Source organism: Dermacentor andersoni, chromosome 2 (assembly GCF_023375885.2).
Source record: "Dermacentor andersoni chromosome 2, qqDerAnde1_hic_scaffold, whole genome shotgun sequence".
In the NCBI taxonomy this organism is placed as follows: Eukaryota; Metazoa; Arthropoda; class Arachnida; order Ixodida; family Ixodidae; genus Dermacentor; species Dermacentor andersoni.
This window is the reverse complement of record NC_092815.1, coordinates 136230789-136302877: the sequence shown is the minus strand read 5'-3', so window position 1 is coordinate 136302877 and position 72089 is coordinate 136230789. Positions and strand designations below refer to the sequence as shown.

Here is a 72089-nt window from a genome sequence, read left to right as displayed (position 1 = left end):
TAAAAGTTGTGGGACTAGTATTTGCCAAAGCAAGGCTGATGTTGCAAGCAGTCATGATTAATTCACCATAGTTTAGTGTATTGACTGAGCACTTTTCATACTGCTATATGTTTTGGAAGCTCCAAATCTGGAGTGGGTTGACTGCTTGACAACTTTGACTAGCTTGACATTGTGCTAGATTGTAATACACCATGAAAAATCTTTGCACTGCTCAGACTTTCATACAGACTGCAAGACGCACACAACTACAGACAACACATTCAAGTGCCAGCTTAACAGCATCTCAGAAACACATCCAATGTGCACTACACTGTTTGTAATCTGCAAACATGTTGTGCTATCTGTGCAGACAATGAATGAAATACAGGAATGTGGGACAAGCACTGAATATCAACTATTGAAAGGAAAGCCAGTGCTTGTCCTCTATTCTCCTCCTGCATTCGTTGCTGTTGCGCACTGTATATCATATATAATCAGATCAAACAAACTAAATATTTTTATAAACCAACCAAGTAATCTGCTAAATTGCTGTTTGTCGCCTTTGTATCTATTTGTCCCTTAGGCTTGTCAGACCAAGAAGCCTCAAGGAACCCCAGCACAGCTTCTTCAGAGGAGGATTTCTCGTCTGATGGAGAGTCCTATTCCCAAATTCCCAAGGATGTAAGTAACTTTCAACTGGTCGAAGTCATACAGTTTGTGCAACCTTGAATTTGTACATTATGTGTAGAAGTCAGCTGAGTTTTCCGGTGATTCATTTTCTCTATAATTATATTTCTTTTTCTTCTTCCTTTGCTTTATTTTAGTATGAAGGTGTCACATATGTTGAGGCACTTTGGGACCATGTGACCCTAGACTCAGAGGAACTGGCCTTCCAAGCCGGCGAGGTGATTGAAGTGACCGACATGTCTGACAAGGACTGGTGGTGGGGATCAGTCGACCAGCGGAATGGCTGGTTCCCAGCAGCATTTGTTCGAGTAAGCAGAAGTCACATTTACTTGTCATCTGTCATGGTCTTGGCCGTCAGTTCACAGCCAAGACTGCCAAGGCCAAGGGCAGTTGGGTTCACAAAGTTGACTGCACATAAAAATTGTAATTTGTATGTTACCTGATCGCACAACTCCTTTTTTCTTGTGCACATGTGTGTTTTGGGGTGTTGTTTAGCTCGTAAGTAACATTTTATTTTTACATTAAAAGCAACAACAATGGTTGCACTGTTTTGCCAAGATAGGTGTCAGAAATGCAAGAAGCAAAAGTGGGCGCATTTCTTACATTTGCTTACCCAGTGCGGATTGTTTGAAGCAAGAGCATGATCATAAAAGTTCCAAGGAAAAGTACAGGGTGAGGCTTCCTACAGCAATGCAGATTACACTGGAATGAGTTGTTTTAACTTGGCACAAGCACTTCAGTTTTAATTTTCCAGCCCTAGCAGTCCCTCATGTCACAGAATTGCTCACTAACCTTTTTTTTAATGTCAGTAAGACTGATTGTATGACCATCGCTTACAGTTACGAGTTGGCCAGGAGGACACGGTGGAGGATTGCATCACCAAGATGGCGGATGGCACACTCACACAACACAAGCCCCGCAAAATGAGTATTGGCTTATTGAGTAATGAGGAGGTGCGTGCCAAGGTTGTCATGGAGATAGTCAACACTGAGAGAGACTTTGTACGGCACTTGAAGGATGTTGTTCAGGTGGGTGAAGGCCTTACTGTTCTCGCTTCATTATGTTGTCTGTCCATATGTAGTGATGCATTTCAGCCAATAATTTGTGTTTTATTGCGATAGCAATTATATGGACATTCCAGGCGCATTATTGTCGTCACCGTCATTGTGATGTTCCATATAAAATCTGAGGGCAATAACACCGACGCCGCGCGTCAAATGCTTTATGTGCGAGTGAAAGGAGGCGAGGGAAGCCGACGACTGCGGCTCAATCTGGCGCATGCGATAGGAGAAAGCAGAGTGCAAACGTGCTGTGTTGTGCTCCAGCAGCAACTGTGCCTTTCGCGACTGGGCCCAAGGGGAACTAACGATCGCGGCTCAATCTCGCGCGCCATATAGTATGTAGGAAAGCAGGGAAGCAACATGGGAGGGAGTGGGGGGGCGGCGTTGACTCGGCCAACTAGTGCGTACTTTGCACGGCCTTGCGCGCTGTATCTTGAAAGGGCTCTGCAGACGGCTCATACCTTTGTGCATGCTATGTTTTCTCCTCTCTTGCGTTTCTTGTGTTTAAGCGATAGACTGCACAAAGATCACTTCGCTCGCTGCTGCTGCCGCATTTGCTCACACGAGCGTTTTGACTGCGAGTGTCCAAGCTCATCGAGTTATCTGTTCATGTTTACTTGTGCGCATTGACACCATGCTTGTTAATTCAGTTAGTAAATGAATGTTTCCAAGTTTATGCGGCCGATAAAACTACTATCCTTACTTCGTATAGCTGTGTACTGATTTGCTATCGCAATTGATGCTTCGCTTTTTGGGTGCAACAGCGACTTTTTTTTGTGCCTGTGCATGTGTGTGTATGTATATCCATGTTCTTTATGCTACTGTATAGCATACACTAATTATATGTAATTAAGTTGCATTACATGTTATCTGCACGTCACTTCATGTAAATACAGTACTTTGTAAGATGTAGCAGTAGCTAGTTGGGCACGATAAGCAAAACCTGTATCTGCTTCACTCGCAACGTATCCGCATTGTGATGAAACTTGTTGAATTTTGCTTTGGGAACTGGTAACAAGGAAGCTAGGAGGGATGTTTTCCTATTCTAATTAGTACCTACTGCAAGGTAATTGTGATTTGACATCTAGCTTTAACATGTAGAAGCCCATATGAATACATTAAGATTAGTGTTCACATCCTGTCTGTGGATGAATTCTTCTTCACTTTGGTGGTACTGCTAGCGAGTTTTTCTTCCCACATGGCAATGCCTGAAGCTTTTCATTGAACACCACGTCTTATCTGAATTAAAACTTCTGTTTCTTGTTGGACAGCTGACCGTTGAGGATGCAAGGCATGATTTCATCACATTGTGTGTCAAGATGAGCAATTAAAATATGTTGTACAGCATTCATTCTACAGAACAAAATTTTTCCCACAGTTGTCTGGCATACCTGCTATTTGAAAATTTTAAAGGGTAGAATCTCGTTGAATGGGAAATGATGTGGCCAAAGGGTTTGAGTGTAGCAGTGAATATATAGATATACCTCTTCCTGGTTATTTTAACCTCTCAGAAAATATATGTGTGGAAGCGCTGAATGTGTCTGTTTCACTTACATTTTTTAACAGGGCTACCTGGCACAAGTCCGACGGAGGCCTGACATGTTCTCTGAAGAGCGTCGTGCCACCATCTTCGGAAACATTGAGCAGCTGTACGAATTTCAGAGCAGCTTCCTGAAGCACCTCGAGTCAGCCGTCGATTGGGAGCGGCCACATCTAAGTCAGATCGGATCTGTCTTTCTAGAGCATGTAGGTTGCCGCTTTCTGTTCTTGTACATTGCACTCTCATAACTCTTTTACTGCTCTCACAATATGTATAATAATTGTTGACTACATTTTTACTGTTGCTGATAAATGTAGCAAGCACTCAAATGTGAAATTTAGGTGGACTGTGTATAATGACTGCAGGACTGAGCAGTGGCCTCTGAAACGAGTTCAATTTCTTTATTTTACGCTTTCTTTTTATTTCTTTTTCAGAAGCAGGAATTTAGGATCTACTCGGAGTACTGCAACAACCACCCACTGGCTGTCAGTGAACTTCAGGAACTCTACGCTGACTCCAAATATGTCCATTTCTTTGAGGCAAGGATGTGTTTCTGTGTAGCCTTGTTGTATAATGTTGCATTACAGACCCAATAGAAAGCCTAATAAAGAGACACTAAATATTAAGTTTAGCTACGTCAGTAGATCGCAATTCAGGAATTGAAGGTAGGTCAGCCATTCAAGTAACGTCGCCACATTTCCTTCTTGTCCTTCTCACATTCATTGTTCTTGCCCAATGATCTTCCTATTTTTCCATGCCTTAGTGCCTTGCAGTATTGCCTTCTCCTACTGATAACTTAAATCTGCATTGCCTGCTTGCAGATGCAGTTCTTGTCCATTCTCATTATTCCAATCCCAGTTTTACCCCTTGAAATTCTGAAATATCTACAACCGTGGCCATTCCTGGCCCTTGTATTCAACTACACTCGGAAGATTTACTCTTATCTTGCTCATCGGTGCAGGCATGCCGCCTGCTACAAGATATGATTGACATCTCGCTGGATGGGTTTCTGCTGACGCCAGTGCAAAAGATCTGCAAGTACCCGCTGCAGCTGGCTGAACTGCTGAAGTACACACGTCCCGAGCATGCCGACTACCACGCTGTGCGGGAAGCCCTGGCAGCCATGAAGGGCGTCGCCCAAATGGTCAACGAGCGCAAACGCCGTATGGAGTGTCTTGAAAAGCTTGCGGAGTGGCAGAGCGGCGTTTTCAACTGGGAGGCAAGGCTCCTTTCTGTGTCTTTTTTGAGAGCAGCAGCTCTGCAGAGAGCCTGCAATGAGCCTGCAACGAACATGTATTGGAGTGTGGGAAGAGGTGTACTGTGAAATTATTTTGTGCGTACTGTCAAGAGGCAGACCGTTTGAGGTGGCTTTGCTCTGAGCATGCACCAAAACACTGGCGAGCCACCGCTATTTGTGCGCCTTTTTCTCTGAGGTCTTCATTATCATTCCATGTCTCCTGACGAACCCCTCGTGATGTGCTACATAAAGAGAGAGGTAACAAACATAGAAAAATATAAAATATGTTATAGGTCACATGTGTCAAGCTTTCGACAGTGAAGGGTGAAAGACACCACATGCTTTTTTCGTTAACAGACGGAGAGAGGAAAGGGCAGAACAGAAACTTCATGAATTCACTTTGCCAGACAGAGTTAGCTAGTAGTATACAGGGTGTTCCAACTATCATGCACCGAAATTTAAAGATATGCAAATGCCAAGCAGCTGGACAGAACCAAGGTAATGTTGTTTGCCGTCGCTTGGAGATAATCACATTATATTTAAAGCAAAGCTTTCTTTGCCTCTTCCTTCAACTTTCCCACTGCTGCTGCTGCTACTATGTCGCACAAAGTGCCGGGGGTTGGTTCAGAGCGTGTGTATACATGACAGCAGCTAAGCAGAGGGGAAAGCTGATTCGAGAAACTCGTTTGGACCTTTGCACAGCATCGAATGTGCACAATGCCCTCTAGAGCTCCCTGTGCGTCGCTGTATTAGCCTCTTAACAGTTGTAATTATCCGTGACCCCACACAAAAGCATTGCAGAAATTGCAGCGCTTACCTTTCTACTAATGTGCAAGTTCAGAGGGAAGCTAGATATAATGGTAGAGAGGAGGGAGGAGAGGAGGCAGAGAATGGGTAGAACCGATGCAGTCGTGAAATAAGTAACAGCCTTGACAGTTTTTGCAAGAAGGGATTGGGGGGGGGTGGATTGGGAGAAGTTGGCGCGAGAAGGCAAGGGAACGCTACTACTATAGACACGACAGCGGTTGCGGGCAAATGGGATAAATTTATGTTCAAGGTACAATACATTATATTTCTTCTATTTCTGAAAAATAAACACCATGCAGATTTATCGAGCAAACAATTACACAGGCCATGCAGAAGCAGAGCTGCATTAAAGCACACCGTAGAGTCTAGACGACGCTACGGAAGCGGTCACACGTCAAATCAACACTTCTGTGCCTGCTGCTGTACCTTTCGGCTATGGCATTGCTCGAGGTCGTGGGTTCAATCCTTACCACGGCATCCACATTTCAACACGAGTGAAATACAAAAAAATAATAGAGCACTTAGATGTAGGTGCACATTAAAGAGCACCGGGGTGTCAAAATTAATCCGGAGTCCACCACTACGGTGTGCCTCATAATCCTATCGTGGTTTTCGCACATACAGCCTTGTAATTCAACTGAAGCTTAATACTTCTGCCATGATGAGATGTCCCATGTGAGGCAATGGTAATGCTGAGCCCTCACCGAGATTATGGACAATGATGCACAACAGTACCTCAAGCATATTTGTCTCCCTGTGTGTTCTGTGTATTAGGCACACAAACAGCAGGGGTGCACGCAAGATAATGTTTAGCATTAAGCTCACCACTCTCGTATTGGACTAAACACTGAAGAACTTAAGCATGCGCCGTCAACATCACCATTAGTTATCGTCAATCAAAGCAAACAGAATAGAAAGCTTTGCTTACATCGATTCCCACAGTGCGTGGGATCCAGATATTTTTGCATTCTGCTTAATTGCATAATTAGTCTGAATTAATTAATCAACTTCTCAAATATTATAATTAGATGAAAAGTGTCACTGAGAAAATTGTAGAGCAACATGAAAAACTCCCGATACAGCTTTCTGTTACTCAATGCGTGCTACATAAAAATGTTTTTCCGAGCATGAAAGAAGCCCGCCAATACACGCAAAATTACGCGGTGAAGGCTTTTTGCGTATATTCTCGGGCTTCTTTCACGCTCGCAAAAGCGCTTTTATGTAGCATGTATTGAGCTACACAAAGCTGTATTGGGAGTTTTTCATGCTGCCGTATGATTTTTTTTAATTGGCACTGTTCATGTAATTATAATATTTGAGAAGTTGATTAATTAAGACAAATTATGTAATTGAGCAGCATGCAAAAAATAAGCGACAGCAAACAACATTACCTTGGTTCTGTCCAGCTACGTGACATTTGCATATCTTTAAATCGTGGTGCATGATAGTTGAGACGCCCTGTATAAACATTTAATTGTCTCTGAAGTTTGTGAAGCATAGCAAAGTTGATGTTGTGAGGTCATGCTTGGTTACTCTACAATTGGGTAATTCATTTCATTCCTGGATTATGTTTAGCAATGCACATCTAATGAATGCTTCAGTTAAACTGCAGTATTCTTGGAGGGAAGCAGTCGCACATCACACTAAGTGCAATGCATGATTTGAGATAAGCAGAAATGTACCATGAAATTTTGAAAGATTAGAATGTCGTTTTCTGAAATAAACAAAATAGTGCTTTCTTCGAAGTCGCGTTGAGTGATCCCTTGTTCATTACTGGCGACCCCGGTGCAGACCAAGGAAACCTCAGCCATGTCTGAGCAGTGAAAAGAAGGCCTGCCATATCACTTCACGTTACCTCTCTTGTATACCCACATCTATGAAGCAAGCTAGCTCTAAACAGTAGTGACTTTCACCAAACAATGTGAATGCAAGTTCAGTCCAAAGTGAACTGCTTCTGCACCCTAGACAAGCATTCTGGAGGTAGCACCAACCAGGCCTTATTTCAGCCCTATCTATCTTTATGCACCAGTTATATCAATCTGGTATCCATTGCTTCTTGCATTTTTATCACATACACTTTTCTCACAGGGTAGGCATAAGACATCGAATAAGGGTCATTCAGTTACTGGCTCTCTACTAGTAAATTAGGCCCTTCACTCATCCTAGCCCCTAGCTCAGAACCACAACTTGCCAGTCCGTAAAGTGGTTGCGTACAACCTTTCCTCAGCATTGATTGCAATTGAACCAAGGAGACGAGTATGTCTGCAAAAAAAAAAAAGGACGTGTGCATAACTTGGAGGTTACAGAAGCAGCTACCCAATGTTACATGGTGCTAGAGTGTGATAAGGTTGGTAGCACTAATGGGCCCTCTGAACTTATGCTGAGTAAGTGAGAAAAGTAAGCTGTAATACACAACACACTATTGATGTGGCCATGCTATGTGCTCCAAAGTGCAAGAGAACAAAGTACGGGCCAACCAATTCTTTCGTTATAATTTCATGAACAGCCTGACGTATCAAGACTTATGAACAGGTGTGAAATTCACAAGCTTTATCTGCCTGCAATACTTCTGGGGTTGTATTTTCTAAGAATGCCTTTCCTGCCATTTCCAGTGATAATGCGGGCCAATGACAAAGGGCAAGAAGATAAAAATGTGAATAATCATTACAAATTATATTGCCCCATTCATGATCCCCATTCAAGCAGCCCCATAAAATATTTCTAGCCGAGTGAGAGAGATAAAAAAGAAGGTGGAGATTTTAACCATTCAAAAGCTCAGTTGGATACCCTACGCTGGGGACAAGAAAAGGGAAACATAAGGAAGGGAGAGAAAGAGAGGCAAAGTAGCGTGGTGAAATATGAGCACGTGCATAGAAAGCACTATGCCATCAAAGGCACTCACACAAGCCATTCATTCTCAGAAAGTGCAAAAGTGCCTTCATGGCCTTCTAAGCCACTGATTGGTGGTGACGGTGTTCCAGTATTGTCTGTCCACATTGTGGATGGTCATGTAGTCTCCTCAATGCATTGGACATGGATTTGCTTTGTTTTTAAAATTGTGAGGACAATGCGTGTGTCAAATTAGGAAGACAATGGCACAATAGGTGGCCCATGTTTTCCTCGCAGCTGCAGACATTACATGTAGGACTGTCAGCCATTCCAGTTAGTGCTGAACAAGCTTTCGTGAAGGTCAACTCTGCACTTCAACTGACACAGAAGAGACACTTCATGTCAGTACAGTACAGCCGGAGATCCGAGTTGCATCAAAGGGTTTAATCTGTGCAGTCTAATGGGCCTTGTATTAGCAGTATGCCACTCAGCTAATGAGAATGTACATGCCAGAATGCGAAGCTATCTTGCAGCGTCTGTCTTTGAGAGAGGAATGGAGATGCAGTAGTTGTCTTATTCTGACGTCCGAGCTGCTTTATCTGCCTCATTTCCAATGATATCACAATGGCCTGGTATCCACTGAAAAGAAATATGATGGCCTTTTTCTCTCAAGTCATGGATAAGTTCCATAATTTCGCACGTCAGTTGATCTTGAGTTTCAAGGTAGCGTGAAGGGGCTGTGGCCGTGAGTCGGCATACTCATTTTGAGTAGACTCACTGTTACTCACTGACACTTGTGAGTGTGAATGGATGTGAGTGTGGACATGAGTGTGTGCTAGTGAGTATGAGTAGATGAGTGACCAATGAATACTATGAGTGGACGCGAGGGAACATTAGTTAGTCGGTGTGAGTGTAAATGCGAGTGAATGTCACTGAGTGTGAAAGGTTGCGAGTATGAGTGCATGTCCACTTTGCTAACTTATTGCTGGGGGCACTTAAAATGATAAACTGCTTCTTGTCGTGTGGCACTGGATATGGAGATGTGTTCTTAATGGCTTTGTTGTATTCGTTCCATGTGACAGGGTCCCGACCTGTTGGACACCAGCTCCATGCTTGTCCACTCGGGTGAGGCAGTCCGAGTGTCATCAGTATGGTCCAGGGATGTGGTCAGCTTGTTTTTGTTTGACAACCAATTGGTGTACTGCAAGAAGGTAGGCTGCATCCCCCTTATGCATAGCAACTCCTCTTTAAGCGTTTTCCTCTTTTGGGGTCAATAAAAAAAAAGGTCATGCTGGGGGTGAGAAATTACCTTCACTGATACCTTTCATGTATAGTAACACCCTGGACAAGAGATGCCTCGCTGTATAGGGATTTTTTCAAAAGTCCAGTGATTACAGTTGAAGCTTGTTCTGATGAAGTTTCACCCTCCCCCAAAACACCATTGTTTTGTCTAGTGCTCGTTACAAGCACATATTTGTTACATGCCAATATTCACTGTCAATTTAGATTTACTTCGTTACATGCATGTTCTCTTCTATCGATGTATTACCGTAAAATACTTGCTATCATATGTGGCAGTTAAACCTTTATTTTTCTGTCTCAAAGCTTTGTACTAAGCTTGTAAACATGAGTAATAAGCCTGTTTTACTAACTTTTTCTCCGTCAACACTCTCCTTATGTATTTAAGTTGCAGAAACATAGCGGGAGAAACTGTAGCATGTGTTGATGATATAGCATGCATGCCAGCAGCATTAATTGCAGTCGTTCATTGGGACACAATATAATGAGCGTGTATGTCGTTGAAAGCATAGAATTTTGTTAAAGCATCAGATGATTTCACACTTCAGGGAGCCTATTCTCGGACGATCACTCTCGGCGATGCTATTGCCTTAGCGTGTTGCCGTGCTCAACCAGTCAATAAGCACACACTGAAAGTGATAATGCCAAAAGCAGTTATCCGAGAGTACGTCCCCTGGTCTCTTTTACCCATTCAGTGCAATGTAAGCAACGGCTATACTTAACGCTTGATAAAACATGACATTTTTTTTCCTTCTTTCTGCACAGGACATGATAAAGAGGAATACGTTGTCATACAAGGGCAGACTGAACATGAACTCTTGCTGTGTTGTGGATGTTGAGAATGGCAAAGGTATGCGTGTGTGTATCTGCTAATATTTTAACATTCAGAGATAAAGTTGCAAATGCAACTGCACTTGACCAGCGGCATTTGCATGAACGTGACACTTGCACTTTGAATTTGCTGGCACAGCATGACATGATTTTCGAAGTATTCCATTGACGGTGGTGCCTCCGAATTGCCATCGTTGTTTGCTTTTCTTTAAAATAATTCATTACCTACATTGTTTGTTTTTACTATAAGCACCACTTGAACCCTCTGCAACATGACTTCTCTTAGCCTACTGCTGGGGAAACAGTGGCACTATTTCTTGCATGTTGGCTATCCTCACAGCTGGATTTGCATTTGTGTGTAGACCACAGACTACTTCATGTGCTGAATCTCCCGAGTCTGTTCATCCACTAAATTAATGTTTCTTGCATAGCCTGGTTCAGGTATTCACACTTTCTGAATTTGCATTGATAACTTTGTGCCACTTCTTCTCACATCCGGTATATTAAGCTTTAACAGTACTTCGCATTACAAATGTAATGTTATATATGTGATATTATAAATGTAAATTTATAATTAGTTATAAATATTATTTTTAAGAATGCAATTGCATAGTGGGCCTATCCTTTTCTACTTAGATTCACAGTTTGGCACGACTGTGAGGAATGCCTGGAAGATATATTGCACCACCAGGGAGAAGTGGTACCTGTTCTTTACGAAGACCGCTGCTGAGAAGGAAAAGTGGCTACAGGCATTCCAAGCTGAAAGGCAAAGGGTGCGTGATGACCGGGAGCAAGGTGAGAAGGTGTCTAATTAAGAATACTATTGTAATCTGTCGTCGTAGGATCACATTGTGCTTTTTTTTTTCCTGCCCAGTATAAGTTAAGGATGCATTGTTACTGACCTACAGCCTACGCCCAGACAACTGTAAACATGACTGCAGACAATCTAGCTTAAACCTATAGGTGTTTTTCCCTTGTCAACTTTTTGTACATTGGCCACTCTTTCCTCCACCAAGAAATACAGAAAGGTGCTTTTACCAAATTTCAATAGCAATGGGGCACTCGCGTAGCCATGTCTCAAAATGCAATTGCTGAAGAGTCTGCTAACATAAGTGTGCGTAAATTAGCCCATATTACATTATTATAGGGCTAATGGGATTCATAGCTGGGCAAGCTGGTACAGATGCATTGGGGCAAACTGCCTGACAAGACAGGGCACAAGGTAAGAATGGGAACACATGAGAGCAGACTTACTACTGAGTGTATTGAAAAATGAGAAAAGCCTTATATATAACATATTTATTCGATTATAAGGTGGTTGCAATTACAAGGCAAACATGCAGTTGGGAGACCCAAGGTTAAGTATGCACACTAATATAAGGTGATATAGAGTACATGATGGATTATTCACACTCGGCAGAGATTTTCTGAAGTACTGAATTACTAACAAGCCAAAACACGAAATGGTTACCATGAAATAAGGGGGAAGGAAGCTGAACATATGGGCGTGCGGGTTATATGTGAATTTTGCTTTTCGGTGGGGCTTCAAGGCAGTGTGAATTTCACCTTACAGTGTAGCTTCATGGTATCACAGCGTGTGCTGCCGTAAAGCCACACTGTAAGGCGAAGTTGGCGCTGCCATGAAGGTTCACCTAAAGTCAAAATTCACATATGACCTGCACTCCATCTCTACTGTTCCTCGCATGTAAAGCGAGGTTGACTACGAGGCTAATGATTTTGGGAAACGACGTGGCCTTACATTTTAATAAATGCGGTAGTACGTAGTCGGAGCCTCATGTTACTGTCACGGCTACAAAGATACTAGCTTAGGTAAATAACAGCATGACTCACATTCTTATGTTGTACATGGAGCATAAATAAATTAATTCCCTGTCTCTACACTCGTTTGTTTCCTTTCTTAACTTGTGTCCCACCTTGTCCCACTGTTTGTGCCAACGAATTATTGGGCAGTAGTCAGCGTGAGGTACAAAATTATCATCAGGGAGTTCAATAACCAGGAAGTTCTTGGTCGTCAGCAATGGGCATTGTGTATATATGTGGCCTTGTTCATTTTCAGGCTATGTTGTGACCGAGAGTGCAAAGAAGTCTGCGAAGATGGCACTCAACAACAAGCTCAAGCCAAAACGTCCAAGAGGTATGTGTAGCCCCCAGTGCTTTTCTTGTTTCCGGCAGAGTGCTCAAGTGAGCTTTTCACCTTGGAGAGGATAAGCAGTTAGCACAACTTAACTGAAAACAGTGTGCTTGCACATGTCGAATACCCCTGTCACATGGGCACCCACAAACTGCTTTTAACTCCGTCGTCTTTGTACTTGGTGTACTCGATGTCAAACGGTCGCCCTTCCGCTAAGGGAGTTTAAGGGAGCTTTTGGTCAAGGGAGATCGGCTGAAGGGAGTACTCGTGTGCCTGTACTTGTTGTTGTAAAACTGGCAATTTAATTATTGTTTGCATTAACATTAATGTTGTGTGTGTTTAGAACATTCTATTGAATTAAATAAATGTTCAAACACAATTCAGCAACAGTTATGCTTGCTAGTGCACAATACTCTCGACCTAGGCCACTTGGCACCATGTTTTTCTCGTCTTTCAGCATGCTTACACAAACCTGACAGAACCAGGTCAGGTCAGTTTGTCGGGCTGGAATACGCCTGTTGAGCCCATGTGAACACTAGCTGGTCGGACTGAACAAACGTCGAGCGGGCTGAGTCAGTCTGACCCGTTCGCAGCGCGCATGTAAACGCAGACTGGTCTGGCCCACCAGCACCGAGAGTTGTGTGGGAACACTGTGACGTCGTGATTTATGTGCCAGCAACGACGTTAGTATTGGGACAAGGCCAAGACAAAGCACTGTGCGGTACAGCCTCATCATAGCGATAAGACCAACGAAAAAGAGCTGTTGTAGATGGCAGCGGAAACCGGAAGGCCATTTCAAACATGTCGTTGTCTTGGCTCGGCACTGTGTGCCGCCATTGTCCAGACTCGTCAGAAGCGAGTTTATGTAGACGTGATCATGTCGGGTTCAGTCAGCCCGATTTCTGACTTGACCTGCTTATGTAGAGTTCGTGTAAACGTGGCCTTTGTTGTGCTAGTCGTGCAATGGTCGGTGTGGTCACTCATGACTGACACCGGCACAGTAGACAAAAGAAAAGCTCAGGAGGTCACCGTGGACGAGATGTAGCATTTTAGTATAGTTTGCAGCAGAACACAGAGCCAACTTGTCACGCCGCAAATGAAAACACAGATAAGCGCAGGGTGGCTAGCGTCGCTGTCAGCACTGCTATGTTTAGTGAGCGCACTTTGATTTTTAACAAGGTATGTGTTTTTTGCATCAAATATATTGAATAATATTTTATGGAAGGAGTGTTAATTATAATAGCTACAAACGTAATTAGAAGTTACGTTCTTGTACATGTACAAAAACCAAACGGCACTGAATGCGCCTCTGGCAGCTATGTTTAAAAACTCCTTATTTGCCATGTGATATGACCACATCTTCCTTGAGGTCAAACACCTTCTAGGAAGTCTTGTGCTCCCTTATACTAAAGGAGTTCGTTGGTGCCCATGTGACATGGGTATAACTGGATGTTTGCTCCAATTGTAATTTGTAACTTTTTACATCCATTTGAAATTTAAACAGGTGCTACAATCTGGAAATTGGACTATAATTCATTTAACTGGTCAACTATTTTCATGTAAATATACTGGGATCCTGTGCAAGACTGAATGTTACTCTTTCTTACTTTTAACATGATCACTTTTCTCAGAACTTCCATTTCAAGATTAGTTGCAGTGATTTCACTGCCTACCTGAGCTTTGAAAACAATTAAATACATATTAAAATTAGCCGTATGATACCATTGTTACTGATGCAAATTTGCTTTCTCTGTCCACTGTTTAGTGCAGCATTCTTTCTTTTTTCTATGACAATTGGAACACTTTTGCTAAGACACCTGGGGAAGGTCACAGGAAGGAGATAAACACAGTATTTTGCCTAACTTTTTATTCATTGTCCCTCTGCTCATAAAAAGGTCACACAAACTATACCAAATACTATTAACTTTAATTGCATTGTACTAGCAGGGCAGCATTCATCACAATTACTCATCTTCATCCCTTGTTTTGCTAACTCATTTTTTTGTGCTATCTTGTTGATTGCTCATGTAAAATGAAGTGGGGTGGGATCCTTTTCAAGCTGCATGCTAGCAGCTTTACTTCATCACTCACCATCCTCTATCAAGTACATGGAAGAAATGTGCACAGTAATGCAGTGTTCTGTGCTGTACTACCATGCACTGCATGACACAATACTGAGTCCCATCAGGTCCACACAGTGCAGGAAAGGCTGGGGCTCATGCTAACCAATCAGTAACGAGGGCCATCTGCTTGTTCCAAGAAGGAAGTATGGCTTGCCCATTGTGTACCACTGATCCTCCCGTGAAGCTTCTGTGTGGAGGGTGTTAAAGGGCCCATTGCAATGAAATTTCGCTTTGGCTAAATTTGTTATAAATGAGTAGGCCAATCTTGGTAAAGCCACCACAGAGCCGGCCTTTAAACAACACTTAAGCAGATGATGCGTGCACCTGGTGGTGTCGCTATGACGGTAAGTCCCAGCATGTTGTGTCTGGGATTTTTCGGCACGCCACGGGTGCCGGGCGCTCGATCTGGCTCACGTCACCAAGCTTGGTGATCTACAAAGACCAATCGGAGCATGAGGTAGTGCAACCGTCTTGACCGTGAGAGGACTCGCCGCAGCAACTTGCGGTGGCCGCTGTATCTACACAGTGCAGCAGCGTGACCTCCATGATTGCTCGGGTGTGCCGTTGCGATGTTGGAGGTCATGTGTCACTTCTGGTGAGCGGTAATGACAGTATTTCTTTTCAGTTTCAGTATCAAAAGCGGCTGTTCTTGCAAGCTTTTCATGACGCTTCCACTCATACTTTAAATGTCAAATATTCCACAAAAGCTCATCTATATGTACATTATTTTAAACTAGGCTTCTTAAGCTGTCCAAAATTTTATTGCAGTTGACATTTGAGCGATGGAAAATAAAGTAACCCTCTTCTGGTTCTTTATTCTAAATTTCTGGCATGAGCCATAGCTTTCTCTATGTTGCACAGAGTTTCGCAAGACGGAGCATAGACTGCACTATGCCACGCAACACTGCACCACTCACCGTACAACTTTAGAACACATGCCATACACTGAAAGACACACACATCACACCACACCAGAGCACGCACTACACATCGTTAAACAGAGGCCACGAGAAATATGTGCATCACTCTGACCTCATGTCGATCATTCTTGCAGTACCTGCCCTTTTGTTCCATGTACCTTTTTTTCATGTGTTCTTGCACCCACTTTTCGTGTCCTGTTTTGCAGCAAAACTTCCCAAGGGACCACGGTCCCAGCATCCCGATGTTGCAGTCGTGGAGATCCTTCTTGACCCACCTGGCCCAAAGCCCCGAACTGGAAGCTTGCCGTCAACTCTGCATACCAGCCATCACACAGTTTCAGCCAACGGCTTGCCAAAAAAGAAGGGCTCAGGCTGGTTTCATTTTGGAAGTGGCAAGAAAGTGAAAAAGTAGGGTGTGTGTGTGAATGTTGATAAGAACACTCATAACTTTTTGAATACAAATCGAATACTAATAATGAGGAAAGTAAATGAGTTTAAGATTGGGGCGGGGGGGGGATTTAGGTATTGAGTATTTGTAATTGTCCTCGAGAAGTGGAGAAAGAGTGAAAACTGAAGTTCGGCTGAACGAAATTGCATTTGTCAACTTTTTCAATGTTGTTTGACTGACAAAGGTTTGTCAGTGATGCCACACTAAACTAAACATTGTGCGACTTGTGTCAATAGTAACCATTCACTGCAATCTTAACTACACAAATTTACAATTGTTAACTGCACTGACGAAGTTTATATCCGCGACCTAGCTGTTTATATGTTTATCGTATTTTATTTATTATTTTATTTATAATGGACTGTAGGCTCTAGGCTCAAGTTATGCTTGAAGTAAGTGGAAATTGTGGATTCAATGCATGTGACAATGCTGGTGATACATGACACACAAATTTACATGTCAGGGTCTTTCACAACAACATGCAGCAGCACTGCAGTCATGCATGTCTTAATTGCACTGATGTCTCAGAAGTGTGTCGTGGTTAATAATTAATAAATCTAGGCGTGCGAAAGTTCATTCACTGATGCAATTTGTAATTTATAAATCTGTAATTTGTTCTTTTAGGTTTTCGTTCGCAGACAGGGACAAACTAGTAGTCCATTGTGCACTAATTATTCAATGATAGCATCATCTGCTACCTTGTTTCTCTTGTTACGGGCTGTAAAGTGCAATAAAGCAGCTAGAATTGTTGTGTAATAGCCTGTTTCTAGGTGTGTTAACAATACTGAATGCTTACACTTCGGATTAGCATTATGGGATATTTTCATTTCACTTATATGTACATATATGTGCAGATGTTAATTGATCACTGCACTGTGTACACATTGAAGGGTGTTGACTACAGAAATTTCACATATATGGAAGAATGCACAAAAACTTGGAAAGGCATTGTAAATTGTAAGACAAGAAAAGCGAATTAAGAACTTTGAAACTTATGTGAGGATACCGTGTAAACACGAAAAAAAGAAAAGCACTTTCTCTTCTGTTCTGTGCTAGAAAATAATTGAAGCATTTTCTATCTATACCAGTGTAATTTGTCTCTTTAAATTGGTTACTCTGATTGGTGGCAACTACAATGTTGTCAAACCATTGGCAACACGTCCACATTAATGTATTCAATGAACTAACTCTTGCACATGTTTATCAAGTCAATCTCTGTTAGAAACAAAGACAGGATATCCTGCAATGAATAATGTCACTCTAGTTTACTGATAATATAGAAGGCACTCGATGCTCAATGAATATGGGCCGATGTGCCCAGAATAAACGAATCCATAAAAAAATATTTCGTGTCTCCACATACTCAGGGCTTTGAGAAACACGTTGGACTTTTGAGTTATCATTGCTTTGAATAGTAAACGAGTGGGTGGTTTACTGCCAGCGATGTTGTGGCGCATGTTGAAACTTTGGAACGCAGCTTTGAGCACCTTGTGATTCGTTATTGATGGTGCTATTGCTAGAAACTGTTTCCATGGCGCCGATCATTTATTCCTCGCAATCAGAGGCAGCTTACCATCAGCACTGTTTCCCTTCATTGCAAAGCGAAACAAAGGCAGTCCAAGTACAGGTGGAAAAAGTGGGCATAAATGCAAATGTCAAACCAAACAGTGTTTGATGTTTGCATACCAACACTTGATGTGACTGCGTGTAACATTGTCACACTGACTAGCCTAGTTCATATTGTTGACCAAGTTGTGGTGTTTAGTATGTGTGCTTGTGGAATACCGACTCATGTCTGATATTCGATTTGTATTCAAAACCTCGGGAGTATTTACTGCTCACCCTTGCCAAAAGTGACACCCACTTCTCCTGTCATGCCATCAACTGTCAGGTGCACCATTACACCCAGTGCGCGGTGCATTGGACACCACTGCAGCTTCTTATTTATATTGCTTTTCATTTTTATTTTGCAGGAAGGTAGGAGTGACTTGTAACTATATTGTAATTTGCTTTCGTACATGCACACTGTTGAGGTGTGGTGTAAGTCTGCGGCATATTTATTGTACGATCAAACTATGCAGATCTGTTTGCCAGCGATGACAGTGTCTCCATTAAGAGGAAACAGCACTTGTTGAAGTGCCCGAACCTTGCAGCCGTGAGACTCGAACATTTTTCATTTTTGGTACTGCCGCTGACGAAGGATCTAGTGTTTACACTAACTTTTGCGATAATCATTTTCAACAGTTTAATCCTGCCAATCCAGGGACTGTGAGGGGACCGAAAGACATGTAACTTGGCAATGGCCAGTCTGCCTTGCAGATTGCTGTCGCCTTGTTGCTCTGTGGCCAATCGAAGTGGACTTCCAAAATTATGGGGTCTGCATGATTGGAGTAACAGCGATATAAGATGTCTGCTCACACAGGAGGACTTGTATTAGTCAAGGTGCTGTCCCCTGGTAGTGTTGTGCGCGGCTTTGCTCGACCAGCTGTTGCTGTAAATCTTTTACTGCCTGTCTGTCGTGCCCCCTGCACTGTTCAATCGCAGGTATATGACCTTGTATACTTTGCCACGATTGTCGCTTGGGAGGCAATAACCCCGTCACAGCGTTGGCATCTGTAGCAACAAGAACGTTGTCTTTCCTCGTGCACACGCTCGAGATGTTGCGTGTGCTCTTCAGTTGACATTGCTGCCCACTCGCTTCCCTACTGTTTGGTGTGACAATATCCCACTGTGCCGAACTTAAGAAAATCAAGGCCTGTCATGTGGCAGCACTCACCGGTTCGTCCTTCTGGCGTTTCGTCGCTTGCATCGCACAGACTCGCTGTGTGAGCGCTCTATGCATTGGTTTGCCTGTGGTAAAGAAGTGACAGATTTTTAGCTCTCTGGAATAAACTCTCTGTGTGTATTCACGGGCACTCGTGCTAATACTGTCAGTTTGTTACATGTGCTTCAGTCATTCTACCCATTTTCGCTGGCTACTCTCACATGGTGGCCCCCTTCTTGTTGTTTAAAGAGTTTTATGTATATAACTGCTTGCGTGGCAAATCCTGAATGTTCTTGTATAACGGCCTAGTCTAGATGAAACAGCCAAGGCAGTGCATCTTGTTTATTGCATAATAACTGTGAACACACACACACTCAGGCTACTTTATTTGTTTGCGTACTGATCACAAATGTATAAAGAAAAGAAGAAGAAAGAGAGGCATTGTTGTTGCTGGCGTAGTGAAAGTCTGAGACATTTTTATGTACAGGTTACAACTCACTCACGGGTTTCCACAGTCTGTAACATTGTTGCATCCAGGTGTTGTCTATAGGTGGTTGTAAAGAGTTTTTCCTGCATATATGTAAATGTCATGTTACCTTACTGAGACAATGACTTTCATTGCATCGGCGTGCTGCTGTGTGAGATGAAGCGCACCTCCCATCTGTTTTCTTTTTTTTTTGGAAGCGTTGCCAATCTAGACCAATCTCGTGGATTGTTAACAGCGGGTCGGAACTTGTTCAGATGTGTTCTCACCTTCTCTGAATGGCACAATCTCTCGTGTGTATAACGTCTTCCAATGACGGGCACCTGGGGCAGCCCCAGAACAGCTAGTCTACGGCAGGAGGGGGGGAACGGGACATTGGGCACCTGAGTCATGGCACAGCACAGATGTCCCCAAGCCTAAAGCCCCTATTGTGTCAGACTCTGTGTGTGTGTGTGTGCGTGCATGTGTATAATTTGGGCCTTTTGTAAAATATGTGCCTGTATATTTTAAATGTGTACATACTTTTATATGTTTCCACCATCTCTAGCATGTTGCAGAGTGTTTATGCATGGAATAAATATATGTTTACATTTATGCACCCTGTTCATTTCATTTGTGCCCTTGAATTTTTTCGTTCACATTGCAACCTGACTAGCCATGTGTATAATTGCAGCAGAAACTTTGTTCAAGCACGGATTAGATGAGTAATCACATAAAAGAGTTACTTGCTGGATAAGTTATATTGGGGTAACTGAGGTGGAACCAGCTGACCGTGCATAAACACAAGTCCCATGCACATAAGTTTACTGGTTACCTCATTTACTGAACAATCACTGCTTAGTAGAACAATATGTATGAGCAATTTTTGCTGCAGCATACTGCAGATTCATTAACACTGTTCTTCAAAGCAACTCTGGCAAGATTCACCTGCCTAGGCAGACTATAGTGCATAGCTTGAAAGGCTCAATTTTCCTTCCTAAAGCAGCTCTCCTCAAATCAGTAGCTCATATTGCAGATGAATCATTAATTTTCATAAAAAGGAGCGACAGAGACATCTGAAGAGCGAATAGTGCCAACTTCTTGGAAAAGGTGCATTGTTCATATTCATACACAATACGCGTACAGAAGCACCGAAAGCAAGAAACAAGATTATGAGGAACCAGATTTGCAGCTGACTGTTTTCCATTAATTTCTTGAAGCTGGTTGCAATTTCTCAACATACCCATTGCACACCCCTGATCTGGAACATAAGTGAGAGAATGTTCATATAGTATGTTTAATCTTAATTTTATGGTGCCAACACCTTAGCATATTTCCAACTCTCTTATTAAAAACAATGCTCTACAGAAGGGAGATTTCAGTGACCATGCATGAACACCCGATAAAAATGTTGTGGCTTTGTTTATTCAGATGCAGAAATTCTAAAATTCACCTCTCCAACACTAACTGCTTTAGAAGCCCCCATACAATGTGATACACTGCACTTTGCAAGTTGTAACACACTTGATGAGAAAAGATAGGTATACTAATGAACTTTCTTGCAGTTCAGAGGCTGAATTTATTGAAGTGTGCCAAAGCTGAAGATGAAGTTGGAGAACACCCAAGATGAGAACAGCTAAGATGAACTGAAATGGTCTTTATTGCCCAGCCAGTGTTATTGCTGCCAAAAATTGGTTGCACCTGCATACTCCATAAATTACATTCGTGCACTAGTTGCTAGACCCTTTGAATATGCATATCTGTGATGTACTTCAGATTCCCAAGATCCCTCATTGTATTAATTTCCAATTTGCTGACATTTTTTCTAGTAACACAAAATTATTTCTGCATCATATTTTAGATGGTTTACTAAGCCATCTGCAATCTCCTGACAAGCATCATCATTGTGACAGATTCTTCACAGTGTGAAGAAAAGTCTCGTGTTGGTATTTTTTGCCCAATGTTAGACTGGAATTTTTCCCTGTGGCAGCTGGATTTTATATGCATTTTCTTGGCTGAATTCATGGCATTGACGTTTGCACTACACAAATTCACCAATTACATCAGCTGTGATAATCGCTGACTCTTTATCTAAATTTGTGTTCATCACTAACTGCTTCTAGTGGTTCTCACTTTAAGAGGGCGTTTCATTCATTGGTACCTAGATACTACAGAAGCTTCCGTATAGTTTGGATACCTGGTCGCAAAGGGTTATATTTAAATCGAAACGAAATGAAATTGGCAGATTCCTTAGCCAAGAGGAATAGATAGCCTGATTGTTCCATATTGTCCTTTGTCTGCTTTTGCCACGGCTGCTCAGTCTCGTAGGCGTGTCATCGTTCAAGCAGTGTCAGACTTCGCACTGACTAACTCCACAAATTACCGACGTCTTTTATATACCTGGCACAAAGAATTTTGCCCGACACGTAAAACATAAGTGTCCATTGTGAAGCTATGCGGTCGCATACTGACACTAAGTTTCTATCAACACAGGTGTAGGCCAATTCCCTCACCACTGTGCTCATTCTGTGGTGAGCTGAAGACAATAGATCACTTTTTTTTGTCCTGTAGACGTTTCACTATGATAAGAGAAAGAGTATTGTAAACTCCGCTATGCAGCGTCGATATAAATTTGTCCATGTCTGTGATCCCATCTTTTGGAGCCTCTATTCTTGGTTTCAGTGACAGAAATGTTTGCTCTGCAGTTTGAAATTTTCTTAGCAAATCCAATCGATTGTGCTTCTAAATTGATTCCCAATTTTTAAATTCTGCATTTGGTTCCACCTGCACACTGCACTTGTTATCTATAATTGGCAATTTCCATTTTTTTTATTTCCCCTCTTAACTGTTACTCTTAACCACCTTACTCACGACCAATGCCACTCTGTAGGTGCGCACCAGAATTATTCAGGACAACAACAGATGACGGGTCGAGATGGAAGAGGAGGATAAGAAAGTTAGGAATGACAACATTACCCTTGTTTCATCTATTTAACATGTGTCGGCTTATTACATATTTTAGTGCAGTCGACAAGTGAATGAAAACGTGGGTGACTTTTTTTTTTTTTCTTGTGGAGAGATGCAGTGACCGAGTGGTATTACTAGATGCAATTACTAGGCTTCATGTGACCGACTCAAAGCTCGGAATATGATGCCTTACAGTCATCAACATTGTTCAAACAAAGAAACATTCAACACCAAAGCCTCACTATGTTCCATCTTACTGATTTCTTCAAGTTTACTCCATGTACAAATTGAAGTGAATGGATAGGCCCTGCGAGCTCTTGTCGACAGTGGAGCTTCAATATCAATTCTAAATAGAAGCTGAGCAAATGCAGAAGACATAATCACAGGCAGATCAGTCCTTGTACGAGGTTATGTTAGTCGTAAAAAGGAGCACTGCAAATGCGTAAGCTTGAGACTAAAATACCAGTCGCAGTACACGAAAGTTCTTGCTTTGGTGATAAAAGACATCGAATATGACCTTTTTCTCTTTCGCCCAGATATGAAGTCGTTGAGGCTAAACATTAATTGAGGCAACACTGTCTTTAAGTTAAGCCCTGATGAAGATAGTTGAAAACATTTGACTGGTGTAAACCGAATTCACAAGATGAAGAAAGGAGACAGTACTCAGAAAATCTACCTAAAATTGTTTCGTTTGGGAGGCTGTCCTCCTGGTACCATCAAGTTCGAAGACCTGTTTAAACTACAAGGCACTACTATAGTCTGAAAAAAGCCATACAACCTATCGAGAGAAAAGAAGACATGGCTAAAGAAGGAACTACAAAAGATTTTAGACTTAGGTATCATCCATCTATCTGTATCACTGTTTGCATCAGCAGTCACCATCACTCCCAAAGAAGACGGTAGCCTCAAACAGTGCACTGACTAGAGTGATTAAGAGTCTGGTGCAGCCGATCTGGTCCCAATGCCTCGAGTAGGCAGCATCATTGAAAAAACAAGTGGATGTATAGAACAACAGAAAACTGAGCTAGTTGGTAAAGATGCATTATGCAAAAAGGTGAGGCGTGCAGACAGGACACGAGAGAAGTGGACAACACGAACGCTGTTCGTGTTGTGTTATGCTGTGTGTTATGTGTTGTGAACGCTGTGTGTTATGTTGTATCTGAGCCAAATTTCATGTATGGTTTAAATTGTGTTAATGCGAGAGCATTAAGGGCCCTGTGTCACAGAAAGTCTGGCGTCGGCCTGCGGCAGTGACCGCCTTGTGAGTGACAAATTATTCCTAACCACGCATGCCCAGCCACACAGGCCCTCCGTGTAGCACAGAGGCGTTACTGAACTAAATGAATTTCTCAAAGTAAAATGAGTCAGAAAAATTTTAATGTACGACTTGCACACAAACTACAGACATAATAATAGCGTCAAATTGTAATTTGAACATACAAGAAAGCATAATTCTGTTACGCGGAAACGCGAACCCAAACCCCTTTTCCAGCGTTTCTACCATTCATAGAGCGACGTGCCCGGTTCCTTGCAACACCATCTAGATGGCGCTCGCCTCTGTGCATCTGCGGCCCACGCAAGAGGCCATGTTTCTACCGTAAAGCCCGCCTTCGTGCATAGGGCGTGCCACCAGCGTTTCCTGGTAAACGTTGCGGTTACGTAAGCTGCAGTTGACGGAAAGCATGAGAAGCAGTCGGGGATCTTTGAATGCCATTGGATTCTACTTTTATAGGTGAAGCTTAAGCGTCCTGCAAATTTTGTATATTCTGTTTAAACTATTGAAAAATACTGAGACAATATTTGTACATGTTATCATTTTTATTACGGCTAGGGGTTTCGAGACAGAAGTCCACACTTGGTGCTCTATAGGGTGCGTTATAAACATGTCGCAGAAATTTTTTTGTAGCCTGTGAATTCGTTCTAAGCTGGAGTGGGTAGCCATACCCCACACTAAATGACAGTAATTAAGGTGAGGATACAGCAGAAAGTTATACAATAATAATTTTATGAGCTTTGAAAGAATAGATCTAAGACAACCTACTATGAAATAGAACAGCAAGTTACACAATAATAATTTTATATGCTTTGGAAGAATATAACTAACATGACCTACTATACCAGTAACATTATAAGGTTTTGTTAGAAAATAGTGCTGTTTTTCCTGTGACATACTCGCAAAGCTCACAACGCCTAAGGGTTTGAAATTAACTACAATCTTCATCTCTTGCGAATTTAATACAGTACTCCAATGTAGAATAGCTCGTTTGTTTTTTGTTGAAATATAACTGCTTTAGTTTTATTTTCGTTTGTTCACATATATTTAGCATCAGCCCATTCTTGAAATGCTTTGTGTGATTGCATTCTTCTACCAGCTGTGCTAGGTCTTGTCCTGAAAAGAAGATGCTTGCATTGTAGGCATAAGTAATCATTTTAGTCACAGGGCTTTTACAATATCATTAAGGTATAGAGTGAATAGTAGCTGTCCTAATATGCTATAATATGCTCCCTTAGCTCATTACAACCGCTTGTACACAGCTAGGGTAGGATGTACACCACTCTTTGTTACAAATGGAAAACCAATGTATCTTCTCACTGATGTGTCCCTGGGACCTGACAAAATGGCAGAGCTTACAGGAACAAAGAGGACAGAAAACAGTCAAGCAAATTAGTACAACTAAATAATTAAATGTCAATAAGAAGCAAATTATAACAATATCAATGCTGCAGGTAGGGAACTTTGTTCTCATGAGAAAGGGAATATCAAACACTGGCTCGGCATGTAGATGACCATATTGTGTGATGGAAAACGCAAGTCGGCCGGCTTCATCTTAAAAACTGTCTGGTATATTGGTGCGAATGGAACTGAAGAATTGGCCTCCATAGCAAACGTGTTTAAGTACCATCCCAGGCCCAGGAACGAGGGATTAAAACAAAGTTATTGGCAGTGAAGCGTGCCAAAGCAGAAGACAAGTTGGAGAACACTAGAAAGCAGGGGGCGAGATGGAAGAGGAGAATAAAAATTTTAGTAATGGCGACGTGGTGCATGTTTCATCTATTTAATATGTGCAAGCACATTAGATGCATAATGATTCATTTCACTTGCCATTCTTCTTTCAGTTAAGTGGCGTATCATGGCGATAACGGAAGCACAGCAGCATCTGAGTCATTGAAAGAAGGTTAAAAGAGTGAAATATTAAATGGATAATTACAAAATACGAGCCCAGGCCTGATGCCAGTTTTTCATATCAAGTTCAGAAATTCCACGCTGCAGCAGCAAATGGTATGAAGATAGAATGTTCCCACTGCAAGAACGAATGCATGCCATTCTAATTTTTGTGTGAGAATAATCTAGTCGTAAGGAAGCACCCCTCTTTATCATTCATAAACTACGACTGACATTTGGCAACCGCAAATGTCGCATACCTTTAGTAATGGTTTCAGCTTGATACTGCTTTCTTCTGAGAGTCATTTATTAACCTTCAAGAAAAGTTCTCAAGGGGGCCCATAATGGCATGTGAGAAGCCTACAAGTATGAAATCATGCAACGCTCTAAAGCATTGCAATACATTTTTCCAAATAGCAGCCTTTTGAATGGATGACACAGCAATGTTGAGGCTTTTGCAATTGTAATAGTACAGCGTGTTGGTATAATGTTCCCTGCATTCCTGTGAAGTCCACAGACAAAATAACCATACCTGGTCCTGTGCACTTTCATAAGGTGCTTATATGTGCTGGGGACAGTTAGCCTTTTTTCCTTGTAGAGTGGCACAGACTTTTTCCCTTGTACAGTGGTACAGCTTAGAACTGCACAAAAAGTGCAGTTCTAAGTGCTGTGGTAAATATTCAGTGAAGTCTTAAATTATTAGGTAAGTACAGTAGGAATGGAGGACAGTTTTCAACATGCTTTTCATGCTGGTGGATGTCAGAAATTTGTCATAAGATTCAATTAGCTACTAAATTAACTAATATTTCCAAATTATGTTGTTACCTTACGAAGACAAATTTGCAGTTTCAGAAGTGAAGTCAGTCAGCTGTTTTCTAGCTGAAGAAAAATGTAAAGGAGCCAGCGAGTAAGACATGTCCACTTGGTGTATCTTCCAAGACCAGCATTAGGTTCAGGATATCCATCTGCAAACTTGCTGTGAAATTTATTGCAGTTTTACCAAACGTTGTTGCACAAAAACGTTGTAGTGCACTACTACATGCCACAATGGTCCCATCACGAAAGACAACAACAACACGCCCATCACGCTGACGGTGCGCGAGCAGTGGAATTGGCGGAATCGGGCTTCCGCCTGATTGAGCGAGCTCAGCTGAAAATATAATTTGTGGACTCGAGCCCCAGCATGTGTCTGGTTTTTCTTCACCCACAATGTGTATTTATTACTTTTTACAAAACAGCAGAAGCTGTACAGGCATAAGAGTTGCTCATACTGCAGGAAAAAACTAACATGTGGTTTTTGTTAGTTTTGGCTGGCCAAATGCAGTGTGTCTTTGTCAGTTATGTGGCGCTATCCGCCAGGCACAGACACCAGCACAGCACTGATCGCGGGCCAGCTGGGATACACGGCTTTAGCTAAATGATGTGAACAATGTCGTTGTGTAAGTGAGCATATGTTGCCGCAGATTTGACTGAGGCAACCCAATAGGTCATGTCAATGACTTATAGTAAAATGTAATAGGAACTGTTGAAGCATGATAGTATATAGATTTGCTGATAAACTAACCCCTTCAAGACTGGGAACATCAGAACATAAGGGAACCAGAAGACTAATGGGTATCTATGTGACGATGATTGCCTATGCTTCCTTGAAGCACGCTCTGCAACAGTATTCTCCTAGAAAGCCTTCCTCATGCACTGGTCAACGGGTGCTAAGAGGAAGCTTTAGCTTAGGAGCTCCTATCTAAGCACACAGAGATGAAGAAATCACTTGGCCCGGTGCCCACTGCACTAAGTTTAGTGAGGTTTGTTGCTAGTGGCTGCAGGATGCAGATTTCTTATTTAGGCTGCCAATCTTTATACAAAAATTGCTGAAAATTGCAATAAACTCAGTAACAAGTGTGTAACTCCAACACCACAATTTTTAGACGTATTGATGTATAATACACTGCTCTCAAGTCTACCATGAATTTGCAAGTAGGACTTTTGCAATACTTCTGCAAACACTATAACAATTACACAAAAGCTGTAAATTTGTATAGGAAATTTGTCCACTTTAGAAGCTGTTTACAGAACAGCAATATCTGTTTTTGGTGCAAATTTATGGACTTGTAAACTTCACGCTTCAATTTTTTTAAACCTTAGCAATTTTTGTAAAAAGTATGATGTCTTAAATAAATATTCTATATCCTACATTAGCTAGAATTTGACCTTTTCTTTGAAGTGCAACAAATTTATTTCAAGTTGGTTCAGCAGCTGCATCATGTGCTTCTGCTTTTTACATGTATTTAATTTAATAGAGAAGTTAGAGTTGGTCCCAAGCTAAAATTAAGCGTCCTCTTAAAGGGGCCCTGCAAAACTTTTCTGACTAATAATAGAATGGCCTCACTATTAAAGGACGTCATATCACGAATCTCATGTTGCAAGAGGTTTCTAAGTCCTTCGAGTACAAGTGGAGTTATTGCACCAATGCGCCCTTTCTCTCTCTTTTCATCTCCACTAGCACACGGACAGGAGAGAAGCCACTGGGGGCAAAGCCCAACTCAAAAGTTGAGTGTCTTGTATAAAGTGAGATAAAGCTTTAAACCTAGATTTAAAGTGAGATGGCTTGTAGCGGCACCTCGCGGTCGGGTATCACTATGCAGCACATGCCCTCTGAGATTAGGCGGTGCGAGTGGACCGAGGTCAGACACTGCAACCCGCCCGATTGGAAGCCATGCACAGCAGACGCACAAACACGCAGCTGCCGTATGTAGACTGGCTGTGCAATGATGAAATAATTTTTCTATTTTTTTTAGATTGCAGGCATATATATGTTTCATTTATTTAACTCAAAATTAACAATTATAGTGTTACTGAGAATGTTCTCGCAATCACGAAATCAGCCAGTAGCTGTTGGTGAACTCAGCTGCTTGCGATGACGCTGCATGAAGACATTGTGGAAGTGAGAGCAAGCAATATTTTGCTGTTTTTGACATAAGATTGTAAATTCCTTGCTGGATGCAGTGCAATAATATTTGCATCACATGTGCACAGAAGCCTCTTCTGCAGATCATAAGCATTTTCTTACTATGTTCAAAAAGTGTTTCTGGGCCCTTTTAAACAAGAGATATCGATGAAGGCTGCAGTGATATCTCTTGCCCATTGTTTAATGTCAAATAAGTCTCCATCTTCATGTGAAACTCTAGCTTGTTTGGATCCCTTGTGCTCTGTGTGACAAATCTATGTGGAACACCATTGTATGAAATGTCTTATGGCATATTTTATGGATGAATACCTCAAGACTGATGGTAGTCTGGCTCCAGTTACAAAGTGCGTTAACATAATTAATAAAGATGTAACAATTTAATACAATGATATGAGTTCATCACTGTTTATGACATAATGCACGGTGTTTGTTGGCATAAATAATGTGTCTCCAGACAAGAGTGCAAAGTTGACCTAGTTGGTTGAGCAACATTATGAGAAAAATGGCACAGCAGTGGGACCAATGAAAGACTCAGTACCTGTGTTGTTTTGTCTTTCATTGGTCCTGTTGCTGAACTATTTTTCTTTATATGTGTCACCAGAAGCTTGTTTTTTCCACTTAAATTCTATGCTGAAGCAGCTGGTAAGCTTCAAGTAGGTTTCATCAAAAAACAATTACAAGCCCTTAATGCTTGTACTTGTAGGAATGCAATTCCTACAAGTTTTGTAAGTGTATAGTTGGTGCCAAGGCAGCATGGAATGTGTCATGGTCATCTTGCATATTTGCCATGGGTACCATGCTATAAACCACAAGATGCCTTTGATGTTCATGCTTGTTGGCATCAGCTACTGTCGAACATACCAACTCGGGGCAGCAGAGCAATAACATTAATACATACAGGGGTCACCTTCATTCATGAACTATGCCTTTTGTTCTCCTTAATGCATCAGGACTTATGCACTGTTGTATTAACACATTTTCGTTTTCCTGTGTTTGTAGCGAATAAATTTTTACCATAGCAATTGACATACTGGCATGGGCACATACCTGAATACTGGAAGATGTATCCAAGAACTGCAGTGCTTGTGGTGGCATCTTGTGGCAGTCTGGCATAGGGTGCTAGCGCACCAGTATGAATATTTTTGTGTTGCACAACTCTTTTTGAAAGAACAAGATAAAAAATATTTGAGTGGTAATTGTATCACTGCTGACACATCTACGTTAACGAATATTAAATGCAATGCAGTTGGCCATGGCAATGATCAAGAGTTGTGCGTATTTTGGTTGAACACATTGTCGTAAGATATCAGGACCAGTACTGATACTTATGTTTTCTGGTATATTCGCCTATGGAAGCAGCAGCTTTCTTTTCTCAAGAACAATGTGTTCTTTTTCCTTTTGGCAGAGATGTTTACTTAGCAGCCAGATTTACTTGTTGTAACCAATAATGTGGCATGGAAGCATTCTGGTAAGTGGTTTATTTTGCCAAAGAGCACATACCAAAGTCGACAGTGCATCAAATGCTTATTGCTATATTCTATATATTGTTAAAACTGGCATCGTTGTAAATTGGTTTGTCTATATGATGGCATTTAAATTGGACATGCACTGAAAACATCATTAAAAATGCTAACTGTATGCTAGGTTACTTATGCTGCAAATTCTATGCCACTCCCTTTAATGAAAACTACTAGTTTACAAAACCTTAATGTGACCAAAGATTAAGTAAGCTGCTTCTGTATGAGATCCAGTGCATGAAAAACTAATCGCTGCCCTGGAACTTATGCAGAATAACTTGGCTTGTTTTATGCTCTGCAACTATGATCGCACTGCAAGCATAACATCCATGAACGCCAGCCTTTCCCTCCCGTCTTTAGCAACTTATTGAAACTTTTGGCAGCTGAATTTATTTCATAACATATACCGCCATACTTTCCTTCACAACAAATTTATTCTACCAGCACAGTACATTTAGCATCCCGCTGATCATCGTTATAAGGTAGGCATCACAGTCTGTAAAACAAAAACATTTCCTGGTTATTTTTTACCATGCACAGCAATTCATATGCAATGTCATCTGCAAACCGAACGTTTGCAGATGACATTGTCCTGTTTAGCAACACGGGGGATGAGTTACAACAAATGATTGAGGACCTTAACAGAGAGAGTGTAATAGTGTGGTTGAAGATTAATATGCAGAAAACAACGATAATGATCAACAGCCTGGCAAGGGAACAAGAGCTCAGGATCGCCAGTTAGCCTCTAGCCTCTACCTAGGTCAATTACTCACAGGGGACCGTGATCATGAGAAGGAAATTCTCAGAAGAATAAAAATGGGTTGGAGCACATATGCCAGACATTTTCAGAGATCTTGACTGGAAGCTTACCATCATCATTAAAAAAAAGGTGCACAATCAGTGCATTCTACTGGTGCTAACATATGGGGCAGAAACTTGGAGACTCACAAAGAAGCTCAAGAACAAGTTAAGGACCATGCAAAGAGCTATGGAACGAAGAATGTTAGGCTTAACGTTAAGAGACAGGAAAAGAGCAGTGTGGATCGGAGAGCAAACAGGGATAGCCGATATTCTAATTGACATTAAAAGAAAGAAATGAAGCTGGGCAGGTCATGTGATGCATAGGTTAGATAACTGGTGGACCATTAGGGTGACAGAATGGGTGCCAATTAAGAGAAGGAAAGTGCAGTCGAGGACAGCAGAAGGCTAGGTGGGGTGATGAAATTAAGAAATTCGCAGGCGCTAGTTGCAATTGGTTGGCGCAGGGCAGGGGTAATTGGAGATCGCAGGGAGGGGCCTTTGTTCTGCAGTGGACATAAAATAAGCTGCTGATGATGACGATGACAGCAATTGAATAGAACTGCCTTCATGTTGACATAGCATCTATTAGTGATAATCAATGTTCTCTCAATGCACTAGCCAGCATTGTACACAAAAGCGTTACTTTAATTTTTTCATTGTTATTATTACTCACTGCATTTTGTTCTGTCTCCTATTTGTATTTTTCACCCATTCCCCTCAAAATCCTTTGGGCCTCGAAGGTAAAAAAAGAAGTGCATTTCATGGGGTTCTACGTGCATCTGAACAGTAATTGACTTTAGCTGCGAACTTATATATCTGTGGCAACAAGTGACATTCTCACCTACGTGCATGCTTATAAGCATATGCACACATGACTATGTGAACATGTAGCCATGTATGTGTGTTAATTCTTTTTAGTACTGATATTTAACAGTACCAAATATCCCAAACTTCTCGAAGACACTTACAACTTCAGTCAGACACTCTTTTCAGAACACAAGGTATGTGCAGTGGCCTGTACAAGCAGCTGTTTCACACTTGTACAGAGGTCAGAAAAAATATTCAATATATTTATGCGATTCAAGAAAGGTAAATGCTGATTATGTGTAAGGACAATATACTAGACCAAATGCTGAATGGCGTGCCAAAGTGAAATCTGCAATATATATGGATGGATGGAAACAACTTTATTGTAAATTCGGCAATGTTTAACGACCCAGGCTCAGGTCTCCCATGAGGGGACTTCAACGCCTTGCCTCGTCATTGCCTCTCAGGCCCACTGGACTGCCCAGTCTTGTGTTTGGAGGTAGGAGCTGCGCAGAACAGCAGCCCACTTAGACGCAAGAGCCTCTGGCTACTGCCATTTTAGCTGATATAACAGGACACTCCCACAACATGTGCGAGAGCGGCGCTCTAGTTGCCTGACACTCTGAACACACACGCACGCGCACACATATGCTGCCCCCTTTGATTTGTGCACTTTGCCGGGATGGGCTAGCTTCCATCAAATTAATGTTTAGTTTTGGAATCACATTAGCAAATATTGCGAAGTTATAAACTGTCTGTGCGAATATATATATATATATATTGTAAACCCTGATGAAGATCGGTCCACCGATCGAAACTGTCGAAATTAAATACTTGTTCTGTTTACCTTGTAGCACCACTCAAGTTCTACATATATATATATATATATATATATATATATATATATATATATATATATATATATATATATATGTGTGTGTGTGTGTGTGTGTGTGTGCGTGTGTGTGCTGTGTGTGTATACTGGATCATGGTCTCGATACCATATATACAGACATATTTACAATTAGATTAGAAACCATCAAAAACCAGCTGTGACAGATTATCTAATTCAAGTGGTAAGCTGAATTTGCCGGGGTGTTCGTTGAATAAAGCGATAACTTGAATAAATGGAAATTTAGGTTTTAGCAGCTAGGATAGTTTATTGCACTGATACACGCACACACACACATATAGTCAAGTTTCTCAGTTTTCCTGCACTTATATCTATCGAAGCTTTCTGTCAGCTGTCTTGGCTTGCGCAGCTGTAGGGGCAACCTCATCGCAAATCGCGACCGAAACGTGCAGCTAGGGATCTATCCGCGTGCAACGGTTCTAGGGACCGGGGATGGTCACACATGAACGCGAAATTCTTACGAGCGCCTTGCCGAACGGTGTCTGGCTTGAATGAAAGGTGGCTTTATTTTTTCACCAGCAGTTCATTTTAATCATTGTATAAATGAAAAGTTTCGCGGGTGAGGAAACGTAACCTCTTATGAAGAATTGCAAATTCGGCATGTATGCGTCTCCTCACCGGCGAGAGAAAGAGAAACAGCAGCTGTCTTGAACGTTGAAATTACTGACAGCTCCTCTCAGAGGCCACCCAGCTTTGTTTTTATGCTGCGTTCGACGAAGTTCGCGGCCCAGGAAAGCCGCGCGTTGTTCTAAATTTGGACGCCTCCTCTCATGGTTAGCTTGCCTGCTATCCGCCTGAACTGGAACAGCGAGGCACCCCGTGCGGCCAAACGAACAGATACAAGTCATGTGACCTTAAAAATCGTCTGCATTCATCTAGGCCTAAAATTCCTGCACAGTACGCAAGGCTCACGATATCAGTGTGTCACCTCACGATATTCTTTATGTAATTCCAACCGGGAACTTTGGTAAGGGAAACTAATTTATTTTACCCCGGTATTTATGTATAAGCTCCTTACGACGCTGTCGTGCCGCGGTGTAGTGCGCAAGTTCCAGAGGAGTACGTAGAATAGCGTAGCAACCGACCACGAAAACTGCGGATCTGAACGGCCTAACACGCACATAGTATTATTGCCGATAACTCTATGCGTTAATATTGGGTCTACAGCGTGATAACTTGTGGTGGTACTGAAAGCTTGAAAAAACTGCTGACCAGCTGTTTTCTGGGAGGGAGTCGGATTGCGACCGTCTGTGAAACAGGGTGTAATATCTTCTTATTCCGGACTCCTACAGCGTCGCAGGACCTCTAGCTTGCGTTCTTAGTAGAATATGCGTCATAACCTGAAATGATCGAGGCTCAAGTTTACCTGGTCACAAAGGGTTTCGGAAGCAGACGTCGCGCAGAACGTGTGAGCTCGAGCAGCCTTTCATTTACACAGAGGTGTATCCGCACAGAGGTGTATCCGCGCGGAAGCGGCAACGCGCGCCCTGCAAAACAGCTTTATGTACTGCTACTGTTACTGTCTCACGCTTCTCTAACTATGCCAAGACATTTATTTAACTTGGGCCAGTATTGTCTTATACTACATCAGCTATCTATATGTCAAACACTTTTGAGTGCTTTGGACCACGACTGCCCGATTGCCAAGGGATGGGAAGTGGTTATCATGATCAGGGCATGACATTTGTGGTCGCTTCCGTCCTTCGCGTGAGTGGCTGCTTCCCTGTCCATTGCTTCGAAGCGTTCCGTGCCGTTATATCATGACGCTCTTGCGTAATCAACGAGAAGTTGCATGCAGCGAGGCATTCGATGGAAGAGCAAATAGCGTCATGCTTGCCTTAGAACTTATTGCGTAGTTTTCAGAGTCATGCATTCTCAGATATAATTACTTGTAGTTTTAGGTAACGCGTCGCATAAAGATAACGCGCAAAGACGACAATTAACTTTTAGATCTTTGCTTCCACTACTATGCGCGAAGATGCATTCTTTACAAGATGACGTTATCGTTGGAGCAAATTCAGAGCTCCATATGAGAAGTGAAATTACTGTGTTCTACCACATCAGATGTCTTCAAGAAGTGCCTAAGAATATCAATAAAGCTGGCATAGATGACATGAGTGTTATAGTGCTTGATACAGTCGCAGATGATTTAAAGAAAACATCCCATTTATTTGGCGCAGCTAGTACTTTCAAGAGCCTATGTCTGGTATTGTAGTGGCAATAGTATCTATTTCATTAGGGCGCTGTGTCAATGTTTTGCATACGCAACATTCAACATGCTTTCAAAATGAGGCAAATGGCTGGAGACAGACAAAACATACTTAATGCTGAGAACTATATCTCAGGCTCTGTTTCACATGTGAAAACCAGCAGGCAGCAATGATGCACGACAAACGTATACTCCACAGTTCACAGAAATACATAAAAACTGTATACACTATGAAAGTGATCAAGACGGATCAAGACACAATATTTGGCTGTTCAGACTTAACTATGCATTTCTTACAGGCCTAATCCAGTATGGCTGCCGAGTCTGGAGGCAGCATCTCCTACCAGAATTCCAGCGACCTCCAGGAATGCTCCAGCAGAGTGGAGCAGCTAACCAACTCCACTAACATTGAATTGGCAAGCCTGGGCACGTTGGCGCCTTCGCAGGCTGAGAGCAGCAGCTTTGATTTGTCAACGAACCAGCAGACGTTGCCAACGAGTGAGGAGTTTGCTGAAGACGAGCGCTCGAACAATGACAGTGCATCGTGGCACAACGGTGACACTGATCTGATGACAGAGTGTGCAAGCTCCGAGTTCTCATGCCCTCCGTTTCTGGAAGTGGACTTCTCAGACCTACATTTTTATGAAAGGTGTGGAGGCGGTGCTTTCGGGAGTGTATATCGTGCTAAGTGGAAGTCTCAAAACCTGCAAGTGGCGGTGAAGAAGCTTTTGGTCCTTGAAAAGGAGGTGGGTTCCACAACTAACAATCCTTAAAAAAGAAGTTTCAAAAAGGAGAACACCAGTATTTGGGTTGTTTTTGTGCAGGGCATATTGAAGTTATTCTAGATTTTTTTGCCTGGGAATAGCTGGGAATCCAGTAGTTGGTGCTTACCAAAGTCAGTGGCACAGAAATGGACACTTATGTCACACTTGTGTTTGCTTGCTGTTGTTAGCTGGCCAGTGACATAATGTACTAAGATGTAGCGTGATGTACGCACTACATCTGACAAAATCACTTCTGTAAAGCTTCCAAGCATTGCTTAAGTTGTGAACGAGCATCAAAGGTGAACCAGGAATCAATTCACCTTGCATAATCTGACAAAGCAAAATACAGAGTAATGAAAGACTGACTGGACATGGAAGAAGCAAAGGATGTTGAAAGCTGTTTATGTCTTCTGATTCATTGCATTATGCTGTCAGACCAACATTTCTAGTGTTCGGTGTTGTTTAAGGGGACATCAAAAATAAACATTCAGTTAATATAGATTGTTTGGTCTGCTTTACTGTAAGGAGAGCCTTGCTAAGTCTGGAAGCACACAAAAACAAAAGATTGGTGGTGACACTCCACCATAGATCAGACCTATAAGTGGATACTCATTCATAATCGCTCGCCAATATAGTTTTGGGCCATATACTCACTCACGCTTACATGTACTCAGATTCATCAGCACATTTACGAGCACCCACTTATACTCAAACTCATGTCCGCTCGCACAAAACTGCACTTGCATTCACTTACACTTGCTGAAAGTCACTCGCATTCATACTCAAATCCACTCTAAGTCACTGTGTCATGGTTTCGGTGCGGGAACAAGGTCTACACCGAGAAATGACAAAAGCGGGTGGGTGTTAGATGCTCGGCATAGCAGCATGCAAACGGGTTGGAGTTACATGAACCAAGACAAAGTATATTCATCAGTCAGTTAGCTAAATGCTGGTTTCAAATCAGTGAGACGTATACACATGACAGTAGCAACATTATAATAAAAAAAAGGAAATTAACATATTATACATTTGAAGGATTAGCCATGAGCAGAGGGAATTAACACAGTGAAAGAGGGTTCAGAAAGAAATGGGCATACGATGACTGAGTCAGCTGTGTCAGTCCATTCGTCACGGGGATGCACAAAAAGTGACCCTTGAAGACGGTGGTTCTTTCAGGATAGAGAGGCCTTGTTAAGGGAATGTGCTGTCGACAGCTTAGGTTCCCAGGAGAAGCTTGGTGGCATTTTCCCCAGAGCAGAATGACCAGGCCTCCCTTTTAAGCTGTCGTGAGCTGCTCGGGTAAAGACTTTGGAGGGGACATGGAGACACTGGTGACCACCACACATGCACACAAATGCACAACCAACACAGCAAGGACATTTGCTACCTCCAAGTTGTGCACCACAGTCATGTTGAAGTCTGAAGAAAAAAAAAAATTACAAACAAACATAACATTCTTAAGGCTTTAGCTGTAGTTAGAGTGAACTTAAAGCGAGGAAAAAAAAAAAAACACCACCAAGACAATCGTCATGTATGCTCCCACACTCAGCACTGCTTTCGGTCACCCTGAAGGTGATAAAATGGTTTAAAAAAAAAATAACGTGTTTAAAACAACCTTAACACTTTGGCTGTGCTTTAGGTGACCTTTCCCCCCCTAAATTAAAGAATGAATCAAAACGAGCGACACATGCTTTCAGGCTCATGTACTGCAGTATTTGACATAAACAAATTAGACGTAAAATGAGTACCCGTTGCGGTGCATTATTCCATACGTATGCAAGGATACCACCATTTCTATGACTTACTCTCACTGAATTTTGTTGATATGTCATCTGGGGCTCATTCGTCTTCATAATCTCATTCAATCACATCTATTGTCACTCACTAACGCTCAATCCCACATCTGGGAAGTCAACGTGGTGTGTGTATGAATCAGTGTGCTCACTAGTGGGTGTGCCAACTTACATGTACCGTGCTTACACTCCTGCTGCCAGCTATGTGCAACATCATAGATTATGGCAGTGAATTCTCAGAGTTGCTTAATTGTCTATAAATGAAAAAATAATTAGGTTGTATTCCAAGGCAAACAAACATTCAACCTTGCAACTTTTATCGATATTTCCCTGAACAAAGAGGGCCTAAACATGTGCAAATAAATTGAGATGTGGCTCGTAAAATAAGCATAATTGACATCGCACCACAATTTGGGCAAGAAATTAAAAACTGGAAGTTTGACCTTCATTTTCTTTGCAATAGTCAAATCTTTTTCTGCCAGAAAAACATGAGCAAAGTTTTGAAAACTTACTCAGTGAAATCGTGGTTCTCTTTTCTGTCTTATCATACATTGAATAGTGCTTTAAGTTATTCTGAAGTTATTTTGGAAAGCTTATAGCATCCATCATTTTGCATAATTTTGCATGCAGGGTAAACTAGAGCACAATTTATTAGCTGTCAGATGAACTATCTTGCTTTGTGTGGCTGCTGCTGCATGAAAAATGAACTTGGGGATTGCAGTTGGGTGTGACTGGGCAGTGCCACAGCCAGGAATTTATTTTGGGTGGGGTAGGAGGGGGTGCTCGCACTTGACCAGAGGAGGAGAAGGATGGGACAGGCGGGTGTTGTTCTGTATGTTTTTATGCCAGGTGTCCTGGCACACAGAATTCTTTCTTTTTCTTTTTTTTGAGGGCGGGGGGGAGTAGCACGAGCTCGCAATGAATACTTCCCTTCCTCCTGAAGACACCCATGTGACCCTGCCAGAAATTAAAAAAAGAACTTAATTGTTATGCATTTGAGTGGCATAGACATCTAGCCTCCATAGCCACTTGGAAAAAACATGATCACAGCTTACACAGATGCCCCATAAAGCCCCATCGGTTGCAAAATTTATGTTTGATATTAGATTGCCTTGCAACAGAAGATATATCAAATTAAAAAAATGAAGTAAATAGAAAGCTTAATTTCAATATGACTGTTTTAAGGGATATGTAATAGGCACACTTTGAAGGATGACAGTAGAGGAAGAGGTAAATGTTGCTGCGAGTTCAGGCCATATGAGAATCCTTGTCATTAAATACCTGTGCATTGGTGAACGTGATAGTTCGTTCAGTGGCACACCAACAATGAGGCGGTGACAACGACCCCTCTCCCCTTCTTCTGTCATTGTCAGCTGACCCGGACTCCTGGCATTGTGCTGCTAAGCGCTAGGTCGTGGGTTCGATTCCCGGTTGTGGCAACCATATTTCTATGGGGGGAGAAATGCGAAAATGCTTTTGTACTGAGATTTATGTGCACATTAAAAGAACCACAGGTAGTCAAGATTATTGCAGAGTTCCCTTCTACGGCATGCTCATAATAACATTGTGATTTTGGCACATAGAACCCCAGAGCTTAAATTAATTTTAATCCTTCTTTATAAATTCTAGTTCTGTATCCATAAGCACTATTGATAATGTGAAACTTCCCCAGTTTTCTTGCCCTTACGTTTGGCACTGGCCCACTCTCAGCTCAAAGACCAGCTTGTATTTACCGAAAACTGCACATTGGAACCAGAGCACTGAAAATGAGATGGGGGACTCTCAGCGAAGCTCATAATGAGAATGAGACAGATGTCACTAATGCGGCAGTCAACGTGCAATATATAGGCAACCATTAACAATGTGACATTTGCTTTGGGAATGCTTAATGCTTGAAAGCATATGGCAAACAAAATGATACCATGTGCTCACCTCAGGAGATGTATGGCTTTGCTGGAGTCCTTGGCCTTTGCATGTGAGGCCAGCCTTTTATTAACTTTTCTCCCAACATATTGGCCTGAAGTGCTAACCTTATATAAATAACACTACTGATTCATCTCGTTTCATGTGAATTACAGACAAGAAGTGTTCGGCAGTGATGGCGGGGAGAAACTGTAGGAGAAAGGGGGAGGGAAGTTACAATTCCTAGAATTGTAACTTTGTAGAAAGCCCCCTCCCCCTCCTTTCCCTTGAAGGTTATCTTTTCAGGTTGAGCACGCTAAAAAGCACTTATATATGTAATTATATATATATATATATATATATATATATATATATATATATATATATATATATATATATATATATATATATAATTACACAGCATGTCCTCCAGTGCACATTGCTGTGTGCATTGCTTTCACGGTAGTCTATATAATTTTATACTGGTATGAAATGCATTCGTGAGAAAGCAAATTGATGGGTGTGTTCTCCTTTAGCCATTCACCATTACATGCAATTGTTGTGTAATTGATGCAGTTGCCTTGTTATAGGGCTAGCAAATATTTAGTGCTTATGCTGTCATCATATACAGCATCTTCAAGTAAGTTCATTATATACAGGTATGTTTGTTTTTTTCAGTGCACATTTTAACCTGGAGGGTAGCAATCTAATCAGTGTGATCTGCATTACCTTTTGAGAGGTGCCTTGCTAATACCAAATGCACCCATGTCGCTTGGTGGTAACTTCTGAGCTGTGCCAATGTCCCGACATGGGTATTTTGGCTTGTTTCCAGGCACAAGTTCTGAGTGTGCTAAGCCACAAGAACATCATAACATTTTATGGGGCTGCTACCAAGGCGCCGAATTTCTGTATTATCACAGGTGAGTGCTGTTTTGTCAGAATACCTAACAAGGTTTCATTGTGGGCTTATTCTGTTTATCTGTTACATTATTACACAGTTATGATATTCCATGTTACAACATGGAATATTTAAAAAAATATTTGATTGATTGATTGATTGATTGATTGATTGATTGATTGATTGATTGATTGATTGATTGATTGATTGATTGATTGATCAATAAATAAATTTTTTCACCTCAAAGCTGAACCTTGACTATTAGGGACACTACTGTGGGCACTCCGGATTACCTTTAACACCTAGTAGAACTGGTGAGGACTGCTTGCATTGGAAGTCATGGTTCTTTGACTAAAGTCAAGTTGTCAGGAAGCAGACATTTTGCATTCTGTCACAGTCAGAATGCAGCCAGTGCAGCTGAGAATTGAAGCTCTGTTCTTGCGCTTTGCTACAGGGTGCCAAGACGCCTGTGGTGGATCGTGAATGATACTAGCTGTGCATTCAAGTTTCTGACATCATTTGTCTATGTTGTGTTTGCAGAGTATGCAGAACATGGCTCCCTGTATGCTTTTCTGGCAATGCAAGAGAATGACTCCATGCTGAGCTTTGGTCAGATTCTTCTCTGGGGCATTCAGATTGCTGCTGGTAAGTGGCAAGGATATGTGGTAGACTTGCAAAAAAAAAAAATGCAATGACATCATTGTGATGTAGGACCTAAGGGTTTCGTTTTTGTTTGCTCCTTGTAGGCTACTTACTCTTTGTTGAATAGTCCTGTATCATAAGTTTTCAATTGCCATCTGTTGGCTGTTACAGGTATGCATTACCTGCATGAAGAAGCACCCATTAAAGTCATTCATAGAGACCTGAAATCTAAGAATGGTAAGCTTTTTCATTTTGCCCTTTTAGAGTGATAGCTCCCCCAAATTCATGCATGACATATCTCCAAGTTAATGCATAGGTGAAAGTGTTCACACTTGAGTGACATGACGAATCTGTTTGGCGAACTTGCACAGGCTGCTCGGCCCAAATTTTTTAGTGAAATATGAATTTTAGAGCGTATGGCTACAGCCAGGGGGAAGCCGAAGCGTCAATTATTAGTAGTATGGGACAGTAGTATGGTTTGAAGATGTACTGATATGTTGGTGCATGCATTGAAAAAGCAAATTTTTTTACAAGTCAACTTTTTGGAAGTTCAGATTTACATATTGTAGGACAAAGGCAGAATCACTGCTTTTATTCGGTGGCTTGTAGACGAAGCCCACGGAGGATGAGGTTGATCATGATGATAATATACCATGTGTTTTGTGTGGCTTTGGACTGTTGTACTTCAGTTTGAGCCTACCAATTATGGTTTTGCATTCTTACCTTGTGCTTTGCTTTCCTTATTCTGGCATCTAAACTCCATGTAAGGTTCTGTTATTACTCAGTTGGGCTTTCCTAATGGCAAGGAACTCTGGGGCCCTTGTGAGGAGACCTCTGATACCATTATGGCGGTCATCATTTGTGTTTGGAGCCCTGTTAAATGATTACATCAGCCACAGATGCCATGTGTGGAGCAACGGTAGCAAATGTATGCACAAGCAGTTCTTGTGCATTGCAAATGACTATGCTAATTTTTTAGTGAGATATTTTATCCTGTACACATTAAAACCATGAATTCTATATGTTCAACTTTCATGTTCATGCTTTCACCTACTCATCATTGCAGTAAATTCAGAAGTCAGCTAATTACCAAATGCAATAATGCACAGATAGACACTACATTTTGTTGGCTTACCACTTGCTCTCAGTACTCTCGTAATGTAATGTGCTTTTAATGTGTTAAAATTTGATGTGCTAAAGCTATGTGCATGCGAATATTTGAAATTTTGAATGCAAATATAGTAGCCTTTGCTATTCGATTTGTATTCGATTCAAGAATACACTATTTGATATCATCGAATATTCATTTCTCTTCGAATATAAAAAATAACAACACTTATTGGAATCTACAGGGAAAGATACATATGCAAGTACTGACTGTTCCAAATAATTCTGCCGCAAGGGAGCTGCGGTAGTTGCTGAGCAAATGCATGGAGTATCTGACTTTCACTCAATAATTTCCAGTCATTCATTAAGGATGCCCCATCGTTAGGCAGCTTCCAAATTTGTTTTCTTGATTTAGGCAAAGCAATTTATTGTTTGGACAATCTCACCATGTTTACTTCTCTTTAAAATGATGTGTGGTGCTGTAGTTTAACACTTTGTATATGGTGCCTATATTTTTTAAAGGTATGGTCCCCGCATAACCTTTATATTTCACTTTGTTTAGAATTGAGAAAATATTCAGTATTTGAGTCGACATTCAAATATCCTTTTTCTTGAATATTTGGTTTGATTTCGAGGTTTCGTGATTTGAACATTTCTAGCTGAAGCTATTGTACTGTCAAGCATTGTTTTAATCATACACACTTTTCAGTCTTTGCATTAAAACAACAGTTGAATTGACGAACAATACTACTTTCAGCCATCTTAGTTGTTCAAGCAGAAGTTTCTTTATTGAACTCCCTGACAATAAATACTGTTACTAGCAACCAGCAAGCAACAGAAAGGGTTACAGAGGCATTGCAGGGACATTATTTGAGTGCCAGTAACTCTACTCATACGAGGCACATCAAAAACATTTTATTGGGTAATGTATGCGAGGTGGTGCCCTTCAGTACCAGGCACAATTTTACAGCCATCTTGAAAACTGTTTTAGAGTTCCTTAATGTAAGCACTGCTCTTGCGACTAGTCTTGTGATGAATTGCTTATGGCTAATAGGCAGCTGAACATAGTAAGATGCAGAGGTTGTTGTGAATGAGATGTGATGTTGCATTTTTATTTATTTATATATAGTTACTGCATTCTTGTACAAGGTGGTAAATATATGAAACTAACAAACAATAAATATCACGAAGCTCATTGCTGTACGAAACAAATTACAGTTCCTCAAATACAAAGCAATAAGAAAGAACAGCAAGAATGCAAACTCACATGTAAGCAATGTCATGAATGGAGATGCATTTCAAAATGTGACAATGAGTCCTTTATTACTCTTTGGTCAGAAAGATTGTTTCACTCATTTATTGTTCTTGGGAAATAGGAATACATAAAGCAGATGTTGTGTGATGTTAACAGGCTAATTGCTAATAAGTGCCATTGTCTAGTAGCATAACTTGTTGCTAAAGGGAAGAGGGCCAATTTGTTGGCATTCTAGTGACCGTTCAATATTTGAAAGAAGAATTTAAAATGGGAAACACGATTTTGCTATTGGATGGAAGGTAATCCTATTTGTCTCAATAGCTCTGTTATAGATGTTAGACTGTAAGAATTTAAAATAAATTGGACAACTTGCTTTTGACCCTCTCTAGTTTCTCTGTTTAATTTCGTGTATGGATCCCACTATTACTGCATATTCTAAGGCTGGAACTGTCAGCGTGTTATATGCCAGAAGGAGCGCATCAGATGTTGAAAAATTTAACAAACGTCTTAAAAAGAACAACTTTGCATAGACAGTTAACAGTTATAGCGTCAACGTGCTTGGACCAAGAAAAGTGTTATGTATATTCCAGGGTACTTATAGTGATTTACTTTGCTAAGGAAATTGTTCTGAACAAAATGGTTAAACTGATGGAGACATTTCTTTGTACAATATGTTACTGTAAAATTGTAATCAATTTGAATAATATCACATCTTACCTAGTCACATTTCTTTTTCGTTTTTCACTCCACAGTTGTTATATCCTCAGACTACACGTGCAAGGTAAGGAGTCTCCTCTTCTGCATATGAAGTGTCATGCAGTCAGAGTGGTTTGCACAGGAACGAAGTACAGGGCAGTAGAGATAAATAGGCTGTTTTTTCAGCAAGACATTAGTATTTATGCTGGTGGACATCAGGAAATGTTTGATAATCACTGATTGATTATTTAAATAACTAAAGGGCACAATTTGTTTCTTAATTACTGTAGGAGACATGTTGAAGTAGCAGAATTAAAGCTAGTCAGCGTTCAAGACATATCCCCTTGTCGGGCATTCTGACGTGAGAACCAGTTTCAAGCTGTCAGTTCGCAAACTAGTGGCAGAAGGCAGCCATGTTACATTTGCTGTTTTTCCAAAAAGCATTCGTTACGCATTACAGAATGAAAGTATGTCCTACAGTGCACAAGGAATGCGTCCTCGAGAAATAATATGTGGAATGTCTTTATAAGACATTATAACATTGTTACCTAGTGGATTGTGCCACATACTCTGTTCTTCAAAAATAGTTTTGTGTGGCGAGTCCCCACTTTTCTGACCTGCAAGTCTTCCACTTGCTAGAAGTGCATGCCCTCTGCCAAAGTGTCTTTCTAAGCAGAGTTTGCTGAAAGAACTTCGTATTGCGATTATATCACATGTACTAAACAAAATAAGTTCAGACCTGCTGCTGGTATTTATTTTTATGGCTCAGCTGTCTTGCAGCTGAATATAAAAGGCAGCTGGTTAGATTCCCGGCCACAGCAGGTGCGTTGCAATGGAAGTGAAGTGGAAAAAAGCCTGCATATTTATGTTCAGGTGCACTCACATGCACACACAAAAAGAAAAGACGCCAACTTGTCAAGGTTAAAGGGACACTAAAGTGAAAAATTATTTCTTCTGCATCGGTAAATTGCCGTTCTACAACACCAAAAACACCACTCCTACAACGATAAGACGTTTGGTAAGCCAGAAAAAGCGCAAGAACGAAATACAGGTGGCGACGCCTACTTAGGTTCCCGCACCTAGGGGCTGTGACGTCTTCGATTTTAATGGCATCTTCCAAGGCCTACTAATTGTATGTAGCGGTACAGATTGGCTACGTCGTGTTCTAAAGGAACCAAATATCAAACATGGCAAGTTTCGGGAACCTTTATTCAGCCAACGAGGCCCAAATGCGAAAACAAATTTTGGAATCCCTGACGTCACGCTGACGTACCGGCGCTGGGGTTTCGGCGCAAAATTCAAATACTGATACTTGGACCTTCATTTTCTCATCGAATAATCAAACTATTTTTTTTGAAATGACTGCCTGCAGGGTCCTCAAACAGTGCTTCATTAGTCTAAACTGATTTATTGTTTCGCTTTAGTGTCCCTTTAATTCAATTTCCTCCACTAAGGTATCCTTCATGGTCCAGGTGGCAGCTTTAGAATGTCAAACACAATCAGTTAAAATAGGCTGAGTCCGAGAATGTTGGGTAATAAAGCAATGAAGTAAAAAAAAAAAATTATGTATTGATAGTACAATAAAATGCTGGAATTTGTAGGTCATCCAATAAAATGGATAAATAAATAACACAAACAAAATAAGAAACTGAGAAAATTGTGTTAAAATAACTTTACATTAAAACATTAATTTTTTCTGCTTGTTACCATTTCAAATGAGTGGTATTCGTCAGCTCTCCTTATGTTCGGAGCTTGAGCAAACTCTGAAGTTCAGAGACTGAAAGAGCCGTCTTGTTTTATTTTTATCAGATATGTGATTTTGGTGCTTCTCGTTTCCTGGGTGCTACAACGAGAATGTCACTGGCCGGAACGCTGCCTTGGATGGCCCCTGAGGTGAGTTCTTCGGGGCTGATTGTACCCCTTTTTTTGTGTGTATGTGTGTGCTTCTTGTTTCTGGTGCTGATGTTGTGGTATGAATATTTAAATATTAATCGGATTGTTGATGCCTAATAAGCATGTTAGTTGTGGGGATAACTGAAGAAAATGCACATAATAATTGGTGCATTAATGATCTATGGGGCCAAAACATTGAGGATGATAATGTAACTCCAAAGGAAGCTAAAGGCCATGCATTGAGTGATGGAATAAGAAATGATAAGCATAACAAGAGATCGAGAGACAGTAGTGTTGATTAGAGATGAAACATGGGTGGGTGATATTCTATTTCACACGATTAGGAAGACGTAGAAATGGTAACTTGCATAGTTAAACGAAGAGATAACCAATGAGTTACTAGAGAAAAGGATTGGGCACCAAAGGGAGGAAAGCATAGTTGAGAGTGGCAGGGGGTAGAAGAGTGGTGAGATTATAATTTGCATATCTATGTTGGGCTCGACCAACAAAAGAAGCCACTGGGGGAGGCCTTTGTCCTGCCTGCTTTGGACCTTAATATGGACTGATGGTGGTGGTAATGGTGATGATTGAACTTGAAGATCTTAAACTATGAGTCTGTGAACTGGCAGAAGTCACAATAGGTAAGTACCACTGCTATACAATCCAGTTTAGTACTCACAGTGATAACTGATCCTTTAAAGGTCCATTCACCAGGTCTGGGCATCACAAACAGACAAACGCAGCATGTAGGTCGCGCGGGGCCAATCGTGTCTGTAAGGTATCAAGCGCTGCATGGCGCGAGAACAGCTCAACCATCTGAACCCATCTCACAATGAATGCCGACGTAAATGCGATTAGCATTGAAGAAAACTAGTGACACACCGTACTGCTAAATCCTTCAATTCTGTGTAGCCAACTTATTCAATTTCCTGTTGCCGACATCTTCACTTTTCTGTAGCTCAATGCGCACTCTGGTCCCCATTCTGTTCACTTCACTTCTTTCTCCAAACTTGGCTGCTTTTGATGCCAACTTCTTCGCTTCTCTATCTGTAGCTGACTTCTTCAAACTCCTGTTGCCGATTTCTTCACTTGTTGCCTCTTGTTCTGCTCGTACATCCGGCCACCTACCCAATGGCGAATACCCATTCTGGAGGATTGGTCAAGAATGTTCACATACCTAGTGTCAGATGCCCAATTGCACACACCCAATGGCCCAAGTTGGCATGAAAGACGTCCCTAAAGTGCATGAAGTTCCGAAAGAATGCCAATTGCATTACAAGTTATTGCAGTAAGACACTCCTTAGATGGCAACCTACAACTTCCCCTGTGTGACCAAAATTTAAAATGGGCTTGATGAGGGGCCCCTTTATAACAGTGTATTTGGCCTCTCACTTTGATCTATGGGATTGCATTTGCTTGCCTTCTATCCAGGGAGAGTTGGGTTATTAAAAGTGTGGAGAAAGCACATGACTGTTTAAGGACAGTGGCAGGTAGCATTCGTGTAAACAATGCTTTGCATGAGAAGCAGAAGTATGCTGACATCCTTTCTTTGTTTTCGTTTTTTTTTTCAGTTTATATGTAGGCTCCTTCATTTTTGGGTTTTGTAGTTTTTGATATTTGGTGTGTAAAAGTCGGATGTTATTTTTAAAGAGGGAAACGAGGAGAAATCCAGGAGTTTTGTTGTTTGACAGGGAAACTGGGGAGAACTTGGGGGTTTCGTTGTCTGGTAGCACAAAGTTCTAGATTGTTCTGATAACGTCCATAAAGGATTAACACAAGCTGCGGTGTCTCTTTGGACACAGAGATTCTATTTAAACAAGCGAACTTACTCACAGCAACATGTAATGGCAATGACAGCTGTTCGCAATTCATGTGACAAACTTGCCCCTAGAAATAATTGTTCACAAGCATTATTAATGCACATTTAGGAGCAACCACATTAATAAAAACAGCAGATAGAGAGGGTTGTGGCTATCTTTTTGTTACTTTGATCTCTACATTTTCTTTAAAAAAATATTACAAAAAGTAGTGCACATGGGCATGCTTCAAAGGGGATGCGTTGCTTTTTCGTATCTAACATGGCATATATCATCACATGCATTGGGAGAACTTCTGCATCCATCCTAGACTTGTTGGGCCCGTCATCCTGGTCTGTTCTCCTTTTTTACTGCTTTCCAACACACACACTATTGCGACAAAATTAATACAATACCAAATCAGTCACCCTTCTTTGTATGCAACATAGTTTGGTAAACATCCTCTCAATGTCACAGCTACTGTTCACAATGCACACCAACATCACACTGTGTTAATTCTTTTGCTAGCACACTGTCACCATTTACATGCATGCGACATGTGGGAAATGCAGTGCAATATGTCATTGTTGTAATTTGTAACTGTGGCTACTAAAAGAAGCAATGCGCTTTCGTTGACTCAACGTCAGCAGGCGCTGAACATATTTTATTTTTATATATGCTGGTTCTCATTTGAATGCTAAGAAAAAGCAAGACATAACATATTTATATAATAATAATAATAATAATAATAATAATAATAAGTGATGTTTATTTAACGTGCCCAGGAACAACGATAAGGTCAGAGTGTTGGTGCACGGAAAAAAGAATACAAATATAAATACGACAAAAATAACACATGGAATTATGATTTTTTTATTTATTAATACTGTCAACCCTCATAGAGGGTCATAACAGAGAGGGCAATTCAATTACATACATGAAATATGGACAATGTCAATGTACATAAAGTAGCTTAACACGTCAATTCACAGTGAATAAGATGTTCACTTGAATGATGTTCAGCACACTTCTGACATTTATCAAAAGTCTTGAATTGTTTCTATTAACTCTGTAACAGTTGATAACCCGGTCCTAAAGCCATGTTGATTAGGATATAGTAAGTTGTTCTGATCTAGAAACCTGAGTATGTGTTGCTATTATATGTTTGAAGACTTTGCAAGTAACTGAAGTAAGTGTCACTGGACGGTAATTTGTTGCCTGTCTTCGATTACCTCCTTTAAACACAGGTATCACGAATGCGGTGTGCCAGTCTTGCAGCAGTGAGTGAGTTGTATAAGATTTTCGAAAGATGGCAGTTAGATAATGTGACATCCATTCTGCGTATCGTTTGAGGAATACTGCAGGTATATTATCGGGTCCGCTCGATTTTTTTGTATCTAATTAGAACAGAAGCTTACAGTTATTAAAAGAAACAGTTTTCACAGAAAAGAAAGGAACAGAATTCACAACAGAAAGATGCAGAAAAAATATGAACGAGTAATGAGAGTCAATCCAGCTTTTAGATTATGTGCCCAGAGAAAAAAAAAAAAAATTATGTGAGGCTTTAAAACTGGTGCACAGGTAATCTAACGAAAATAAACATAATCTATAGCTTAAAAAGAAGGAATACAAAGGCAAAACAAAAATATACATGTACAGAAAAGTCATTTGGCCATAATATTGGCACAGAACAAAGAACATGGAAGGTTGCTAAAGCAAGCTTTTATCTATCGACAAAGGCAAGGTAAACCAAAAATGAACAGATTAGTGGACAAGTACAATGAAAATGATCTGTACAGTTAAAGGTACAAACATAAGGGAAAGTGAATAAAGAAATAAGAAACGATTAATGTAAAATACATGTAAATGCAATGCACAAGAACATTAAATGTACGAGAAAAGAAAAAGCCGCTGCAGCATAAGACATATCACCAGGCAGGTTGACAATGTGCCAAATCACCTGTAAAAAGAGAATACGTACATATATATACTGAGAAAAACTAACACACTACAATACGAAGCTGTGAATGGAACGACGAAAGCATCTGATGAAAAATATCAAGATCAGCGAAATAGGTGTTATACAGATTTTGAATTCTATACACAGCAGAATGTTTGCTGTGACAAGCAGGAACGAGGAATGGTTGGTGCTGCCTTGGGACTTTTCTCGGAATCCAAAGCACAACACAATTAAGTAACTCAACGCAGTTCGGGTTCCTGTGACGGAGCTTGTACAAAAACAGAACGTCTGCGCAAATTTATCGGTAGGTAAGGGATGGTAGTGAGTGTAAAGTGCAAGTGCAATGAGATTGACCAATGCCAGTGCAAGAACAATGGTGGTAAATTGCCATGCACTTTTTCTGGACTCTTTCTAATCTATGACTGTAACATTTGGAAGTTCCATTCCATACCACCAATGCATACTTGAGTTGGGGAAGACATATAACCTGATACATCATTAGGAAAGGAGTGGGAGATTTCAATTCGTATCAGAGGTAACAAACAAAACATAGAGATTAATAATAATAATAATAATAATAATAATAATAATAATAATAATAATAATAATAATAGGGCATGCAACTTTACCACTTGATCATAAAAGGTGGGCAGCGTTCATTAGTTTTGTAACACCTGCATTTATTGTATGAACGGGCAAATTTTGAGGAGAATTGGATTTGACCCAAGCTTCGTAAATTTTGTTTGCGGTGCAAAAATGGAGAATTATTGGGTTCTACCCAAAAACGAACGACCCTATTTATGTGTTCTGCATTCAATGCGCTAGGGAGTGCTGAAAGCTGAATTGACTTTTCTTCCCTTGCATGCAGCCTAGAAGATGCGTAACTGCACACTTAAGCCGTGGCAAAAAAAAAAAAAAAAAAAAAAAATTGCCTTTCTCTGTATATGTCTGTGGCTCCACTGTGCCAAGAATTTCTCCCTGAGTAGTGTACTCCTTGTTATAAGTACACAGACCATTTCGGTAGTCACCATCTGCATGTGCACATTGTCAGCAGCGTGCATATCTGTCCAGGTTATCCAGTGTTTGCCATCATCAGAAACCTGTGATGTCTGGTCTTTCGGTGTGGTTCTTTGGGAGCTGCTCACCCACGAAGTTCCCTTCAAGGGCATAGAAGGATTTCAAGTGGCTTGGGCTGTTGTCGAAAAGGAAGAGGTATAGTTGATTTTTTTTTATTCGTAATGTCATTAAATTTTGCAATAATTTTATTTCGGAAAGGGAATATTAAAATTAAGTGTTGAAAGTGTTACATACACAACTTGTCTCTCCTTCCTCCTCATCTATTTTTTTCTTTTTTTTTCTTTTGTATCACTCACACTGCCACTTTTCAGAGACTCACCATTCCAAGCACCTGCCCTGCTGCATTCGGAAATTTAATGACTGCCTGTTGGAAGACCGATCCCAAGGTAATCATGTGCCATGCTGCAGTCTCTTTTGAAAAGCTGCTGCTGTTGCCTGTGTTCTTAGCGTGATTGTAGATGTTTGTGTCACTGTTATGCAGTTCATGATCACATCTTTATCCACACTGTAGCGTACAATAGTCTTAATAGCATCACTTTAGCATAGAATAGATGAACCCAGGTGATCACGCAAAATTCAGTACTGTTGTTTTAGCACAGACAAGCCTGCGTGTCAGTTAAAGCATCCTATTTATTGTAATTGTACTAATGTTCAAGCACTTTTGCTTTCGTTCGTGGCATGGCTGTGAATATTGTAGGGATTGTATGGTAGCCAGCAGCAAGAGTGGTGCAATCTTTGCTTCATCAAAACATTTATTTTCTGGTGAATAGAGACAAGAGGCAGGCCTTTAGAATGGGTGCACTAAATTTGTTGTTTCTTGCATGCACTGCTTGTAGGAACGGCCCCCATTTTCTACCATACTGCAGCACTTGAATGCTATGAGTGAAGATGGTGAGTCTCCCACCTTTTCATTTTTCCTTTTTTTTTTTCATAAGGGAAGCTGCTGGCATTTTCGGCTTAGAAAGTGCTTGTCATAAGTTGCAATCTTGTGTGAATAAGGCCGGTCTTGAAGGTTACCTGAATGAGAATTGCAGCGAAGACTGTTTTTCTTTCCACACTGGAGTCTCTGAGATGTAGACTGCTACAGCACTGTTGGTTAGCATAAATTGAAAGGTAAGGGACACACGCACACATGCACACACGCACGTACTTGGAATTAGTTATGCAACAGCACTATCCAGGGACTACTTACTTGTAGACAGTGGCCAGTATAGTAGTTTGATAATGAGGGAACTCAGCTGAAATTCACCACATGCTGAGTCCGGTCTCCTGCCAGTGCTTGTTGCTCGTTGTGTTTGTACAAGACATTATTATTGTGAAAAATAGGCTGCTCTGTCATTATGATTGCTTTTCTGCAGTTTCATGCTCCCGGGCTGGCATGCTATGTGTTCCTGCAATAACAATCCTTTTCTTACATATGCATTACAGTTGAACCTTGATATAATCAACACGAATATAACAAATTATGATGTGTAGCGAAGTAAATATCAGGAACTCTCACAGCAAAGGATAAGAACGGGAATGACAAAAAGACGGACGGTGGTGAAAGAGGACTATGACGTTTGGCGGGCTACCTTTGGAGCGTTCTCGGAATAAACGCCAACCGTTTTCTTGATCTGCCTTGCATTTTTAAGTAAACGGTCTGCACGTAACATTTAGGGAAGCTGTGCGGAGTAACTCCCACTACCGACAACAGAATCATCAGTACAAGATCTTCGTAGAGACCGTTGCCTTGCTGGACTTTTGCCCTCGGCCACCATCATGCCTCGAGACGAAGGTGCTCCCAGTACTGCATTGGCAGAACCATCCCCAATTCAGGACTACCAAGAGCCATGCACATTCTCTGCAAAGGTAGGGGAAGATGTCGACGAGTGGCTCACCCATTATGAGCGGGAAAGCCAGTACAATCACTGGAACGCTACCTCCCAACTGAGGAATGTTCTTTTCTTTTTGACTGGCACGGCGATGGTTTGGTATGACAACCATGTGGATGCACTAACTACTTGGGCCTGTTAGATGTTAAAAAAAAAAACGAGCAGAATTACTGTTGGCTCAGAGGGCTCAGGTCCCCGGAGAGACATGCACCACATTCATCGAGGAAGTTCTGAAACTGTACAAGACCGTAAACCTCAAATGTGAGAAGAAGGTAACGTGGGACACCTTTTAAAGGGAATCTCAGAGGACATATATAACTTCCTCATTGGAAAAGTCAACTTGGAAACCGTATCAGACGTGATGCGGCACTGCCTTACCTTTGAAACACTGAAGACTCGTCGAATTACACCGAAATTTGGACGGCTAGCTTACGTGACGACTGTGGCCAGTGTGGACATGAGTTCTCCAACAGTCTTATCGTCCACCATTCGTCAGATTGTCTGTGAGGAGCTCCTTCGACACGAAGAACAAGGACATTTTGTGGTGCCACATTACCGCTCCTGCCCTTTGTTATGAAAGCTCATGACGATATAAAATTTTTTATTACTGATATTAGCATGAAATGAATATGTGCTTGAAAGGAATACTGGATGTAATGAAGGCATTTTTCGTGTCAAATGGTACATTGTTAAAATGGCAGTTATATGGCAAACATTGGGCTTGCTGCATCCATCCACCTGTCTGTCTTTTTTGTTATGCTGTCGTCACCATGTTGCCGTCATCACCAGGCTACCTGCTCGTCCTTAGCTTTACCCTCACCACATGACGAAGACAATGCTGTGTGTGAACAAGAACAAAAGCTTGCCCGCTACCACCACTAACTAGGCATTGACCTCATGCAAATGCGGCAGTGTGCAGTTGACAACCAGGCATACTAACCACTGAGCTACAATCACCCAGCTTTTGCGTTCAGTAAATTGTGCAAAGCTTTATGCACCACAGACACTCAAGAGCAATGGTTTTCTGTGTGTGTTAGAGGTGGGCGAATATCAGCTTTTTCGAATATGAATAGCAAGAACTGAATATTGAATAGCCAACTGCAGATACATATATTTACAGCAGGAATATTTATTTCGGTATAGTTAGGTACCATGCCTGTACTGACTAATGCAAAAATGTGACAGCTAACTATCAGGGAAAAAGTATCAGTTTCATGTGCAAAATCATTTGTTGTCATTAAAATACTGCAGTTAAAGCTTTTCAACAAGTTTTAGAGCTTAGTAGCAAACAAGCTTTCCAAGAAATAATGGCTGCTTTGCTGTTAACTATCCAAGAAATGTTAGATAAATGTCTGTCCTCTTCAAAAAAAAAATATCTGAGAAGTTGTGAAAAATGTCACACTTTCAAAGGTGAAGCACTGAGTGCAATAGCAAATTGCCAGACAGCTATACAAAGCAAGGATAGTAGATATTGGGTGTGTAGACTTGGTAAACACTCACTTACTAACTATATTAACAAGCATGGTGACACACACGCAAAGACAAACATGAACACATCTCACTCAATGACTGGGGACAGTCGCTGTCAAAACACTGGAGTGTGGAAGAGCTGCAGAAGCAGCGAACAAATGGACCTTCATGCCACCTCTCGTTTCAACGCGAACTAAGCGGCGACAGTGCAGCGCACACAAAGCTATCAGCATTCGGCGCACTCTGTCCCCATCGCATATCGCTTACAACACTCAGCCGTGCCATATGCAGCCGCCCCCCCCCCCCCCCCTGGCTTGCTCCCCCTGGTGCCTTGCACTCCATGGAAGATGGTGCGCTTCCTACTTGCCTTCCTTCCTTGCACGGGCTAGATTGAGCCACCACCCTCACTCAGCTCACCCTTGCATGCTTTCACTTGCATCCACAGCATATGGTGCACGGCTGTGATGTGACCACATTTGGACTTTATATGAAACATCACGGTGGCACCAATGGAAGAAATTCGCCTGGAGCTTCCATATAATTGCTATCGCAATAAAAAGAAAGAACACTGCTGAAAGACTTGTGGACTATAAACACATGTAAACGGGCCCGTTGCAAGGAAAACATTGGTTATAGCATAGATAAAAGTGATAAATGACTACACTTCCGAGGAACATTAATGACGGACTGCAATCAAAATCAGGGTCATCATGTAGGATTCTACCACAAAGCTAAGAAAGAAAGCTTGCGTTACCCATTTTTGTATCTGCATTGCCTCGAAAGCTTTTGTCGTTGTTTCACTTCTGATAATTTGCGATGCATTGTTTAGCAAAGCATACAGAGAATGGCAACATCACTTTTACGGTAGGTTGTTGTGAAATACTTGGTTAGCTTCGAATATTCTAAAATACAGAATAGTTCCATTTGGAATAGGAATACAAATAGTTACTCTGTAACGTTCGATTCATATTCGACACTTTGAATATTTGCCCACCCCTAGAGTGTGTATCTTTAAACCACAGAAGGCAGTTACTGCAGCAGGCGGAGGCAACATTGTATGCATCGTAGAATCGTTAACAGTGTTCATTGTGAGGTGCTGCTGCTGTTGCAGTAAATGAGTTCATAGGCAGAGGAATCATTGAAGTTGCGTGATCTTTTGTCATAGCACTATACAGGGTGTTTCAGTGAACACTTTCAAAAATTTTTAAAGGTTGCCTGTGGCTGATACCACAACTCTAGTTCATGACCTGGTCTACTCGAAGAGGTGGGTATTTCTTGCACAAAAATTGAAATGCATAATTGACTGATTAGCATAAATTCGCTGATTAAGTTTTTACAAATTACCTTATGGCCCATATTGCAATTTACGAATTCTAGCCATGGTGTTTGCAAGGTGGATCCACTTGGAACGAATTCTCAGGATGACACCAGTTCCGAGATATTAATTCCAGAACTTTGCGGAGAATTGCAATGGTGTTAAGTTACTTTTTGTGCAAGTAATGTCAGCCTCTTCGAGTGGACCAGCTCATGAACTCGAATTTTGCTATCTGCCACAGGCAACCTTTAAAAATGTTTGGATGTGCTAGCTGAAACACCCGGTATTTCTCTGCATAATGGTTACAACAGGTATTACGCACACTGATGTGGTTAGTTAGTTTGCATTTGGTGTCACTTTTATATCCAAATGCATTTGGTGCTAGTGGTGTGTGCTGCTCTCTGGAGACATGTTGAATGCACTGGTAGTGTACAAAGAAACCTTGGTGTAAATGTCAAGTTAATTATCATTTTACTTGGCTGGGGAAGTTCTTTTGTATGCTTGTAGAACACCTGTGGAATTTTAGGGAAACAACTTACAGTAGCTCAAGTCAACTTTCTGTGTTCACTTTGTTCACACAGTGTTTTTCCTTCTATGCCAATGAAACACTGTAAGTGTATGCTGTAGCGTTCTTTGGGAAAGCATTTTGTGTATTTGTATTAGCATGTTAACACCAGTTTATCTGTTTTCCTGCCCTTTATTTTTTCAGACTCCTTGTGTAACCTTGCATCTGCATATTTAAGTCAGCGTAGTGTCTGGAAGTAAGTGACTCACTTTTTACTATGAATTGCTTGTGTGAGGCACTGCTGTTGATGATTCTTATCAGTATATTTAATTATGGTTCTTATCATTCATAACCTTAGTGCTTTTGAACAAATCTTTTCAAGGTGACGGGTGTGAAAATTTTCATACATTTGTGTTTCCTTTGGTGGTATATCTGAGCAGATGTAAGAGATGTTGCACCTAGGTGATGGTGATACAACAAAAAACAAGACACCCACAGGAGTAGCACTCAATTTAAAACTAAATGTTGTATTGTAAAGACAAGGATGTAGTCAAAATTCTGTGTGCAGGCGCAGAGTGTTGTAAATAATGCCCAGCTGCACCTTCAAGCAAATCTATTTTGCATTCAGACAGCATAGAAGACAAAACAGATATGCAGTCAATAATGTTTTGCTCTATGCAGAAGGCTTTAGCTAGTTTATCATCATTATCACTTCTGTTTTATTCATTTCTAATCATTTATCACGCATGTTATTAGAAAAAGATAAAAGGCTCACACCCATAAGCCTTGCAAAGTGCAGAAAGGTGTGATGATAGGCCGTCCTAAAAATTGCCTAGGTGTCTTAAACTCACTGGGACAACAACCAGTTTGCCTGGTTTGTCAGTCTGCCAGTCTCTCTCTTAAGGTTTGCAATTTCTAGTTGTGCATTTATTTGTCTTGCTATTCATCTTGTGCTTTCTTCTAAACATGTACCTGTGCTGTTGACACCAACTGTGCACCTTGTTACAGTTCAAGCAAAAAATTATACATACCCAGAAGCTTTTCTGAGAAGCCTAGAAACCTTAGACGTTTTTTGCAATGCACCCTTTATTCTTATGCTTTTTTGACTTCTGGCCTCTTTCTTATGTTTACAGAGCTTTCATTGTTGGCAAGCTACCTTTTATTTCTTATCTATGCTATAGTGCTCAACGTATTTGGACTTAAAGCTCATGAGCATTTGTGCGCTCATTATGTTGTCTGTGTATTTGCAGGCAGGAAATCGAATCCACTCTGGAGTTGATGAAGCGTGCCGAGCGTGACCTCAGTCAAAAGCAAAAGCAGTTGGAAGAATGGGAAAGCCGTTTGCAGCAGAAGGAACAGCTTCTCGAGCGACGCAGGGGTTGCATGGTGATGTATACCTATTTGTCCATTGCATTTCCTGCAGTTAATTCATAAGCTAGCAGTCCTGCAACGAGGAGCATTTGATGAAGCATTAAGGCTTTGCAAGCTACTTTAGAGTGCAAAGGAGGATGTTTATTTGTGCTTTGTTGTATATTTGTTAAATTTTCTGTACATACGCAATATGATCCGATGGAAAATAAGCAGTTGTCAGTTTGTGCATCATATTGCTTGTATCACCTTGTTACTAATGTGTTTTTTCATGCTGCAAAGTAGTGCATAAAGCAGTGATGTTAGTACTGCATATCTTTGGTATCTTGGGAACAAGGTTTGGCGATCACTTGTCTACCAAGCCTTCATTGTGTTATGGCTTATGCTCATTGAAGAAAGAACCCCATTATTCTTGGAAAAGTTGCATTTAGTATGATAGGTCAATTGATTGATTGATTGATTGATTGATTGATTGATTGATTGATTGATTGATTGATTGTGTCAACAAATGTGTTACTGGCTTCTCCACAGTGTTGGATTTTTGTGCAAACGAAAGGATAATGTGAAGTACTATTGAGCAGTTTAGTTTTTTTCTTGCTTCTAGTGGTATTAAAAAAAAAAGGGAAAGTTGCTATAAGCATATGATAAACTGTTAAGAGTCCAGAGTTTTATATTTATAGAATTTGTAGGGCTCCTCCTTACTCTCTTTATCATATACATTGAAAATCAACACATTTGTTCTCTGTATCATGTAAATTTCAACATCTGAACTTTGATAACAGTTGGTACAGCGTCAACTGTGTACTGCTGCAGTGTGACTTGTTTTTACATCCAGGGATAGCTGAGTTTTTAGCAGGACTCAATGTGTATAACTGGCAAAACAACAGTGTGGCATTATGGTTCAAACAAAATTTATATTTCAGGAGCTGTATGTTCATGATGTGAATACTTGGAGTGTGGATCATGTGGTGAGTTTTACATTTGATGTGTTCATGACTATGACATATAAACATTGCTAGTACATTGCATTAACTAGAAAAAGAAAGATGCGACTCCTGATGGGTCTAAAAACAGGTACCAGTTCTTGTGATAAATATGTTTTATAATAATGTTGTGCCAAGAGGGAAAACTGTCATCCACCTGACTTTAGGATGAGGCTATACAAAGCAAACCTATACAGGTTTTTTTTTTAAAGAAAGCTTCGCACTTGAAGGAAAATTAATTGTTCTCCGTGAAATTGTCAGGATAAAAAATTTGTCCTAGTGCAGGAATAATATAGTGATATAAAATTAAAAAGATGTTTCACAGATGTATGCCAACCTGACAACTGATACATCAGAGAAAGCTAAGCTGTATAAGTGATTTCTCACACCCTTTGAAAATACCAAGGCTGTGTTGCAGCATCACAGTGCTGACTTTCACCGTTGCAGCCGTACAAAATCCTAGCTGATCTTCAATCTGGAGCTGGTATAATACGACATGAGAAACAAAAATTGCAGAATACTGATTGAAAAAAACGACACATATGAGTTGCTGTCTATTGTAGTGAGATCTATGCAAGGTAGCTTTTATTTTGTTGTCATTGATAATTACATTTCAAAGCAAATTCGGGGCTCCAAAACCCATTGCGTTTCGTTTACATTTAATACCAATCACGCCTTCTCACATGAAAACTGTTGCAAAACTCCCGTAACAGCTTCTCTGTAAAAAAAGAAAGCCTGTTGGTTCAATGGGATGTTGGTTCAGTGCTTTTCTTTTTCTTTTTTGCTGGGTTGACTCTGAGATAGTAGCAACTTGATTTGGGCCAATTGGTTCATCTTGGAGGTATATTGAAGAAGCGTGATAGGATGAGGGCGAAAAAACACACACAATAGTACTAGCGCTTACTGCTAACTAAACATTGTTTGAAGAAAAAGCCAGCCATGTATAGTCTAATGAAAAACCAGCAAACAGCAAATAGAATTTACAGGCATGCACCCACTATAAGTACAGGTATCAACAGGGCAGTGTCTTGATGACAGAGCAAGACAGCACATAAACAATGGTCGCCATTTAGATGCTCATTGCAACAAATGTACATGCACTCTTATCTTTAGCAATACCAGGTTCCTGAAACATGCAAACACCAAAAAAGAAAGAGAATTTGTAGAAGCGTACTGCATAGCAAAAGCAAAAGATATGTGCGTCAGCAGAGCATCACTTAGCCTGTAAAAGCTAGAATGCTTTTTCTGTAGATACCCGTACTTATAGAGTGAACATACCTGTTAATTTGATTTGTTGCTTGCTGATTTTTCGTCTGGCTATCAATGGCTGATGGTTTCTTTAAATGAAGTTTAGTTACAAGGAAGTTCTAATACTGTGTTTTAAAAGTGAAGCTTTACTTTGCGAACCTTGCTGGGTTTTATGACCGTGGGTGCTGCAGCCTGGCTGTTCTCTTGCTAAATATAGCCCAACCAGTCACATCAGAGCACATGCGCTGCACACGCCTCTAGGTTCCTTGCACCACCACCAGATGGCGCCCGCTTCCGTGTATTTGTGACAGCGATGGCGCCAGCCTTGCGGGTGGAAGAAAAAAAAAAAGGACCAGCAAGCTCACCATCGGACATTTGCGGTTGCACGGTTATGAGGAAGTAAACACGTCTTGCGGATAAAATGGATTTGCATTACACTAAGTATGTATGCTCATGCAGCCCTCTGAAACCATGATGCATTCAAGTCGTCGGTCATTCTCACTAGTAGTCAGCAACTTCACTTAACAAAAGGCTCAGTATAATTAGTGCACACCTGCACTTGTGTGCGTGTGCGTGTGCTTGCGTGCATGCATGCATGCACATGCAGGCACATGCATGTACTCATGCTTCAATTCTTTATACACTCACACAAAGCTTCGCTGTATATAAATTCCAACTCGTGGGATCTACTGCAATTTCTTTTTGTTCTCGTCCCATTGTAATATTACAGTATATTTTCACTCTTTGGAAGTTTCATATCGCTTCATGTACAGATTTGACAATATGTACCATAACAGCTTTGGTAACCTATTTTCATTTCAGTTTCTCTGGGTTCAACAATTGGGATGTGATGGTACGTAATAGAAAAATTACCTTTCTTTTAGCTTTTTTTGCCCTGTTCAAGGGTGTTTTAATTGTTAGTGTATATTTCTAGAGTGCAATTTGTGCAGGGCAGCTGATCATTGGGCAGGTTTGAGGCATTTTTTCCAATTCTTACTCATACAAGAAGTCAATACCTGTCCATCGTGCACTACTGAAGTGTCCAAGAAGGATGTCTTTATACTAGCTGACGTGTTTTTTTCTTTCGTTCTTTCTTTTTTTATCTTTCTTTAAAATTATAAGCATCCGCTGCAATGGCTTAATGGCTGCGGTGTTGCGCTGCTGAGCACAAGGTCGTGGGATCAAATCTCGGCCGCAGCGGCCGTATTTCGATGGGGGTGAAATGCAAAAACACTCATGGCCTCGTGCATTGGGGGCACATTAAAGATCGCCTGGTGGTCAAAATTAATTCGGAGCCCCCCACTACGGCGTGTCTCATAATCAAATCGTGGTTCTGGCACATAAAACCCCAAAATTCATTAATTAATATTAAACTTCGTAGCTAAAGATGATAAATGAAAAATGATGTCCTAACGAAGCTGTGTTCTTTGAATTTGAGATTGACAAATTCAAAGAACACAGCTTCATTAAGACAGCATTTCTCATTTATCATGTTTAGCTACAAAGTTGAATTTGAAGTAATAGCCTGATCCAAGGCAGTGGCAATAAAAAGGTCGCCGTGTTGACTCTCAGAGTTCTATATCATTTCATATACAAAATTACAAATTTGCCGTAATGACAGAAGTCGTACAAATTAGCAAGTCTACGCAATGTCCCCCCCGTTGTTCCCCAGCTTACACTGTATGCAATGCCTTGCACAGAATGTAGCATTACTACAAGCACAGTTCTTTCTGTCTCTGTTGGTTATCACCTTTTGCTTTCACACTGTTGAACCTACGCTCTTTTTTTTTTTGTATTGGTGCTTCAACCATACTTACAGTCGCTATTTTTTTACACGTTTTTGTACAGATGCCACCAAGGACTTGGAGCAGTATGCCGAGCTGTTCCGCAGCCAGCAGATTTCGGGCAAACGGCTGCTCCTTCTCACCGTGGAACACTTGAAGGACATGGGCATTGCCCCCTTGGGACACAGACTGGCACTTATGGTAGGAGCTGAGCGACTCTCATTTGCTCGCTCTGCTTTTTCCACGAAACGCTCGGACAAAAAAAAAAAGTCATTCAACTCTCACTCCTCATTTGATCAAAACATGAAACAATAATAAGTGGTGTGCACAACATACTGCTGTATTTCTTTCTTTATTCGTTCATTCATCTGGCATGCACTATATTTAGCATGGGTGTGTGAATGCTTTTATAAATGTAGAAAAAAAAACATATACTACTGTTTGAAATTAAAGTATTCCATTTGAGAATTTCGAATGCATGAGAAAAATGCCGGTGCATACATTATTCCAACCATATGCGCGCGCACTTCATATTCAGTCTTCGAGCTCGGTTAAAAAATGTTGAAATTTTTCTTTCTTACAAGAGATTCCACTGAAACAACTTATGAATTTCACTATAATCCACTAAATATTATTGCACATGGGTCCTGAAGTGACCAAGGAGGGACCAAAAAATGCATATGCCCAGTAAGAATCGCGTTGAAAAATTTTGATGAGCAATAAGACAATCAATTATGGCCTAGAGGTGTTTTTGAGTATCTGACATTTGAGTTAAATTACAGTTGTAATATTGCAAGTACTGCGAAGGGCCGTCTGATGAGTTTAGGACTACGATAACACATTTGTTTACATTGTCAGTAGAGTGCTTATTGATTAACTTGTGAAAAACACTTTTGTGATTAATAATGAGCCATATTATTTCATGAAGAAATGTTTTGTTGTAATCCCTGCATTAACAAACACAAACACTGCAAGTCTTTATTTCCATTCTTTGCCTAAAACAACATTCAAAATTTGTTAAAATTCAGTGAACAGTTTGTGACTATACAAAAAATTAAGAAAACCTCAGTTTGAAATCCTCTTAAGGATCTACCATTCACATAAAGTGCCATTTTGCCACTGAAATAGCCTAAAATCCATCAAATCTAGCAGGAAGTTTCTGCAATGGCAACAATGATGGGAAGTTACATTTCTCAACTGTGTAACCCTTGTGCCATTGGTACTCTTCTTCTACCTTTGTTGATATTTTTATTGTAGTGAAAGTCCTGCAGTTTAGTCTTGAAAAAATTTTACACTTCTGTTGTTTGTGTGAAATTTGCAGGATGAGATTGAGAAGCTTGCCATGGAAAACAGACGCAAGTTTGAAATGTCACAGCGTGAGGTGAGCTTGAAAAATTTTGCCAGCTCCTACGCTTATCTTATCTTACACCCTTATCCTATCACAGGTACAGATTATGAGGTAAGATAAGGAGTTGTGTCTAAGAAGAAGTGGTGCAACCTGATATTAGTTTTCTTTCCACTGTTCAGATTGGTGTACACATGTGTGATTGCTGTAAATGTTGTTGCGTGTATATTCTGTATATTATGCCTTTGCAAGTATATCACAATAAGTTCACACAATAATTCACGTCAGTATTGAAGTAGTGTGCAAAAGATGCATATGCAGAAGGTGCTCCCATTATTAGGAACTGAATTGGGACCTCCTGTACAGGACAAAGGCCATTTATATAGAACAACAGTGAGAAGACATGAAACTTGTAAATATAAGTTTATATTAATTTTTGGCAGTAAATAAGTTATCAAAATATAACGTAAGGCTGACATTTAAAGAAACTGAAAAGGCACAACATTTCAGCAACAGAAAAATGTTAAACATTAGTTGAAAGAAAGGGCTCCCATGTTGTCCTTGTTTCTTGTCTGTCAATCTCCTATATTGCAGCTAATATCTGCTGTGGCTAACAATTTGCAACTCGGCCAAACCATTATACAGAAGACTTTCGTTGATTTTCTCTGGTTAATTTGATTTTTCGACTGATTCATTCCCGACCGAAAGTCCCGGCCAGTGCCCATGCATTTCTATGGCTCGAAATTTTCGTCATTTTTATCAGAAAATTGGCTTTTGCCAGATAATTCGAACTTGATCAATCAGCATGCATGCCTGTGACCCCTATGGTGACCCAAATAGCAACTCCTTTAGTGGCAGCTTGTCTCGGCAGAGCTTAGGGGACAGTTTATGCATTGAGCACATGTTATGCATTGATCAATTTCATTGGCCCCATCAGGGTCGAATCAATGGAAGTCGACTGTACCATGCTGTACTATGCTGTGTCTTAGCATGCCTGTCTAATCTGCACTCACTAGCTCTACGGGCTCAATAGCATGCAGACCTAATTATTGGGCTCTTGTCTTTCCTAGTCCATGAGCCATGGCCACACCTCCTCCACCTTTGGGTCATCTGCACTGGGATCAGCAAGCTTTGCTTCAATGACAACGTCCTTTGGTTCCCTGGGCTCCAGAGTGCCATCGGTGCCAATGTCTGTCTCGGAGCCAATGCTCCTGCGACTCACACTGCTGTTTGGCAGCCACGTTCGGCTGGGTGCGAGTCCCCGTGAACACAAGTGGAAAGCATTCGTGGAGTTGGACACGGGCGAGACGCATTTGGCCAGTGACGCAGCTGCCCGCTGCATCAGCAATGTCACCTTCGAGTGTGCCCAATCTGGCCTTTTCCTCACACGCATAGCCCAGGTAAGGAGGCAGTGGTACAACACTGGTAGTTGAGCTTCGAGGATGATTTCTCATCGCAGCTGTAAGAACATGGTTGAAGGTTCTTCTAGCAAGCACAGTTTTTGATGTTCAATACGTATTCTGGTGACATTGCCATTGATGTTTTATCAAACCCGCCATGGTTGCTCAGTGGCTATGGTGTTGGACTGCTGAGCACGAGGTCGCGGGATCGAATCCCGGCCGCGGCGGCCGCATTTCGATGGGGGAGAAATGCGAAAACACCCATGTACTTAGATTTAGGTGCACGTTAAAGAACCCCAGGTGGTCGAAATTTCTGGAGTCCTCCACTATGGCGTGCCTCATAATCAGAAAGTGGTTTTGGCATGTTAAACCCCATAATTTAATTTAATTTTTAAGGTTTTATCAACTATTCGAAAATACAATCACACCTCAGTATAACAAACATGGATATAACAGATTATTAGGTATAACGAAGTAAGTTGAAAATGTTTCTCACCACTATTAGTGTCTGATAAATATACGCTGATAACGAATATCAGATATAACAAAATTATTTTCTTGTCAGATGCAACTTCGTTTAACAAAGCTCGACTGTATACATAGTTGGCGCTGTTCCATGTAAAATTCTGTTACTTGTTTCAACTTGCTTAGACTTAGAACATTTCTTTAATTGTCGGGGCCTTTAATGCTTTTGTTTTCAAGCTTGTGATGGTCTTCTTTTTCTCAGCCACCATTTGTGATGGACCGATGGTGCATTGGCATTACTCCGGAAACAGTTGTGACGTGCGTCGTAAATTACGAGGTGACTATTTTTCGTTTTATGCATGTGTGTATGTGCTAAGGCAATTCTAGGATTTCTTTTATCAACTATTGAGTTATTTAAGGCACTCATGATGCTCATTTCATTTTGCTGGTGCAATGAGTGGCACTTACGCAGCACCATTTGTTAGAAGGGATGGTGAAAAGCAAGATTTATGACAGTCCCTATGCTTACGGAGAAGAAAGTGCAGGCACATTGCGAGATAGTTAGTTAAAGTTAGTTAAAGAGGCAGCAAAGAGAAACATTTAATCCCTTTTAAGTATTTGACATTTCAGAACAGCATGCATTGTCATGGGCGAGAAAAGCTGATTATTAGAGAAAGAAATTAAAGCCAACTTAAAGAGAAACAGTTTCGAGCTTAAGGCATGGCACTAATAGTGTCTGTGTAGCATCGGGGATTTCATGAGATGTTCTCATATTCTGGCCTTTCTTGGGCACTAAAACATTTCCATAACCTCCTTGACTGCATTTTTGCTTACTTTGGATGGATTTTTAATCATTCTTTGTTGATGAACAACTAATTAGTCCCAGCAGGTGCTGTCGAAATTCACGTTGCCATAAAAAACTGGTGTAGCAATTTCATGATGGTGCTGCCACCTGTCTTTCATTTTTATGTACTTTTTGGCTTTACAATAAGCTATTCATTAGTGATTACACCTGCACTATATAGTGGACAGACACAATCACTCCATCTCCACACCAGAGATCCCACTTACTTTGCTTCATTGAGGCAAATCATCTGTCTTTCTATCCCAAAAATCGCTTTTCTGTTATGGGTGACATGTCTTAATCCCTTCGTGTGTCAGTTCCCTTCCCTGTAACCTTTCTTGTACTCGTGGTATTGGGACCTGGAGTCCAACTCACAAAGGCCTCGTGAGTTGTCAAAACCGTGCTGTTCCGGCATCGACAGCGGACATTCACCACTTGTTGTAGCTTTGACCAGGAATGAGGGCTATACTCGAGAGAGGATTCTCAGAGTTGCCAACCTGTGCACTGATCAAACTGAATTACACACATTGGTTCATGGTTAATAAGTTGTGTAAGCCACCATTTCAATTCTTACTTAAGGAGGGCCTACATGCTTTTGTTTAGATACCCATATAGTATGCTGCAAGACATATATAATTCTCTGCTCGAATTAAAAATAAGAAGAATAATAAAAAGTACCTACACTCACATTTGGCGTCCAAGCCTGTAATGTGCCACTTTAGCTGAACCCAATATGTTTCTCTCCAGCATTCCTTCAATGCACTTTGAAGAAAATAAAGTAATATAAAATCTATTTCATACCAATGGCTCATGCCTATGTCTCCTTCTTTCCTACAGCTCTGCGTACTGGAACCTCGGTCAACGCTGCTAAGCCACCGGGTGCGCCCAGAAGGAGGTGCACCCGAACAGATTGAGGTGGTCCTGAGGCTATCTGCACTGTCCCCCCGCCGTGAGGATGCCTCGCGGTCCTCCTCCCGGCGAGAAGCCCACTCGGCTCCGTCCAGAGCCCGCCGTCTCTCAGAGGACCTCCTGCCCGAGGCTTGGCGTCAGCGCGGCAGTCTCTTTGGCAGCTTCTCTCCAACTCGACGGCCCACGCATCGTCGATCACGTGAGCTCTTTTCCTTGCCACCACACTGACTGCCGAGATCTTTTGTTTCACCTGGAAGGATAGACGTGTCTTTGGCAGGATGTGTCACTCTTCTCCTTGCCTTCTTTATACAACTTTGATTTGACGAGTGGCAGAGTGACTCTGTTTATTTGGAGCAAAAGGTGCCATCACCTTCCGTCTCCCTTTCGGCGCGACAATAACATAAAAGTTCTGACACATTGTGGTTGAGCAAAGCGTCACAAGATGTCACTACCAGCGCTGCTGCCACCTGTTGTTTTGCTGTTCTGCTCACTCACACACTCATGTGCTCGTATGCACACACACAGGTATTGATGCCTTTAAGGATTGATATTAAGGGATTGCATCACACCAGAACACTACAAACGACGTCATCAGTTGTCATTGGTGTGGGTTCATTTTATTGGCAGGTTATGTGCACAGAGCGGCATACTCGAGCATTATGTACACAGAGGATCGAATTAGTAAAAGTAAATTTAGGTAATCCCACATATTGGCCCATTACAAATTGCCAACCTTCTTCAGTTTATCCACAGAGAATAGTTACTCAGTATACAAATGCTAAGATATTTTCATCAAAGCAGAATTTTCCTTTACAAAAGTGCAAGCGAATTATGGAACTCAACTGCTTTTGAAGGATTCGAACTATGGGTTTTGATACCCTGTGGAATTAAAACGAAGTGGTTATTGTTCTGATTAGAATGTACATAGTTTTCTGTCTGTTATCTCTTCAGTATTTAATATTCATTTTATAAACCTACATTGAGTTTATGGTTTTGAATGTCAATTCTTGAAGTTGTTACATGTAGGTATGTTCCAATGTTCAATTTATAATGTCACTTGGTTTTCCATTGTCCGTTTCTCTCCATTTATGTACAATTGATTATATGTTCAGGGTGCAGATGCAATCGTGCCTTTTGTATGATCTTGTCAAGGTGTTAATTTTGTGATGCTGTTTTCATTATTCTCTCAGTACTCAGCACTTGTCGGTTCATATTCATCTGCTCACCAGACCTCATTCGCTTACACGCTTAAACATGAGAGGTACCACTACAGTGTCATCACTTTGAGACCTCTTCTTGTGTATACTTATTCTGTAGTTTATTTTTGTCATGTATGGACATCATTAAACTTCAAGGTACAGCAGTTTGTGACTTGGAGGAAACTTGTGCCTTTTAAACCATATTACCGCTTGGCAGCAGCGAATGCAACAGGCGCCGTAGGCTGTTGATGAATCAAATGGCGTGGCTGTCAAGCTGTCAGCCATCAATAGTACAATCTAGCTTATACTCTGAGATGACTGCTAATGTGGGAGAATGTGCTGCAGTAATTGTTTCTCGCATGTATACTTTGATAATATGGGCCCACCTTTCTTTCGACATGTGGCTACGACATTTGAGATGCATGAACATTATGATGTTGTGGGCGTATCATGCTACAGCATAAGTGTGACAATGCGTAGCATGTTTAATCTGACAACATGTATTATATGGCACATGCTCTTGCGTTTTCCATGCTATCTCTGTAATTGAAGTGGGCAGTTCACTGAAGCTCTCGTCATGCTGTCGTTACTCTCACAGGCTCTGGTGGCGATGGCTGCTGGGGTGCATCCATGCTGTCGGCGGCACGTAGCGGCTCTCCACTATCATCGTTTGCGCCCCGACGGCTGCTGTCATCGCCTGCCGGTGGAGACTTGTCGAGCGAAGAGGAGGAATGCCTGGCCCACCTTGCCTCAGAGCTCGGAGGCAGCGGCACTGCTTCATCCGGGAGAAGCCGCCTCAAGGAGCACCGGCGCCATCGGCTGGCATTCTCTCTCCACTCCAGCTCTGAGGACTCCCTCAGTGACCAGGGCGCATCTAGTCTCCACTCACACTCTCTCGCAGGAAATGCCACTGCCGGGTGAGCCAGGGTGCAGGGCCTTTCATAACGTTGGTACACATCTGCATGCACTTTTACGCTTGGATATTAACGTAATGAAGCTGCACTCCCAGGGGCCAAAATCAAGGATCTCGTCAAAGGGAGGCTTCTGTGTTGTTAAAATCCAAAAATTTGTGTTGTTGACTTTGCACTGTAGCCATCTTTGCTAGCGAACTTGTCACTGGTTTTATTCGTGAAACTGCTTGATTGGCCATTTTTCTGTTTTTATGTGTGTATATTTTTTTATACACTCTGCCCTCTATTACACCATTGTTCAAATGTAGTTGCTGTGGTAATGTACAAAGGCCTTTCTGTGGCTGTTTTTTTTCTTTCTCCGGTCTTTTTTCAACTCTCTCTGGACACTTCTGCTTCTGTATATTTAGGGCTCCAACTTTACCACACCTTTTTATAATGTCCTCATGGACCTTAAGGTGCTTAAATAAATAAATAAGTAAACAACCAACCAACCAACCAACCAACCAACCAAACAAACAAATAAATAATAAAAATGATTGAATGAGTTAAGTAAATTTGTCGTAATCAATCAATCTGCAAAGGTAAGAATCAATACTTAATCAACCTCTCCTATAGGAGCCTTCTGAAGGCTGTAATGTCAGTAAATACCGTATTTACTCGAATAATGATCGCACTCGCGTAATGATCGCACTCGCGTAATGATCGCACTCGCGTAATGATCGCACCCCTGAATTTTGTCGTCAAAATTCGATTTTTTTTATTCCCCGTGTAATGATCGCACCCCGAACTTGCCGCAGCGATATGTCGTGTGCCAAGTCTAGCTAATAATGATCGCGCTTACCATATGTCGTATGCTACTCAAACGACTCTTCAAGACAACCAAGCGGTCTGCACGCACCAAACATTCTTAAGTAGATGCCTCATTTCATCCCTTTCCCCACTTCCATGACAAAAAGAGGTACAACCAAACTTGCCTTTATTATGTGTAGCCTTTATAATGGTTGTGGTCAACAACAAAAAAGGTGTCTTTCGGTTCTTCTCATCTGCACTCGTGGGCACGCAACAAATCGCGAGCGGCAACGATAGTAGCCACGTTTACACTGATACGTTAAAGGTGTACCCTATTCATACGCCGACGCTTGCAACACAGCTAAGATATTCGCCCACCCTTAGCAGAAATGTGCCGTATTAGGATAGTAGTGAAGACAGATGCCACAGTTTCCGCAGCATGCCGGCCATGTGTTTCTACGTCACTGGCAGCTAAGCGCTCCCATCTGTTTCTGTCCCCTCAAAGTGGACACGGCTACGTTATTGCTGCAAACTTGCCGATATTAACGAATTATTCATTACTGATACGGAAGAAACTGTTTCAATGCACGTAATGTACTCACGAGAAGAAAAAAATTGCGTTCGGCGCGTTCGGCTTGCTCCACCAGCCGCCATTTTTGTTTTGGGACACTAGCATCCCGCAGCAAACGCGGGACAAAAAAAAAAATTTTTTTCACGGGAAATTTAACCCGTGTAATGATCGCGCCTCTGAAATAGCATCAATTTTTCTGACAAGAAAGTGCAATCATTATGCGAGTAAATACGGTATTTATGAGTGAAATCATGGAAGGAATCTGCATCACCATTTTGCAGTTGTGCCCGCTAGCTGATGTTTAATGCACATTTAGTGTGACATGCATTAGTGCGCAGCTTTGTATCAGGCAAGCGCAGTTCTTCAGTTTGGGCTCAGCACTGCCGCTCATTTGCACCAAGTGCAGCATTGCTGTACCTGGTAGGAACTTTCCGTCACACTGCAGAATGTGCCTTGTGCAGATTTTGTACTGAGTTTAAAGGTGGTCTGGCAGTGTGTTTTACTTGACATCTGCTGGTCCATGCTTGACAGCAACATTGTTATGCTGGGAGACGCACGCAAATAATGAAGTCTGTCTCGTCCATTATTCTTTTTCTTTTTTTTTTGTTTTGAACCTAGATGTTTTCCTAAGTTACGCAATGCTGTATACAAAGCAACAGCTGTTACCTAACGGCACATTCATGTAGCATGAGTTTAACAAAATATAACAAGTACATAATTCTAATTAGGGAACTTGCTTGCCTAGAGTGGACTTGGTTGACATGAGACAGGGGGGATTGGAGATTTCTGGGGGGAGAGGCTTTTGTCCCGTGTACCTAAGTTAGGCTGATGAAGATGATGAACGAGTAATACAACAATAGTACCAGAAATTTTCAGAAGGCAATGCCTGAAGGTTCTAGGACCAACAGTATAGTATGTATGCGGTTTACAAGGTTGACGGTACAATTTACTGTAATGACTGCTCCCTTGCATTAAATAGCTGTGGCATGCGTTTTGAGTATAACTGAAATCAACCACACACAGTTTACACAGTTTGATCACAACAAGGTCATCACAACTGTGCTGTAACATAATCTGCCGTAGCTATTTCTGCGACAGTATTGTGAACTCCTACCAGACCATGGGGGGAATTTCTTTCACTTTTCAGACTGGCCGAGAGCTGTTCACGGCATGAAGAGGAGCGACATCGGCGAAACAGCACGCCAACTCGACGTCGGGATCCCAAGAAGTACCGGCACTCGATGAGTGACAGTGGCTTTGCCTCTTCCGATGCATCCAGGCAAGTGCTACGTGTCGAAAAGTGCCACGTCAAGCTCAAGAGTGGCGGTGACCTGCCGGCTGACCGCACTGAACTCGACATCGGCTTGGGCCCCAGCCTGAGCTCTGGCCTGAGCTCGGGCCTGAACAGACTCAGTTTTAGCCTGGAGACCGATGGCTTCCGGCTTGGCGGCCGAGAGCGAAGGCTGGGGGGACTGCTTGACCGTGTGGCTGGCAATATCGGCTGGCGTCGCATGGGGTATGATGGTTCTATGTGAACTGACGTTGCAGTAGTGCTGTGGTATAGAATGCACTTTGTCTTTTGGCTGATGAAAAAAAAAAGTACCTCCGCTAAGTATTTGCGCAGATAAACGCTAGTCTTTCACATGCTGAACTGTTTGTAATGTGGCTATATTGTAGTGCCACACTCAGTTTTTTAAATCTTTTTTTGAGGCCTATTGCCAGCAAGAGTTCGCACAATAGAGAAATGCATTCTCTGTTTGCCCGCTTGAAGTTTAAACTGTGTTTTTGGCAGCACAGGTCCAACACTTCACTCTATTGAAGACATTAAGGAAATCTAGAAATAGAGCACCCACATTTGAGGACGCATTGCAGCTTGCTATTGCAGCTTGCTATTGCAGCTTGGCTATTGTTCTCGCTAAGTTTAAGACCCTGGCTCACTATGTACAAATTTTTCTCCGCATCCTAGCCCTGGCTTCAGACCTCAGGTCCTTGTTCCCGCATCGCATAATGAATCCTGATGGCTGTTGGAACGTTGAGCTTAACAATGCCCACATGGATTTATTCATAGTTGTGGGGGCTTATTGATGTATTGCAACTGCCATTTAGTGAATAACATGGCAGGGAATTGTTGCTTCATTAGTTTAGTGCTTCAATAACAGAAAGAAATGAGCTTCAATTGTGTTTCAACCATGACCACCACCAACAACCATTGTGCCCTTGAGGGGTAATGCGAGAAGTGCTGCCTGCCCTTTGCAAGTGTGACTGTGCCTTCTAATTTTAAGTCCATAGGCATGGGAACCAACCTCACGGAAAAGGGAGGATGATTGATGGCGCATTATGTTCATTTGTATATTTGAACACTCTATGCTATATATGCTTGGCACTTAGGTTCTCAGTTCTTTTTTTATTTTATTTTTATTTTGAGGATTTGCCACAAGGCATATGTAGTTAAAAAAGAAACGAACAAAAGGGGCATCAGAGGTATCATAAGCAAGCTGCTCAGAAGCAAGTAATAGAGGTAGAGGTGCCTCGTGTTTACAGCCTTGCCCTGTGAGGTAACCGGTGCATTGTCTTTATTATAACAGTGCTCTGTTTGCAATTATGATGCACAAATAGAGCATTATAGGCTTAAAGTACACAATAACCTGTGATTGACCTCTTGTCATATGTTGCAGGAACGTGAAGTTGCAGTCCTTTAGCAGTTTTTCAGTTTCTGAAGCATTATATAAGTATTTTAGTTCATAGTTGTTGTGTCCTGTAGTGTCAGAAAAAAAAAAAAGAAGGGAAGTGCAAATCTTAGAAATGTACACAGTAATGGTATTATTTTTGCTTGAAAGAAAACTG

At 41.3% G+C, this 72089-nt stretch overlaps 2 protein-coding genes across 4 annotated transcripts in view; both read left to right on the top strand.

Moving 5' to 3' along the window:
- RhoGEF3 (Rho guanine nucleotide exchange factor 3) overlaps positions 1-19759 on the top strand; it is a 435033-nt gene extending 415274 nt beyond the window's left edge. For both annotated transcript variants that reach the window (XM_050186860.3, XM_055076216.2), the window contains 11 exons: positions 563-660; positions 804-974; positions 1506-1694; positions 3294-3473; positions 3702-3806; positions 4229-4486; positions 9223-9351; positions 10205-10289; positions 10907-11065; positions 12348-12425; positions 15672-19759. In XM_050186860.3, coding sequence (XP_050042817.1) covers positions 563-660; positions 804-974; positions 1506-1694; positions 3294-3473; positions 3702-3806; positions 4229-4486; positions 9223-9351; positions 10205-10289; positions 10907-11065; positions 12348-12425; positions 15672-15877 — 1658 coding nt within the window. In that variant the 3' untranslated portion in view covers positions 15878-19759. The remainder of the gene's footprint in view (positions 1-562; positions 661-803; positions 975-1505; positions 1695-3293; positions 3474-3701; positions 3807-4228; positions 4487-9222; positions 9352-10204; positions 10290-10906; positions 11066-12347; positions 12426-15671) is intronic.
- Positions 19760-32433: 12674 nt separating this feature from the next.
- On the top strand, positions 32434-71128 carry LOC126540032 (mitogen-activated protein kinase kinase kinase 20-like). 2 transcript variants are annotated; one of them, XM_050186833.3, is made up of 21 exons: positions 32434-33240; positions 34782-35228; positions 39774-39861; positions 40380-40484; positions 40653-40718; positions 43596-43624; positions 45349-45432; positions 50260-50400; positions 50577-50651; positions 51102-51156; positions 55634-55685; positions 56680-56815; positions 57721-57765; positions 59851-59881; positions 60877-61013; positions 62134-62193; positions 63228-63557; positions 64285-64359; positions 65704-65974; positions 67573-67891; positions 70393-71128. In XM_050186833.3, exons 2-21 carry the CDS (start codon positions 34794-34796, stop codon positions 70778-70780), a joined length of 2922 nt encoding a protein of 973 aa, XP_050042790.1. In that variant the 5' UTR covers positions 32434-33240; positions 34782-34793; the 3' UTR covers positions 70781-71128. The 2 variants fall into 2 exon arrangements, with proteins under 2 accessions (XP_050042790.1, XP_054932192.1); XM_055076217.1 differs by lacking the exon at positions 32434-33240 and adding an exon at positions 33260-33681.
- The last annotated feature ends 961 nt before the right edge of the window (positions 71129-72089 follow it).

Excerpts from the sequence above, each read along its gene's own strand:
- LOC126540032 (XM_050186833.3), top strand. The coding sequence starts at position 34,794 with ATGGCTGCCGAGTCTGGAGGCAGCATCTCCTACCAGAATTCCAGCGAC. Across the intron at positions 39,862-40,379 it reads GAATTTCTGTATTATCACAG|AGTATGCAGAACATGGCTCC; the intron begins GTGAGTGCTGTT and ends TTGTGTTTGCAG. Across the intron at positions 43,625-45,348 it reads CCTCAGACTACACGTGCAAG|ATATGTGATTTTGGTGCTTC; the intron begins GTAAGGAGTCTC and ends TATTTTTATCAG.